At 37.0% G+C, this 72,089-nt stretch overlaps 1 protein-coding gene across 1 annotated transcript; it reads left to right on the plus strand.

Annotated features, from left to right (window-relative positions):
- Nucleotides 1-4,572: 4,572 nt before the first annotated feature.
- On the plus strand, nucleotides 4,573-21,542 carry MRPS31 (mitochondrial ribosomal protein S31). The gene is made up of 7 exons (XM_044666067.1): nucleotides 4,573-4,762; nucleotides 7,501-7,800; nucleotides 8,955-9,113; nucleotides 11,046-11,183; nucleotides 11,986-12,059; nucleotides 16,781-16,924; nucleotides 21,086-21,542. Exons 1-7 carry the CDS (start codon nucleotides 4,638-4,640, stop codon nucleotides 21,313-21,315), a joined length of 1,170 nt encoding a protein of 389 aa, XP_044522002.1. The 5' UTR covers nucleotides 4,573-4,637; the 3' UTR covers nucleotides 21,316-21,542.
- Nucleotides 21,543-72,089: the final 50,547 nt, after the last annotated feature.

A 72,089-nucleotide genomic window follows, 5' to 3' on the forward strand; every position in this document is an offset into this window, starting at 1 on the left:
ATGAACAGAATTAACATTTTTCACTAATGCCTTTGCATGGATTGTTGCCATTTTCTCCTATTGCTCTCTGGTCAGACTAGAGCCACTGCATTATGAGACATCCCCTGCAAAGCCAAATGACTCCTATTCTTAAGACTAGCTCCAGTTATCTGCTCGCTCTTTAATGCTATGAAGGCAGGCTAGAATGGGGCAGCGGGGTGGGGAAGGATGTGTGTGTATGTGTGTGTTTGTGTGTGTGTGTGTGTGTGTGTGTGTGTGTCTATTTTTCTGTGTGTGACACGATTTGACTAAGGGTGTGGCCAGAGTAAGGAGGGGTAGGGAAGTAAACCAGTGTTAGAAAAGATTGGGGTGTGGGAAGAGCTGTGTTTCTACTTTCAGCTTTCTTTTTCACCACTTCCCCAAAATTGCTGCCATATATAATTCTATTGAATGCTAGAGGCAGAGTCAAAGGACCCGGGTTTGAATCCTCATCCTATGACTTGAGAGAAATGCATCATCTCTTATGGCATCAGTTTACTGGTGTGAATTGAAGATGTTTAAACCTATGATCCCATGATGGGTCGCATCTATTGCATGGGACAACTAGGTGGTCCAGTGTCTGGGGCCCCAGACCTGGAGTCAGGAAAATGTGGTCAAATACAGCCCCAGCTGAATCCTAGCTATGTGTGACCATGGGCAAGTTACTTAATTTGTTAACTTAATTTCCTCATCTTTAAAACAGGGATAATAACAACACCTACCTCCCAGGGTTGTTGTGAGGATCAAATGAAGTAATAATTATAAAGTGCTTACCTAACACAGTGCTTGGCACATAGTAAACATTATATAAATGTTACCTATTATTGTTGTTGTTGTTATTTGTTTGTTATAAGAATGGCAAACTTGCTCTATGACTAACAGTAGAAGCCAGAATTCATGATTGCAACTGATAAAAGGCTCCCCAAAACATTTAATATTTAAGCTATTGTAGATGGGGGAAAAAACTCCATCTTTTGGTTTTGTATTATTATCCTGTTTACATTATATTATTATACATATTTCTTTTTTTTAACCCTCATTTTCTGTCTTAGTAACAACTCTGTGACAGAAAGGCAAGGGGTAGGCAGACAGGGTTAAGTGACTTGCCAGGGGATCACACAGCTTTGGAAGGGTCTGAAGCCAGATAGTATAAATATTTCAAATAATGTACTACTAGTACTACTTTGAATTACAGCATAAATAACATCATCTTTTTTCTTTACCCTTGAAGCAAGATTATACAACTGTGATAGTTAGATTAAGTCTACACTGCCCATCTTTAGATTTAATCACCAAAGGTGAGAGTACCTCCAATCTTGGGAGGTCCTAACCCAAGTGTGCTGGAGTGAGTGACAAATCAGAAACAACTGACCCGCTTCCTGGGTGGTCTATGAGAATTGTCTATTGTGATTAGACATGCAAATTAGGAGGAAGGCACAAGAAGTGACACATAAGTGACCCCTTTAAAAGGAGAAGGTCCTCAGTCAGCAAAGGTCTTCAGTGAAAGAGGGTATCTGGTGACGGGCTTCTGGTTTTGTGAAGGCAACCAGAGGGAGCTTTGCTGGTTCATGACTGAGATTGTTCCATGTGGTGAGTTTAAAGACTGAATCTTCCTGAACTTCTATTAAGAGACTTTCTTTTATAGATTCTGTGAATGAAGTTTGCTCCATTCACCTCTGGGCCTCAGGCCCTTTAACCCTTAGCTGAGGGTTAAGATCTACCTGGACTAATCAGTGGGAAAGATTCTTATTTCCTTACTTCCTCTCGCTCTTCTCATGTAAATAAACTTCCATAAAAGTAAATTTTGATTTGAGATTATTCTTAATTGAAGATTAATAATAGTTCAATCCTCTGGCAACCATCTTTTAATATATTGAACTCATAAAACCCCTTTTTTCACCCTTACACAACTTTAAGTGCTATTTAGTATGTGCTCCAAGGGCTGCTTGTTGGTTATCCCATTTGTAGAGTTAAGTGACTTGCCCAGGGTCACACAACTAGTGTCTAAGGTTGGATTTGAACTCAGGACTTCCTGACTCCAGGCCTGGCTCTCTATCTACTGTGCCTTACTTGCCTTTATCTATAACTATGACCTTGTAAGGATACCTGCATTAACTTTTTGATTCAGTTTCCTCATCTGTAAAATGAAGAGAAGGCAATGACAAACTACTCCAGTATCTTTGCCAAAAAAACCCAAATGGAGTTTCTTGGATACGACTTGATACAACTTGAATAACACTTGGATACAATTGAACCACAAAATTATAGATAATACTACCATCACAGGAAATGTAGGAAACTATAGAATACTAGTTATAATTAACTTTATTCTTTTTTAATCTCACCATTAGAAGCAATATATTTTATAAAATTGTAGATCTGGAGCTAGAAGTGACTGAATCTTTCTCTGGATTTGTAGATGAAGTTTCCATCTTTCAATCTAAAGCTGTATGTAAAATGTTTTATATATAAACATGTGAAATGTATACATGTTAAAGGTTAATTTGGAAGGTTATTTAAAAATTTGTTGGAAGTAATATTGAACATCATAATCATGGTATTTCTCATCAGAGTCAAAAGACATTAGAAAAATATCCACGACTATGCTTTTAGGCTGTGTTTTTTTTCAGACTTACCCAAATTTCACTTCTGATTTGATGCAAATGTAAGGTGGATGGAGATGGGGCGGAAAATATTGATGGACAGTTTTTCCTCAAAGAATCAGCACCACTAATGGAATTTTAAAGGTTGTTAAAAGTATCATGAGAAATCTGATGTGTAAGGTTAACATTGCTACAGCAATGCCTGCTTTAGGGAGGCATTGCTTCTCTTTGCTTCTGACACCTTCATTTTATCTTTTTTTCCACTTCCCCTCCAGAGGGATGGCAACGGAAAGAAAAACCGACATTTTTCTCAGGCATTTTTTTGATCACTGGAGCTATCACCTAGAGTAGTATAGTTTTTGGGAAGTGTTAAACTAGTAGTCAAAACACCCGAGTATGATACTAACTATGTGGACAAGTTACTTCCATTAAGTGGAAATAATAATTTTTCCATTCCCTAACCAAGTGATAGGCAAACTACAGGCCACAGGTCAGATGTGGGCCCCCTGAAATGTTCTATCGGGCCACACGACATTATTCCTAATCTGAGGAATATGATGAATAGGATGCAATACAATGAAACTTTGAAAGAGTTGCCTTAGAAACAGACTGACAGATGAGCATTTTCCTTTCCTTTCCAAAGCCCCCTCTTTAAAAAAATTTGCCCATCACTGCCCTAACTCCTTAGGGTTTTTGAGGAAGGGGGTTTGCAAAGCACAACCCATAAACGAGAGTTTATAGATGAATTTGGCAAATAAAAAGTATTTAATAAATGCATGTTGATTGATTACTATAAACAAATGTTCTTTTTTCTGTATTAGAGCATATGCCCAATGAAGGTAGGAACTGGAGAAAAAACCTAATTTAAGAAGCAATGAGGCATTAAGGAAAGAACACAAGTTAGTTTCAGGTTCTGAGGCTATTTGACCTTGCATAACCCATTAAACCACTGAGCTTACTTCCTCTTCTGTCAAATGGAGATAATACTTGCCCTGCCCACATAATAAAGTTGTTGTAAGAATCATAGTAAGCCATGAAAGTGCTTTGAAAATGCAGGCTTATTACTTGGGGAGAATAAAAAGGTGGTGCTTTCCAAGACTGTTTTCCTTTCTTGGAGGGAAACAATATTAAATATTTGATTTCACATAACTATAAGATTTAGAACAGAAAGGGATCTTGGACATCATATAGACCAGCCCCTTCATTTTATAGTGGAGGAAACATAAGCCCAGGAAAAGGAATATTAAAAGTGCCTTAAGGTTGCCAAAGACTTTTGCAAAGATCTCATTTTCTCCTCATAAGAACCCTGGAGGAGTTATTCTCATTTTTCAAAAAGGGTGCTATTATTATTCCTATTTTACAAATGAGGCAACTGAGGTAGAAAGAAGAGAATAAGTGATTTGCCCAGTGTCTTAAGAGTAAGTTTAAATTCTGGGGTTTTCCTAACTCAGGTTGGTGCTAGAACTGCATCACTCAGCTGGGATGAGATCTGCGCAAATCAGTAAAGCTGAGAATGGAACAAAGGAATCCAGCCTTTCAATCCCCTCTCCATCATCCCTTTAACCCGTAAATTTCCAAGATTTGCACTCCGAGGGCCGGAAGTCAAACCCAGAGTTGGTGTCACTAGCCACCTGTATGGTCACCTCTCTGAGAATCAGTTGTATCACCTGTAAAATGAAAAGATTAGATTAAACTAGCCTCTAGAGTCCCTCCCTGCCTTAAATGCTTGGATACTAAATTAGTTATGCCGAAGGCAGAAACTGAGTCACTAAAATTAACATGTGCAAGAGACCAGCGAAAGGGAACTCTGAGAAAGCCTCGGTCAGCGCAGGCGCGCTGCCCTCCCAAGGCTGGCTAGGTCATGTGTGATTTCCGGCACTCCCGGAACTAAGCCACGGGTCTCCTTAACCAGCCGGAGGATAGAAGGGTGAGCACACGGTAGAGACGGAAGGAAGAGAGAAGTGTTCGGTGAAGGTTGCGCGTGGATTCCGGGCTACTTCTTCATCCTCCGCCGTGATGTTCTCCCGCGTCTCGGCCTTCGGGGCCAGTCGCCCCCTCTCTCTCCGTCTTCCTTGCACCCCCGGTGGCTCCGAAGCGGCGATGGAGACTCGGGGAGTGTGGCCCTTGCCCGGCTTGGCCAGGTACCGTACCTTTGACCTCTTCTCCCAGAGGCCCAGAAGATAGAAGCAGTCACCCTGGAAACCGCACGAGAACCTCATGCCCCGCCCCCATGACCTCTGCCCCTGAGACCTCACCTCTAATCGTGCCCAGTGCTCTTTTCTCCCAGTCCTTTCCGCTGGATCTGTGGCCGCTTTCTTGAGCTTCTCTCTTTGGACAACGTTGCCTGTCTCTTCGCTTTCTGCTGGTTTTGATGCCTAATTCCCCCCACTGCCAACCCCCATGATTTCCCAGTTGTGTAGCGAGTATGCCAGTGGATGTATAATAATAATAATTTTAATTATAAGGAATTGTATTAGTTGCTTTGGGGAGGTAAGGAAAGGTGAATGAGGTACAGCTACCGTTCCAAACCCTTCTTGCCCGTAGTAGATGTCTAATGTTTGTTGAACTTAAACTTTAGTTATCTTATTTTGTTAGGCCTTTATTTAAAACTCCTTGTTCTCCCCACTCCCAATTAAAGGCTCTTCACAATATAATTCCAGTTTACCCTTCCAGCTATTATCTCTTAATAGTTTCCTAGTCGCATTCTGTCTTCCAGCTGTCCTTGTTCTATCCCCTTTTTGGTGCTTGTGTTTCTTTGTCATAGCGGGAATGCTTCCATTTCTACACAGATATTATCCCCTCACCCCCAGTAATCGTGATAACTAATATTTATATCATGATTTATATATGTTGTCTTATTTGGTCCTTATAACAACTGTGTGATGGACATGCTGTAATCCCCATCTTACAGGTGAAGAAACTGACACAGTTTAAATGATCTCCCTCAACATTGTCTCCCCACCAAAGTGAGCTCTTCCTCAAATTTCACATAATTTTTTGCATTTAGCTCATTTTCCTGGACATCTTAGTTAAATTTGTATACTCTTTCTTCCCCAAACATGATTGTAAACTCTTTACAAGTAGGTCTATGTCATATCCTCAGTGCCTAAACATAGTTTCTAAACGTATTGCATGTAGTAATATTTGAAGGGATGAATACATAAATCAATAAAGAGATTTATGTTTTTGTTGGAGAGAAAAGACAGGTGTACTGTCAAGTATAATAGAGCTGAAAATAGAAGTACAAAAAAGTATGGTTTACCAAAGACCTCATTTGAGAGAAAACTGTGGAAAAGGCATCAGCTGAACTATACCTAAAAGAATGGAAATGTGAGAAATGGGGATGTGAATTTCAGCCATGTGACCAAAGTTTTGGGAATAGAAGAGATCGCCATAATTTTTTGGAATAGTGTTTTTTCCACTTGGATGAAGCATAGTATCTGCAAAAACAAGGTTGAAAAAAGCTCTCAATAGTTATATGAAAATGTATCCCAGCTCACAATTGACTAGAGAAATGAACGTTTAAGCATCTCTGAGGTTCACCTCAATACAACATGATTGGCAAAGATGATAAAGGAAAATGAGAGATATTGAGGAACAGAAAAACAGGCATATTAATGTACTGTTAGTAGAGCTGTGGATTGGTGGAAAACCCCAAAAGGCATTAATTGCATAAATATTATCCCAGGAATACTACTACTAGGTCTATAGTTTGAAGAGGAAAAGGATTCATGTACAAAAACATTTATAGCAGCTGTTTTTGCTATGGCAAAGAATTGGAAACTGAGGAAGTACCCATCAACTGAGGAATGGCTAAACAAATTATAGTATATGAATGTGATAGAATACTATCATACTTCAAGAAAAGAAGAAGGAGATGGAACAAATTAGCTATCTATCATTCCAGAGGACGAAAGAACCATGCTATCTACCTCCTGACAGAGTAGTGATAGACTCAGAATGCAAAATGAGATGTATTGGATTCTCTATATTTGTTTTGTCGTCCTGTCCCCCCCGCCTCGCAGTGGGGAATGGGGAGGCAGGAAAGAAAGAAAATGGATATATTTTCATTGAAAAATATTTTAAATAAAACTAGAAATGTAGGTTGGTATCAAGGCTAAAAATTATTGAATGCCAACTGTTTTTGTTAGGTGTTAGGGAGCTGTTGAAAATTTTTTAGCAATTATCCTAAGTAGAGTTATGCATGAGAAAGATAACTGCTGGTATATGGGATTGGTTAGAATAGGAAAAGACTGAGTCAGGGAAACCAGGTAGAAGACTGTTGAAGGAGTTTTAAGAAAAAGTACAAAGGGTAAAATAGGAATTTAGTGGTAAAGGAAAGGAATAGGTTGAAGAAGTATTTCCAAGACAGAATCAGTTAAGATTTAACAAATGATTAGATGTAAGGATTCAAAGGTGATCAAAACTTCAAACCCAGGAGAATGATGGTGCTATTGTCAGGTAAAGATGATACTATTCCAAGCAGCTAGGTGGCTCAATGGATTGAGAATCAGACCTAGAGACAGGAGGTCCTGGGTTCAAATTTGGATTCAAACACTTCCTAGCTATGTGGCCCTGGGCAAGTCACTTAATCCCCATTGCCTAGCCCTTACCACTCTTCTGCCTTAGAACCAATATAGAGTGTTGATTCTAAGACAGAAGGTAAGTGTTTTTGTTTTTTTTTGTTTTTTTTTTTTTCCAAAAAAGATGGTACTACTAAAAGGTAAAGTTTTGAGAAAAAGAGTTCAGTTTTCTACTAAAAAGTATAGATTTTAAATCTTGAATGCCATTTAAAGTTGCAAATAAGCATAAATTCTTCTATTTTATATAACATACATATTTATTTTTCCTTTTTTTTCCCCCATAAAATCTTCCCTAGGACAGAATACAAAATTCAAAGGTGGTTTGGCATAAACAGTATGATCTGCAACAAGAAAGATGAGTCTTCTATACCTTTTGCAAAAATTTCAAAGGATGTTCCAGAGAGACAGGATAATGAAAAGAAAAATACAAATAAAAACTTGTTGGACATTATAAAGAGTATGAAAGTTGAATTAAGTGCGTTAGACATGTTACAGGACAAAAAAACTCCTACAACCATGACACAAAGCAGGAAGGAAGTTAACCTAAGAACAAGAAGTGTGGCTCAGGAAGCTGTAGAAGATTCTGCACCCGAGAGGTAAAATGAATTTTCATTTGAATGTCTCATGATATGGTGGTTTTGATACTCCATTTTTTCTTTGAATTTGTACTCTTTAATTTTTAGCTTTTTAATAACAAATAAATCATATTCTTCCTCCATTCCAATCTAAAACCAGTGCTTCATTTATGGGCTCTCTTCAGGCCCTAGGCTCTCCAAGAATATTCCATTTGGAGTATAAACTCTGATAGTTCATTCTTAGATTGATAAACTTCAACTGTAAGTGCTCTGACTAGATGACAAGCTTATATGACTATATGACAAGGTTACAGAGACTAAGATAAATTAGACATTTTCTGAGGGGAATAAATGTTTTCAGCTGTAATTGAAGAAAATGTGTTAGTAAGCATATCTATAGTTTAGAATAGGAACATACAGAACTGGGAAAGGAAGTAGAAGGCCATTGAAGGAGTCTAAATGAGATTTACAAAGGCACTGGTCTAGGGTGGTGTCAATGGAAATGGCAAGAAGGGATAAATTTGAGAAGAACAAATTAACAAAATTTCAAATCATGCAAGTACTGAAGAAGTATTCTCTCATGAAGGAAAGAAACCATGAGAATTAATCATGAACAGCACTATAATATGAAGGACTATTGTTAAACTCATTTTACTTATCTGTTCTTAAAAGTAATAAAACTAAATCTTTACCAGTATTCCATAAGTCTGATCTTCCTACTTCATTAGTTTAGAATAGTGAGTTATATAATATGCATACACATGTAAATGTGCTTCAAGAAGTAGTTATTTTAAAACCAAAGTTAAATTGAGTGGGGCAGTTAGGTGGCTTAGTGGATAGAGAGCAAAGCCTGGAGATAGTAGGTCTTAGTTTCAAATCTGGCCTCAGGCAGTTCCCAACTGTATGGCCCTGGGCAAGTCACTTAATCCCCATTGCCACTCTTCTGCCTTGGAACCAAAACACAGTATTCTAAGGTGGAAAGTAAGGGTTTTGAAAAAAAAAAAAAAAGCATTATCAGTGATCTCAAATTTTACATTAGACTCTTAAGTTCTAAAACTAGTGAGCCTATGTGACCTGGTGTAAATAGGCAAAGTAGAGCACAAGACCATCATTTTGCTAAAAAGATAAATGAAACAGTTTGTAATATTGTTTTTTTCTTCTACATTATTCTTTAGTCAGCAGTCACTGAATCCTGAATTAGTGGCAGCTGCAACTGCTGTTGCTGAGTCTCTTCCTTTTGACAAGTTTTCAGTCAAATCAGATTTGCTCCGTCAATTAAGAAAACATGAGGAAGACTTCAGAGCCCACCAAAGAAAAGAAACAAATAATATAAGGTTAGTAAGTTGAATGGGAATCTTTGTAATGGTATTCAAAGTAATCATTTTTCATTTAACTGATATATGACGTACCTGATATATGTTAGGGTTGTTGAGGTGATGGTATGAGGTCCTAGGGTTATTTCCATCAAAATCTGAAGAGGTTATCGTGGCAGTAGTGTTAGTGATGTCTTATCTGGCACATACCTGCTCTGGGTTCTGAGTCACTAAATTGTATATTCCCTTTGACCCAATGATATCTCTTCTGGGTCTATACCCCAAAGAGATCAATAAAAGAGTAAAAGGATATATATGTAGAAAAAAAATATATTTGTAGCAGCTCTTTTTTAGTGGCAAAGAACAAGAAACTTGAAGAGGTGCCCATCATTTGGGAACTAGGTAAAGTAGCTGTGTAAATGAATGGCATAATGTGCTGTAAGAAATGATGAAGGGAATGGTTTCAGAAAAACCTGGAAAAATTTGTATGAACTGAAACACTCGAGTGAGTAGAACCCAGAAAGCAGCATTTACAATGAAGACATTGTAAAGACAGCTTTTATAGTCTGCCAGAGGACTGATGATTAACTCTAATTCCCACTTCCTGATAGAGAAGTGATGAGTTCAAGATGCAGAATAAGATACATTTTTTAACATGGATGATGTGGGAATTTATTTTACTTATTTATGCACATTTGTTATAAATGTTATGTTCTTTTAAATTGAAAGCTAAGCAAGTAAAAGGTGAAAGGAAAAAATTAATGTTTGTTAATTAACAGATAAAGTAAAGGGAAAGAAAAAATTTAAATTCATAATTGCCAGTGAATCTGGACATACCAGACATATTCTAGAGTTTAAGGAAGCAAATTTCAAAAAGATAACTACTGGCCTTTGGCATGAGATCATAAAGCTGAAGACAGTTCAAAAGGAATGGAAAAGTTTTAAAGTCAAGTACTGACAACACAGAAAATTATAAAGTTTCACAGAGAGAACTATCTTTTAAGCCCAGATTTTATATATATGCATATATTTAATTTAATATTTATGTAAGAAAGGGCATATGACTAAAGAAGTCTACCAAAGTGGCATAGACCTATGAAAATAATATCAAGAGGCATAAGGCCCCAAAGAAGCTGAGACTTGTCTTTTAAGACTAGAGTTACCAAAAGAGCTTTTAAAAAGTCTTTTTGGGGAAAGAAAAGGATGGTGTCTACTGCTTAGAACACATAATGCTAAATAATACAGAGAAAGCAGAGAGAGGATTCTTCAGTTTGGAAAAGATAATGAAAAAGAGGCTCAATGACTACTTAGAGAGTTTATAAGGCTATTAATATAGCTGATAAAATTTTGATAAGATGACTTCAATAGTCAATTTAATTTCTAAAGTTCTGTGTTCCTGTTGTATGAAAGACTTTATGAAATGAAGTTTTCAGAATCTATAAAATTATTTCTTACTCTTACCCTAAGTTTGAGCAAACTCTTTCAACTCTCCAAATATTACTTTCTTCCAAGTAAAAATGAAAAAAGTTTATGATTCTGTCATTGTTGAAAATTAAGAGAGTTTGTAGCTATTCACATATACTGTAATGACCTGAAGTATCTTTATTGTGGACTGTAGTATCTTTCTTTATTGAAATTGTTTTTTGTTCTTTTAAACTTAGAACTTATGGTTTGGTGTAAGTTTGAAGGGCCCGCCATAGTTTTTAATGAAGAAATCCAAAGAACAATTACAAATGATAAAATGAGAACCTTAAAGAGCTGTGGTAAGGGAATGTTAACTGATATCTTGTAGAGTTGCCAGTTTATGCTTTACTTTTCAGTTTCAAAGTGATTGTAATAATTTGGTATAAAGATTAAGTAGCATGAGTCATCATCAGACGTCGGCAAATTTGTTACTGTTTTGTGGTTAGAATTTTCAACACTCATTTAGCCTTTTTTGTTGTTTAAATTCAGTAACATAGTATCAGATATGAAGATTGCCAAGTCATCTACATCTCGAATTTATGCCAGGCCAGACCATCAGATTCAGTTTGATGAAGGACACGGATTTTTATCAACAAATGAAATGTTGGTTCTTGATTCTAAGAAAAGGTACATATCCTTAATGCTCAGTTTTTACTTGCCCCATTTTCATATTATAGGCCATGCTTGAAATCTTCCTTTACTGATTAAAGTTCCTAGTATATGTAGAAAGTTTTTTGATCAGGAAGAATACATTATAAACCATTTAAAAGACTAATTTATAAGCTGTTTTTGAATATGTCACATTGGCATTTCACTGTTTTCAATGAATTATGAAACAGTTCCTCAGAGTGGAATATGTTTACAAAAAGAATTAACTTCAAGTATAGGAAAAAAAGATTAACATGCCGTTAATTATAGTTAATTTAAAGGCTATTAAGTAAAAACAACATTAATATTCTAAACACTAAAACTGCTTTGTAAGTTGGGATGTTTTGATTTAGCTGTTATCTTTTACAACTAAAATTTATAATATTTTATGCAATTAAAAAGGCAAGAAATGGTCTTGATGTTGAAGTTATAATTGCTAAATTGGGATTTGGTAGTTTTGCTATCTAATTAGGTTTTCTTATGACAAACTGAAATAAATCAACTATAAAAATAATGGCATATTATACTAATTCTTTCAGTAGGAATGTTGGGAATTGAACTGCATTTCTCAATTAATTGCCTCATGAAATAAAAATTCAAGTGTGTAAACCTCATTGCTTCTATTACCAAGGGATGTTAAAACATCTGGCTTGGGTCAGAATTATTTTTAATGTCTACCTTAAAAACATTTCATGTAAAAAATTTTTTTCTCATGAACAGCTTAAAATTGGAGCATATAAAAGTATTCTTAGGCAATATATTCTTCCCTTTTTGGTTTTAGGAAAGGATTATTTCAGGGGAAGAGGCTTAATGTTTTCCCTGTTGAGACAGCTCCTGAAGAGGCACCTGAAACAGGTTGGTATGAAACAACAATAACAAATTAACACAAGGATCTATTTCTCAAAGACTTCAGTATTTTATTTACATAGTGACAAAAGTATTTGAATTTTTTATCCTGTTAGTGGCCTAGCTCTTGGGTAGAAATGGTGGTTGATTACATTATTGACTTTCCCAGATGAACACTTCACATTCTTTATTATGTACAGGTTGCATATTCTTACCTATGTTATTCACCATAGCGGGTAGAAGTATGGAGTAAAGCACACATGTGGTATATTCTTTTCCCCTTCTGATTAGTCTTTATTTTCCAAATTCTCCTGGCTTCTTTTTAGAGTCAAAAGTAGAATTCCTCAGTTTTTCCATAATAATTAGGAGGAATAATTTTAAAATATGTGACCTAGAGGCATAGGATTAAATATTGCTTCATTTCCTAAGTATCCCTGATTTCATTTTTTCCTCTACTGGTGCATGTCGCAACTCTAAATGAGTTGCTGTGATTGAAAAAAATTAAATCAATTAACATTTATTAAGTACCTTGACTATATGCCAGGTATTATGCTAATTGCTAGAGATAGTGTAGAAGGTGGGTATTGATAATTTATGGAGTGTATATTTGAACACCCCACCTGATAAGATACCAATGGGCCAAAGTAGCCGACTCCTCACCCCGCCACTGGGAAGACCTTGGAGGGTGTAATTCTTGGGGGGCTTCCCAAAAAGGAAAGACTAATGGGGTTGTTGAAGGAAGATGTTAGGGATCGAGACCCTAAAGGACTGGGTCCAATCTTCAGTGCCACAGATATTAACACAAGCGCCCCCTCCACCCCTACCCCAAGTGCCTTGTTCAAATGGCTTTTTTCCTTCAAGTTGGAGTTTGTACTTATCTTCCCCTCAGCCACTCAAACGTCACCTCCCCCCTCAAGGTAACTGCTCCAAACTATGACTTGCAAAACTCACAGGGATTTATTAAAGGATAAATAAATTCAGGGCACAAGGGAAAGGATATGAGGAATCAAGGATGGCAGGAAAGGGATGAGCTTCATTATGAACTATGGTCTTTTCCCCGAGAGAGCAGCACTCCACTTTTGAGGTTTGGTCTCAGTAACTGACCCTCTCCCGCTACAATCTCCTATTCATTAATCTCTAAATTAATACAAAGGGAATTAACATGGATAAATGAATTAAGCTAGATCAGGAAAAGGTTCCCCAAGCCCACTCCCCAGGGAGTCCGAGCTCTTGGATCAAAATGAAGAACTGCTGTGTCCAAAGTCTTCTTGGATGGTAAATTGAAATTTGTAGAAATTGATGTTAGTAGTTTTAATCTCCAAATAGTCTCAAATACTGGGGTGCAGAGGAGCTAGATTCACTCAGGATCCACCAAACCCAACCTCTCTTCAACCAACCCCCCTGGTCTCCACTAGGTTCAGGAGTGAAGTGACAGTTGAAAAACTCCACCTCTTCTGGCCCCTCCTTTACATTCCAAACTTCCAGAATCTTCAGGGATTGTGCTCAATTCCATTTCATCTCAAAGCTGTATGCTTTATTTAGCTCCTTTGCTAAATTGAGTCCACAGTGTTACAATAGAGAGAGGCAAAAGCTAGTCCTTACCCTCAAGGAATTCAGCCTTAATGGGAAAGACAACAAGCAAAAGATAAATACAAAGAAGCTATATGCAGGATAAATGGAAAATAAATTCCCAGGCATCCCACAGAAACCTGTTAAACCTCCAAAAGGCTAACCTGCCAAATTAGTACCATGTATTACCCATGTCTATAGAAAAATATATTTCATTCTGTGTTATAAGGAAACCCAAAGGCATTGGGAACCCATCTCTTCTCCTTCCACCATTATCCCTTTTTCCCCACAAACAAAAAAACAAACAGATTGGTACTATAAACTTAACTTCACAGCTACTGCCCATGGAGTACATGGCAGGAAAGGAATACCTTTTAGGCCAGAGTAGAGAACTTCATATCTAACATCATGTGGACTGAATCTTTGTCATTTTCTAATATTGTAGAAAGTGTCTACTATGGAGGGAAAAGTATGCTTTATGCTAGAAGGTAGATACTAAAGTAAATATCAAACATACTTCCAAGGACTTTGAAGCACTGCTTCTCTTTAAATGGTAACAGTTAAAGTTCCTAGAGACTTTTTTTGTATTATTGCCATTGATTGCATCATTCTTGTCAAATATTGGTAAATCGGACAAATAATCAAATCCACCCACGTAACTCATGTTTAAATTCCTGAAGGACAAAGTTGTATCTTTTCAAGAGGTCCATCTGTAGGGCCCCCCTCTATTCAGAGAAACTCATGTCTTTTATTTTCAACCTTTATGTTATTGAAACCATGATTGCTGCTGTGTTATCCTTGCCTAGTAGGTAAAAGAGGGAGTTGACCATATCTCAGTTTTCATTTTTTCCTCCTTAGTTTGCTTCCACATCAATGGGATGAGTAGAGCATTTAGATCAAGAATGCAATCATAGGGGGCAGCTGGGTAGCTCAGTGGATTGAGAGCCAGGCCTAGAGACGGGAGGTCCTAGGTTCAAATCCGGCCTCAGACACTTCCCAGCTGTGTGACCCTGGGCAAATCACTTGACCCCCATTGCCCACCCTTACCAATCTTCCACCTATAAGTCAATACACAGAAGTTAAAGGGTTTAAAATTAAAAAAAAAAAAAATTAAAAAAAAAACCAAAACAACAACAAGAATGCAATCATAGTAAAGAATGGGTTTCATTAGCTATATGGGGATCATTGCCTTTATTCACAGAATAGTTCAGACCTTTATAGAATTGATATATTTTCATTTATTCAAACAGTAAGCAGTCTCTTAATAGTCCATAATGCCTGGTCTTTGTACCTGAAAGCATTTGGGGCAGTGGTATAAGTCAGAAAAGCAAAAATAGGACACAGGCCCAGAAAATGGACATTTCATACTGGCTATCCTGGACACTTCTCAGACTTAAAATGACCAAAACTGAACTGATTACCTTTTTCCCCAAACTCTTCTCTCTTCTAAACTTTCCCATTTCTTTGGAAGGCATTGCCATCCTGTAGTCTCTGAGATTTGTAACCTTAGCATTCTCCTTGACTCCATTCTCTTCATCATCTCACATATCCATTTAGTTACAAAATCTTGTCATTTCAACCTGCATAACTTTTTTCTCATTGGAACTCTTCATAATAATAAATAAATAATAAACATATAACTACCACCTTAGTTCAGGCCCTCATGACTTGCCTAGATTATTGCAACAGTCTCCTAATTGTTCTCCCTGCCTGAAATCTCACATCACTGTAGTTCATTCTGAACTTTGTGATCTAGCCAGAAGGGCTTTCTTTCTCACACATAACACTACATCTCATGACTCTTCCTTTATACTCCCAGGTGTTCTCTGCCTGGGAATGTATTCCTTACTTGCACCCTTTCTTCCTGTTATATAGCTGTTATACAGCACCATCTTTTTTCATAAATGCTTAACCTGACTCTTCCAAACTACGTTGTATTTTAACTACTTTGAATATATTTGTATTTATTCTCTTTATTACTTATGCTATATGTTTCTTTATGTACCTATTCCTTCATTAGACTTGAAGGTCTTTATGAATGAGAATTGTGTCATTTTTTGGAACTGATATCCTTAGTGCCTGGCACATAGGAGAACTAGTGCTTAATAAATGCTTTTTTTGATTTACAGTAATAAAGCACATGAAGCTTATACAGTGTGATTCCTTCTGAAGTCTTAATTAAAGTGGGTTTTTCTACTGGGGATTTTGTGAGAATTATGAATAGTACTGATCATATTTGTATTGATAACTATGCTGGTCATCAAAATTAAGAAGTCCTTAATTCTTATTTTGATAGAATCTGATGTTCTAGATTTCATACAATTGTTAACAAGATCAAGTTCTCATTTTAATAACAGCTAACATTAATGTGGAAATTTGTTTTGCTTGACTATAAGGTTTATAATGTGCATTTTGTTTTTCTTGCTTTCTCAGTGGGAAAGGAATTGGAAGGGAGAGGTTAATCTTCCTTTGAAAAAAAAATTAATAAAAAAGAAAAGACATCTGAAAGTTTGGAAACTTTGGTCTTTTCCTGAACGTTCACTTTTGCCTCATAGCCTTTGAAATATAATAAAACCTGTTAGCCAAAATAATAACAAAATATAACTATTACATTTCTTTATGATGCCTTATTATGTTTATAAGGTACTTACCATATATTATTTTACTTAATCTTCACACCTGTGTTATGAACTACATAATACAAATATTATTCCCTTTTGTAACTGAGAAACAGTTAAAAAAAGTGAAATTACCTTTTGAAGTTCTCATATTTTATAAAGGGCAGAGTGGGGACTCTAACCTAAATTTTTTGACTCCAAATCCAACACACTTAGTTATAAAGGCATCCATACATAAAATACTACAGTCTTATTACTGTTGTAGGAAAGGATGCTATTTTTAATTTTTTTTCCTAGCAGATAAAAATTTAAATCTTTTCTGTATAAGAAGAAAACAAGTATCACTATATAATTCAGGTCAAAATATTAACCTTTCTGGTGTCCTTTAATCATAATAAGTGAAACAGTCTTATGGTATATTTTGTAAATTTCATGAGTCTAAAATTTCATGAGGCTAAAAACCTAGTATTCATGTTCAATTTTAACTTTTGGGGATAAAGATCTTTATGGTTATATTTATTTGAAATTATTTGTTGACTATAGAGGCATCACCAACACTTTGGGATATGGAATTTGCTAATCAATTAGCCAAAATAAATCAACAACTTCCCCAGAATGCTATTGAGGAGATGATCCAGTGGACAAAAGAGGGAAGATTGTGGACATTCCCTATTAACAATGAAGCTGGTATGTATTATTTATTATTTTTTCCTAAAATTAAGAAATAGAAACTTCTTGTAGATTCTCTAATTTAATTTCTCTCCCTCTCCCTCTGTCTAAAAATTTAAAAAGTACCTTCATATTACCTTAAAATGAGTTTTTAGTGAGGCTTGAGATAAGACTTGGAATTCCACTTATTCCTGGAAATTTAGTCAGGAATTTTAACATGAAAAATAACATGGCAAACATTCATTCTTGGTGTCATATCCTACTAAAGATTATTGTATCCATTGAAGTAATGACATCTTTTTAAATTCAGAAGAGATTATGGTGTAGCACTTCTAATATATTCTACAGAGTAGAACAAATTTTGAGTTTGTTTTTTCTTAGCAGTACTTTAAAATGATCATATAAATATCACTACGTTAAAAGAGACCTCAGCTTAGTTATGTCAATTTGTATCTTATATATTAGTTCCCGTATGGGTGAAAGAAGTCAACCAGTTTTGCTTGAAGTTAGTTTTCTTATAAATTGAATTTGTTCATAAGTTTCAAAGGCCACGCACAGACTTTTTATAAGAAGCCATGATTCCCAGAAAAATTGTTTCCACAAAGCCCAGGAGTCCTTGAACTACCAAGAATCTGATACCTTCTTTTTTCTATTCCCCTTGAATGTTGAAGCTACCTAAATCGAGAGGGAAATTGTCTAGTCTATGGTACATTTATTCATCCTGTTTTGCATCAGCTAAAATGTATCAGATATTGAATTCCTTTGGAGGGTCAGGAAAGGGATGGCACCACAAGTGCATGAAAATAACAAACTTTTAAGTAGATTTTAGGGAATTTAAATAGGCTTTTTGGTTTTTAATAATAATATGATAGAATTTATATTTTAAAGGGAAAAAAATTTTTTTAGTGTTCTATTTGGAGGCACTAGGTGGCTTTTGTGGATAAGGTGCCAGTCCTAGAGACAGGAGATCTTGGGTTCAAATCTGGTCTTATACACTTCCTGCCTGTGACTCTGTGCAAAGCACTTAACCTCAAATTGCCTGCTGTTACCATTCTTCTGCCTTAGGATCAATACTTAATGGTATTAAATAGGTCCAGATTACCTTACAGACAGAAAGGGTTTTTAAAAAAAATGTTCTGTGTATATTTTCATTTGAACAATTAGTAGAATGGAAAAAATTTAAATATGCCAAGTAGTCCTTTATTTTAAGAAAGATTAAATGTTATAGAAGCTCTTTTGAGTCTTGCTGAATTTTCTTTTATCATTGTACAATTTTATCATGCATATACTCATTACATATATGTATTTGTGTTTTAAAATACCTTATATAGAATTGATAAGCAAAACCTTTCTTCTCAAGAGAAAGATTTAATCCTAAAATACCAGTAAGTTTTATGCAAATTGAGTACTTTCAGCTCTGACAAAGTTAACATTTTGAGATGGCATTCAGGTAGGATTAGATATAACCTTGTATTGCCTTCTATGATAGCTGGGCTGCTTGTATTGTACATTATTTTATGCAGTATAACTTGAATTTGAAACATCAACAGTGTTTCCTGGTGCAAGTGGCTACCATAAGTATGGTAGGGTTACAGAGAGATGAATCAGGGGACATCATCATAACTATGCAATTTCTATTTCCATTTCACTATTTCCATTTGACAAACAGTCTTGAATTTCAATGCCTAGCAAAATTTTATCTTAAAGTTGATAGTCAGTAAGAATGTTTAGTCTCTGAGAAGGGGGGAAACATCTGTTTTGATCAGTCAAGGAAGAAAAATGTGACAGGTATCTATATACACTACATATTATTGATGCTGCAGGGTCAGAAAAGGAGGTGTCTCATTTCCAGCTCCTTAAGACATTTGAATATCTGAAGGAAAAACAGGAAAGAAACCATGGAAACTTTCTGAATTTGATCTCCTTTTCCACCACACTTTTGTAAACTTCTGAAGACTTTGGGGAACCTGCATTGTGACCTGGTTCCTTACAATAGGGGGCTATTTTCCTTTTGTTGTCCTTGGTATTTAATTTTCTTTCTTTTTTTTAAAGGTTATCAGATATCATGTTCTTCTCACTTGTCATTAATAACTTCCATGAGATTTACACACATTCCTTTGGCAAAGGAAATTCCATTGTTGCTTTATTTAAAACAGTCTACTCTGTGAAATAAAATTTTTCTTTAGTACAATGTTGTGAACATAATGAAAATGACACTTTGTGTTAACTTCTCAGTGTTGTGGTTTTTTTTCTGGTATCAGAAAATTAGAAAGGGGTGTGTGTATAAAAGCTTTTTATATGTATGGTACTTAAAGCTGCATCTAAATTAACCTTTAAAATACAGATTAGTTTCAGTTCCTGTTTTTGAGGTTATCTCAGTCTCTTCCACAATTCTTTACACTTCTTGGACATTTTCAGCAGCTGTCAGACGATATTAAACTTAAATCCAACAAGATTTTTTCTTAAGCTTTGGGTTGAAGAGAAAGTAAAAGATTTAACTTTCAATAAATTTAGGAATAATATAGCAACACCCATTTAACAAGCTTTGTTCCTTGAATATGGGGCCAGGTGAGAATTATCTTTAATCAAAACAAGAATGGGGGCATCTAGGTGGCTCAGTAAATAGAGAGCCAGTCCTGGAGACAAGAGGTCCTGGGTTCAAATCAGGTCTCGTACACCTCCTAGCTGCGTGACCCTAGGCAAGTCACTTAACCCCAGCTGCCTAGCTTTTACCAGTCTTCTGCCTTGGAACCGATACTATCATTTCTAAAAGAGAGAAGGTAAAGGTTTAAAAAAAACAAACAAGAATGATAACATTTGGAGTATGATGAAATGTTACCTAAAGACAGTCATAGTCTTTATTTTAAATTGCCTGTATCAGATATACTTATTTTGATTCCTTTTTCACTTTTTCATTGGCACAATTCCACAGTATGTAGCATAGGATGAACCAGTTTGGATGTGCTAAATTCATTTGGCAATCTGTTTAGGGAGCACCTATAAATGCAAGGCACTCACTCTGCTTGGAGTAATGAGGAAGAAGGTTAATATTGTTATAAGAGCTCTAGATAGAGCCCATGGTGGTATGTTCTTCAGTACTTAGGGCCAGAGGAGTGGTAACAACATGGAGAGAATCCAGAGCAGAGATTCTTAACCTTTATTTTTATGTCATATCACAAAAGGAAGTAGAAACATAATTCAGAGTGAAGCTGGCTAAATTTAATCCAGTGCCAAAAAGTGCTTAGGCAAAGATGGTTTGGAAATTACTGTTATAAACTGACTTTTGCCCTAATGTTTTTTTTGTTTGTTTGTTTGTTTTGCATGACAGTGGTATTAAATTGACTCAGTGCTAAGTTCTTGGTGAAGAACTGCACCTTACCATTGTGTTTTGTGTAACTCTTATTTCTGTTTTATTTGTTTTTACTTTCTGCAGTTCAGCCCTGAAATGACAGGTGTTACTAGCCACTCAAGTGACATTCTGGGCTAAAATTATTATAGACCCCCCTGATAGTAGAAGAATGAGATAGAACAAGTAATAAGAAACATGACTGGCCTCTGCCGTCCTTGCACTTCCTTATACATTCTCTTCCTTCCCCCTCACCTTCCTCACTCAAACAACAGATAAAAGAATCCAAGGCCATCCTCTCCTAGACTTTCCAGAAAAATAAGTAGCTAGGTCCTTTCAGATTTGGGGATAGGGATTGGATTTGTGATTTCACTGTTATAAGAATCTCTTTGGATGAGGAAACTACTTCTGCAGTGCAGGTCAACAACTTCTCTGCATCTCTTACATTTAGCGGATATTTCTGTACTTGTCACAGAAGGATGCCAACTTTCTTAATATATTTGGTGAAAATATCTCTTTTATAATGGCTTACTGATTTAACTGAGATTGCTGTCCTCTGTATGAATCTCAACTCTTCCCCCAATGTTAAAAAAAAAAAAAAATTCCTACCCCTAGAAATAGTCATGAGAAATCCATAGTTAATTACAGGACCAATTTACAAAGACATATGTAGGAAATAAATATATTCATTTTAAGCCTTTTGGGAAACAAACTTTTCTTTAAATGTTTCTTAATTGGCACAAAAAGCAATAAACTAACCTAGGGCTTTTAGCATTATTTCTGATTTAGAGTCGTATATGCATTCAAATTATGTATTTTGCCTCATTTTCTAGGTATTGATGATGATGGTGCTGATTTTCATGAACATATATTTTTGGATAAATACCTGGAAGATTTTCCAAAGCAAGGACCAATTCGTCATTTCATGGAACTAGTTACTTGTGGACTCTCCAAAAACCCATTTCTTACTGTTAAACAAAAAGTTGAGCATATAGAATGGTTTCGTAATTATTTCCATGAAAAAAAGGGTATTCTTGAAGAAAATAATATACAATTCAACTGAAAACACGGAAATTTAACATTTTTTTGGAGATGTACATTATCACAGACTATATAGAAATTTTACTTTCTCCCCTCCTGTTACTTTGTAGTGAATAATTATTGTAATTGATTTACATTGCAAAGACATTACATTATTTAAGAGATTAGCTATGGTAACTGAAAATATTCTTATTTGTAAAATTTTATTATATCCTGTAGATAATAAAAATTTTGACATGAGAATTATAATTCAGAAACCTATTCAGTCATTTTCCCTTCATCAAGTAGCCTTTCCACAAATCAATCAATAGGGATTGCATTCTTTTTAAAATTTTATTTTCCCCCAATTACATGTAAACAATTAAAAAAGAACACTTACCTTCCATCTTAGAATCTAAGTATCTGTTCCAAGGCAGAAGAGCAATAAGGGCTATACATTGGGGTTAAGTGACTTGCCCAGGGTCACACAACTAGGAAGTATCTTGAGATCAGATCAGACTTCCTGTCTAGGCCTTCCTCTATCTACTGAGCCACTACCCCATAAAAACAATTTTTTAACATTCGTTAAGAACATTTTTTTGAATTCCAAGTTCTCACCCTCATTCCCTCTTATCTTTCCCCTCCTGAGACAGAAAGCAATCTGATACAGATCTTACATGTGCAATCATGTAAAACATTTTATATTAGTCATTTTGTGGGATATCTCAAACAGAAAAATGAAAAGAAGAAAGTGAAATCTAGTGTTTTGATCTGCATTCAGACTCCATCAGTTCTTTCTTTGAAGGCAGAAAGTGGCATTTTTCATCAGTAGTCTTTTAAGATTATCTTGGATCCCTGTGTTGCTGAAAATAACTGTCATAGTTCATCATAAAATATTGCTGTTAGAAGGCAACTAGGTGGCTCAGTAGATTGAAAGCCAAGATAAGGGAAGTCCTGGATTCAAATGTGGCCTCAGATATGTCTTAGCTATATGATCCTGGGCAAGTCACTTCACCCCCATTGCCTAGCCCATACCACTCTTCTGCTTTAAAAGTAATACACAGTATCGATTCTAAGATGAAAGGTTGGGGGGGGGTGGGTTTTTTTTTGTTGTTGTTGGTTGGTTTTTAATATTCTTACTGTATATAATGTTCTGCTTCCGCTTACTTGACTTTTCGTATACATCTTGCAGACTTTTCCAAAATCATCCTCTTATTATATAGCACAGTAGTATTCCATTACAATCATTCCACAACTTGTTCAGCAATTTTCCAGTTGATGAACAACTCCTCATTTTCCAACTCTTTGGTACCACAAAGAAAGAGCAATAAATATTTTTGTATAAATAAGTCACTTTTCCCCTTCTTTTTTGTACCTCTAGGATACAAACCTAATAGTGGTATTGCTGGATCAAAATGTACACAGTTTTAGAGCTGTTTGAACATAATTCCACATTACTCTCCAGAATGGTTAGATCCAATCACAATTCCACCAATGGTACATTTATTCCTAATTTTCCCACATTGCCTCCAACAGTGATCCTTTTCCTTTTCTCTCATATTGGCCAATCTGATAGATATAAGGTAGTACCTCAAAGTTTTTTAATTTACATTTATCAAGAGTGAATAAGCATTTTTTTTTTCATAAAACTAGATGGCTTTGATTTCTTCATTGGAAAACTGCCTTCAACAGGGATTTCTTAAATATTTATAATGTTGAAAACACTATGCTAAGCTTTGGAGCTGGAAAACAAAAGTAAAACAGGAAACAGTCTCTGCCCTTTTCAAAGAGCCTCCTGTGTATGTATAAACTGACAGGAATAAAATAATTAGGAATATTTTATAAGCAAGAGTCAAAGATGAAATTGCTCTTTGTAGCATAAGATGATCATCTAAAAAGCAGGATTAAAAGCCCCATGCCAACATAGGAAATGCTGTGTAGAAGTAGACTTAGGAAAAGAAATCAAATAATTTTGAAGATTCTGGTTTTTTTTTTTCTTCTAAGATGTTAGATATTCCTCTGTGCTTCATAGGAACATGGTCCATATACCCCATAAAGGCAGATCCATTTAGTTGTCACATAACACATAGTGATCACAGGATGAACATGGATTTTATTAGCAGTAGGACTTGAATATCAAAAGAAAAAAGTAGACTTTGAAAACGTGGGCTTCCTCTTAAATTACGAAGTTAAATGATTGTTTTCCTGGTACTAGTGGTTATTATTGATTCTTTTACCTGACTGAACTGGGAGAATAAAACATATGTGCTTGTCAGTCATTTGTTAAGCATCTACTTTGTGCCATGCTCAGTGCCAAGTTCTGGGGATACAAAGAAAAGTACAAGATAGTCCCTGTTTTTGAGCTAACAGTGTAAAGGGGGTAGATAAAACGCAATAGCTGTACATACAAACTGCACTTAGGATGAATAATAAAATTATCCATAGAGAACAGGCACTAAGATTAGGAGCTTAGGAAAGGATTTCTGTAGAAGCTAGTGTTTTAGCTAGAACTTGAGGGAAACCAGAAGGCTGAGGAAAGAGTATTCTTTGCGTAAGGTACAACCAGTGAAAAATGCCCCTACTTTGAGAGATAGTGTCTTGTTTGAGGAACAGCAAGAAGGCTGGTTCCACTGGATCAGAGTAGGTGGGGATGGGTAAGGAGTAAGAAGAATGGAAAAGTGTTGGGAGTGGAGCTAGATCATAAAGGCTTTGGTCACCAAACAGGATTTCGAATCCTGGAAGTAATGAGACATTGGAATTAAAGACACCTCTCTTGATGCATGTCAGCCAACAAACTGAAAATAACAGCCAATAAACAAATAGATTTATTAATCTCTTATTAGGTGTCAAGCAGGGTGCTAAACTCAAGAAAGACAAAGAAGAAAAGATAATACCTGTCCTCAAGGGAGTCACAATCTAAGGGAAGACTCAAGAGCATATTCAAACTCACCAGATGGAGCAGATACCAAGTTCAGTTGCTTCCTTGTTTTCTTGGTGGGCCTTCATTTTGGAGGCTTCAAGGTGCATTAAATCTGGAATTAAAAAGACCCAAGTTCAGATTCTGTCTCAGATACTAGCTGAGTGACCCAGGCAAGTCACCTAACCTATCAACTAAAGTATCTGCATCTGTAAAAAATGGTAATAATAATAGCACCTATCTCACAGGATTGTTGTCAAGACCAAAAGTTTTAGTGTGACTTTAAACTAGTAAAGCTGAATAATGTAGAGAACACTTTATAAACCTTAAAGAACTATATAAATTCCAGCGACTACTACAACTGCTTCCCTACCCTCACCTACTGTACAGCAATTTTATTCCAACAGCCCACAATGAAAACCAGCTTACCATTGCTATTTCCTGGCAAAAGACCTTCTGCATCACTCTAAACAATGCGCATTTACTAGGTGTATGCACTGACCCAGACGCTGGAGGAGTGAGCATCAGTAAGGAGGAACCAAAGACCCTTCACACATAAGAGTCAAATGCAAGTTTTATTGTTGTTCAGTTGTTTTCAGTCATGCCTGACACTTCTCTACCCAATCTGGGGTTTCTCAACAGACACTGGAGTTTGGGACAGGAGTAAGAAATGAAATAAGAAGCTGAATGTGGACGGGTAACTGATTTGGGAAAGAGGGCTGTATGTATGGAGACATGAAGTCAGAACAACTTTGAACAATGGTGATTAAGTCTCCTGGGAAAACTTTCAGCACTGAAATGGATTGTCTAATTATTAGGGTACACGGTGTCTTCCACACTGGAAAAGGAAAAGTTACTAACAAATCTATTGAACTGTACTGAAAACATAAAACCACTACCCTAAATCCATTGGGATTTTCCAAGGAGATGCTTTGGTATTGAGAACTCCTTTTCCGCAGGTAATTTGAGAATTTTAAATGAATGGTCACAAGCTTCACTTTACTTGGAAAAAAAGGTAGCATAAAATCAAAATCATTTTGTTTCCTGAATTCTTTAAGCAATTTTAGTTAGAAATATTTTAAAAGAGAGGATCTGTAAGACTTCCTTCTAGGAGAACTTCAAGTGTTTTTTAAAAGGAGAAAAAAATTTTAGCATATGATTTCTAAAGAATGTGTTCCTTTCACTGACCAGTGCCTGTGAGAACATAATTAGTCAATCATCTCCCTGAGAGAGCTTTTTATTTTTCTTTTGGAAAAGATAGTTTCAAAACTGAGATAGTGCTATTGGAAACATTGATCCTTTGGCACTGTGACCTTATTTGCTCAAGTACTTCCAAGTAGAACTAGTCAGTCATGAGCTGAGTCTCTGTAAAGAATTCTACTATGTGTGGATTTTTTGCTTTGTGACAGTTCTTAGAACTGCTTCTGAATTTGTTCCAGGAATTGACATTAACTTTGATAAAAGGGGGAAAGGACAACCAAACATTTTCCCCTTTATAATGAATTTCTTTACAAATATATGCATTTGGTGGACATGGGAGCTGTCAAGCTTTTATTCTAAGAAAAATATTAAGAAGACTATCCTGCCTTCTAAGCTCTCTTAACCCCAGGACCAGCCATTTCTAAAAGTAGTCCCAGATGATTTACTTGGCCTGTCAACATCTCTGTGGACTAGGATACTGATGATGAGGGTGTCAGTAGGGAAAATATTTCATAGAGAAAAGAATGTCCAGCTGGTTTTTTGGACCACTAATGAACTATCATAAATGCATGTAACACTAGCAGTGGAGAGGAGCTTCTTTTAAAAAATTTAGCTCCAAAAAAAGTAGATACTAATATTTTCCAATATCATGGAACAAGTGATTTTCTGAGTAAGTAAGTAGAAGCTAGAAATAAAAGTGTTTGTACTCGATTAGTTCATGGTACATGAAAGTTAGGTAATGCTTTAGTAACAGCTTATCTGGTATGAGATTCTGCAGGAGAGAACAGCCTTCTTTCTCTTGGTAGTTGCTCATTTTTATTTCAAACAGATTCACAGCACCTCTGTGCTTCTCCCTGCCAAGTTCTGGAAGAGTCATGGGTCTAAAAAATAGGTCTGGAACTTTCCACCATTTATCTGGAGAAAACCAAGCCCCAAGAATAATCCTCAGGGGAAAGAGTAAGAATGACATTGATGCTTTGGCAGCCTCCTATCTGTCCACAGCCTTGTGGTGGTGCAAATCATTCTAGAGTACCCTTTTCTACCTTTTATTCTCCTTCCCTGGTTCCTTTCTCCTCTTCTTCACGGCCCCCCCAGAACCCTAGTGACAAATAGAAGGAAAAGGTCATAGAATTCTTATTTTATTTTTTCCTCTACCTCTAACCCTGCTGAGATAATTCTCCTAAGGATGATATCTCCACCCCCAATCCCTGACATCTCTGGAATTTTTTTGGCAGCAACAGCTTGTTCCTTTTTTCATTTTCCAGATCTAATCAATCTACACCAGATAGTTTCAAACTTTTATCTTATGATAACCTTTCCTGACCCTCTAATATTCTAGCTCCTCCTTTTCTTCTACTTCTGGCCTTTTAAGAAAAAAAAAAAAAAAGAAGACCAGAAATATAAAGTGGAATGGAAGAGTGGGAAGGGGAATTTATTCCTTTTGCATCTTTCATGCAACTGTGCTTTTAGTGGCTTCAAATACTCAAGAGCAAGAAAGTAGGTGAACTCTAGACAAGTCCATAAGCTATCCTCAACATTGCTATCATAGAATTAAATTATTTCTGCTCTACAACCTAAGCCAATATTTACTTCTATAATCCACCAGAGTAAAGCAAGCTTGTTAGTAAGAGAAACATTTGTATTGTATACTGCACACATTTCCTTCCACACTGGGAACTCATCATTCATCTTATCCAAAGTGCACACTCCAGAGACTCTTCTTTCCTGCTCTCTCCTCCTAAGCCTCTTTTTTTTTTTTTTTTTTTTTTTTTTTTTTTTTTTTTTTTTTTAGAATCTCAGAGGCATTAGCATTTTCTAAGTCCACAATAACTGCTACCAACCTTATTTTTGTTCTCTTAAACATGATGTAAGACAAACATTTCTTTTTTTAAAACCCTTATCTTCTGGCCTAGTAAAAAAGATATTTGTATTGCCATTTTAATTGATACTTCCAATTCCTTTCTTCCCTCAAATGAGTGCTCAACAAGGAAAACTAGTAGAGAAAGAAGCAATAAAAGAGAAAAGAAAGAAACCTGAGAAGATAGTGAATAAGAAGATGGCTGGCAAGTCAGGGACTGTAATGTCATATTGCTGTATATTGGGCTAGAAGTCTTTCTTACTGATTCTCTTTCCAGCCTTTACTGCCACTAGAAATTAGCCTCATTAGCTTTTTAGCACCTTTTATTCCTTTGTGCCCTGCTTAAGAAACTATGTATTGGTGCAACTAGGTGGCTCAGTGGATAGAGTGCCAGGCCTAGAGATGAGAAGTCCTGGGTTCAAATATGGCCTTAGACACTTCCTAGCTATGTGACCCTCGGCAAGTCACTTAATCCCAATTGCCTAGCTCTTACTGCAATTCTGACAATTCTAGGACAGAAAGTAAGTGTGAAAAAAAAAGAAATTATGTTTTATATTATGTTCAAGAGAACAAAAATAAGGTTGGTCACAGTCATTGTGGACTTAGAAAAAAATTAATGCCGCTAAGATCCCAATAAGAGATACTTGGGAAGAGTCAGAAAAAGAAGTCTCCGGAGTATGCACTTAGGGTTAGATGAATGATGAACTCCCAATATGGAAATGTGTGCAAGATCAGAAATTATTGTATAACTTGGATTCTTAGAGAGTTGCTTAAAGCCACTGAGATGGTAAGTCAATCAATCAATAAACATTTATCAAGTACTGTGCTAAGTGGTAAGTGACTTGCTCTTGGTCAGCTAGCTAATATGCCTCAAAGTCAGGATTTGATCCCAGATCTTTCTGACTCCAAGAATGGTCCCCATTAGGCCATGCTACCATTTAGAGAAGCTAAAAATTAACAATTGAGAAATGAGAGTGAATGCACTGTTATCCCAATTTATGTTTTAAAAGGGCTATGAAGGCACATTTCAATTTGTTGGTCTTACCATATTAATTAAATAGGAATCATCTATCTTCTTTTATTGTTTTATAGTAAAATTTTAAAGTTTTCTTACTTTAAAAAATCATAGAATTGGCCCCATGAGTTACATCAGTAGGAGATACATTAAGGTAAGCTAGCATGAAATATTTATATTAGTATCACATTTCCTATGCTTTAATTTGTAAAGCTAAGGTTTTACTATTTCATCATTAATAGGATTCATTCTAATTAGCTAATTTCTACAAAACAAAGTACCCCTAAAGTCACATGACAACTGTTTATCTGCCTATTGCATTATACTACATTTTTATGTATTTCTCATCATTTGTAAAAAAATAGTACCAGGTAGAATATTCTTGGTCAGAGGTTAGGTCAATGCTATTTTTCTTCTACAGGAAAGAAAAGAGAAAAAGAACAGGTGAGTTTATTTGTGAAATTCCTATTTACTTTTATAATAGGCAGTCTTTTGTAGTCTTCAATTAATTTTTTCAGTTAATAAGCTTTTATTTTTCTCCCTCTTACTTTCCCCCCAACAACTGAATAATACGTAGATAGATAGAGAGACAGACAGACAGACAGACAGACCCCTAGTAACTGATATGCAGGCAGGCAGAACAAATTCCTGCATTGGGCATGTTAAAAAAAAAAAAAAAAAAAAAAAAAAAAAAAAAAAAAAGGTATGTCTCATTTTAAGCAGACTTCTTTTTCTTCTCTCTCCCACAACAGGGCAAAAGGAAGGAAGTACATTTTATCGTGATTCATTTCCCTCCAGGAACTCTGTATTAGCACAATAAGAAGTTTAACAGGTCTTCAAAACAATGACAGAGTGCTCCAAAAGGCAAATTCTTTATAGTGAAAACTAAATGTGTATAATAAATATATTCCCAAATTTGTGGGAGAAATTCATGCCATATTTGTGAGCTGAATATATGTCTGTTACCCTACTTTCTCAAGAAATGGCTTCATTGTGGTGAATGATTTTCAACCAGGATATGAAGAATGAAAGAGATGCCATTTTGATGGATGGAAACAAGAGTGAAGTAACCTTCTATGACTAGATAACTGCAGGTGAGGACTTGATGGGCAAGTGATTGCCTCCTCCAAAGTGAAGGCAGCAGGAATTCCCATTCACTTAGGATTGGCAGAATGGAGTGGTCTGGTAAGAGGGCCACAAAGCACACAAGTCTTTAGGCACTGATTCAATATTTCGATGAGGCATTATTGAAAAGTGTTGAAGAAGAAGAACAAGGTCAGAGTGGGACACAGCTTTGGCTGAGGCATTCAGGATAGATTGAATGAGAGAATCTAGAGGCAGAAAGCCTAGTCCTGCAGCAATAGATTTGGAATTCAGGGTGGAGATTATATAAATGGAAAAACTGGGACTGAGAAAAGTGATAATTTCTTCACGGAGTGAATTATGAGAAGAGTCTGGGTGTTCTAAATTATGATCCACCCTTCATTTGTTTTGTTGAAACCCTTAAATATCCAGAGTTGATTATTCCCAAACCATTGACTGACTTCTTCTTGCTTCCAGTGCCTGCCTTTTACTGGACATCTACCAAGAGAGTTGCCAAGAGAAGGAAAAGGTGGAATCCAAATCAATCAATTTTACTGCTGCAGTCACTGGAAAAAAAAATTTAATGGGAATTGGCATAGAAATATTTTCTTAAAATGAGGTTTGTAAACTTATGTGGATTTCATTTAAGTGTTCTTTTCCTGTTCCCCATTATTATGAGAAACTGGGATTTAAATCAGATTAAAAGGCAAATAGTTTAATTTTCAAAATATAAAATATGAAGAATAAAAGTTATTTCAAAAGTACATTTCCATATCAATATTTTGAAACTTGAGAAGCAACTTAACAAAGGTCAGTAGTGCAAACTCAAATGGAAAGGAGGAGAAAGGGAACAAGATCTTACATAAAGATACCCGTGGGCCACATATTGACTTAGATAACCACACATTAACATTTTAAATGATTTTTTCTATTTTTATTTATATTTTTAAGTATTTCCCAGTTATATTTTTATTTGGTTTGGGAAGCACTGAAGGGGTTGTGTGTTTGATACCTGTGGTATAAAGCATAGAATGTTGGCTTTGAAACTAGGAAGACCTACGGTCAATTCTTGCTTCTGATACATTTACTATATGATGATAGACCTCTAAACTTTCTTTACCTAAGAGATCCCTTTAACAATAAAATCGCAGGTCCAGTATCTATCATATTATAAATCTTATACTTGATTAACAAAGACAAATTTGAACAAACTAACATAATAAAAGCCAGAAAGAATTTTTTCTTGTAAGTTTTGGTGCTAGTGTTTTAAACGGTTGGCGTGATTTAGGTCCAGTTTGTTAGGATAAACATCAGAAATGACACTGAAATGCATGAAAGCTATCTTTGTGAATGACAGCTTGCATGCTGCCAGACTTACCTTCCTTAGACCCTGCTGCTGTTATGTCATTCCTCTGCTCAAAAGCTTAAAGCAGCTCCCTATTGCCTACCAAGTAAAGTTCTTAATCAATCTCCAAGTATTTCTTAAGTGCCTGCTCTGGAGAGAGAACAAAGGAGTACTGGATAGAGAGCTGGCCTCTAACCAGAAGGTCTGGACCAAGTCTTGCCTCTGACATATACTGGCTGTGTGTGTAACCCATTTAGTCTTTCAGTGTTCTAGGTCACTAGGGTCAAACTCATGGTTTAAATCAGATTAAAATGTAATTGGAAAATAATTAACAAAATAAATTTAAATAAAATATAGATAATAATAATAAATATTAAAATAAATATAGATAAAATAAAAATGTAGATAATAAATAATATAAATAATAAATAAAAATAAAATATAGATAATATTACAGTCAATATGTGGAGTGCAAGGATCCTTATATATAGTTTAGTGCCCTCCTACTTTCTGTTTGAATTTGACATCATCGTTCTAGGTGACTCTAAAATTATGTTCGAGAGAAGATGCCAATGGGAAATCCCTAAACTAATGACAACACAGGTGTCTATCCTTACTATGTGCTAGGTGTCTTACTCAGAACTGGGGATACCAGACAAAAATGAGCCAGTTTCAGTCCTAAAAGAGTCATGTATATGGGAGACAACATATATGCAGATAGTCAAAAAATTTTCTTATTTTACTGATTTGGAAATTCCCTCCAATGATGTAGATTTCCATCTGCATTCATGCCTGCCCATCCTGGATGAGTATTGTTTGTTCTTTCCCATATGTTGGCCATGGACAGTCCACTTAGTGATCTTCCTCACTTTCTTTTGACATCTCAAGGGGACCAGTTGAAATACTCCCGCTATCTACCTTCCCCTTCTCTCCCCAACTCATTGTTCTCCTTACCCTTATAGAATCAGCTTCATTCAATGAATTATAAAGTCATGGAATACTTTCAAGTTGGAAATGACCTCAGTAGTTTTCTAGTCCTAGATCATCCTTCCCTTCCCTCTACCCACTACCCTGCACATGGCACTGAAGCATAAATTCACTTTATTATCAACAAATATTTACCAGCTTTTCATCAGAATCCCATAATGACCCAGAATTACCACCTTTTATGACAGTTAATTTCATTGTGGACGGTTTCAAGCGTTACACAGTCTTTCCATACATTGAACTGAAATCTACCTTTGGTCTCCTGGGACTGAAGAGAATAAATGTCATATTCCTTCTCTATGACCATCTAATAATACCTTGATAAATTTCATGTTTCCTCTAAATCTTCTGAATTTGACATTCTTAATTTCTTCAACCAATCCATATATGGATTTCAAGTCTTCCGTTTCCTTTCTCAGGATATGCTCAAACTCAACAATAAGCCTTCACAAATATGGCACCTAGAACTGATGTGGGCTGACAGTGGGCAGTAAGGGGTAGTAATAGGAATGGGACCCTCATACTCTGAAATCATGCATTTCTCACCAGTTAGCACTGGTTAAACATCAACTACAAAATATGTAGTCCCAGCATTAGTCAAGTGTGAATTGTAGATTGTTCAATTATCCACTCTGTGTACTAGATCTGTAACATTCTATGCTAGGCAGCCTTGTGTTCTTAGAAGTAATTAATTACCTATCGTGGTCCTCCAATGTACTGCATTCCCCCCACCATGTTCCCACTCTAGAAGGGCAGTCAGACTTCTCCCACACTGACAAATGATGACAAGGTAGACAATGGAGAAACATGGAACCTGCATGCTTGGGACTCTGGCATTCCAGAAGAATCCCCCAATCTTACACATGCTCCTTATTCTCTATGGCAACAAACCCCCAAACATACCTCCACCTGAGTATGGAAAGGGAGAAGGTAAGCTATCAGACCCCAGTAAATATGCCAATCCTGATCCACAGGGTATGGAAGCTGCCACTCCATGGTAGAAGCTGCCACTCCTCAGTGGAAGCTGCCACTCTACAATGGAAGCTGCCACTCTATAGGAGCTGTTACCCCATATTATCATCTCTAAAGAGGCTACTCTACTAGTCCCTGGGCATATCCATCAGCCCTAAGGCTACCTAATTAGCCCCTAGACTATTCTACTAGCTATTAGGCTATTATACCACCAAAAAAACATTTCAAATAAAATTCTTCTCTTACTTCTGGATTGAACAGAGTTTGAGTCTCCCATTCTCAGGGTGAGGCCCTGCTACAAACTTGAGTGTTTCTCCCACATCAGAACTATGAACCCCTAGGGGCAATAATGATCTACCTGAACTCATTTCTCAATGATTATGCCATACTGTGGCATACCCACTCTACCCCAGTGATTCTAAACCTCCAGTTGCCATTGTTCAAACTATTCACCATCCCCGACTCTCTTATTCCTATGTCCTTCAAACCAGTCCCTCTAACGTTCTCCTTTAAAACTATCCAGTTTTTCCAGTGTGACCTCTGAAATGCCTACTCTATAGATAACAAAATATCTTTTATTTTAAACCTTTTTCTTTCTTGCATCCTCCATCTTCTGGTACTAATTGATACTTGGATACTCCCTGATGACAGCTTCCCTGGCCACCCTTTCCAGCACTGGCTGCACTTTCATTCTTGCTCTGCTCCTCTCATTGATCATGGCAGGGCAGTTGAATTTCTTCTTGTTCTCCACTATCACTTCTGTGTTCTCCCTCTCCCACCATCCTTTTCTTCTTTGAGAGTCATTCAATCTCAACTAATCACCCAAAGAAAATTCTGATGGGTCTTGTGAACTGATCTTTAGTACCCTTTCTTTCCTTTCTTAATGAATTTAGCACCTTGTTCACAGTTTTTCTTTGCTTTCCAGCTCCTGCCATCATATGAGGGGACTTCAAAATGCAGATTGATACTCTTTTAAACACCCTAATCTCCCAATTCCTCAATTTATTAATTTCTCATGACCAATTATACTTCCCCCCCCCACTAAAGCTATACACAGAAATGGGCATACTCTTGATCTTATCATCACCTAGAAGTGTTCAACATCCATCTTTGAAATTATTTTATATGATCGTAGTCTATTAGCATTCTACCCTTCTCTCTGCTTTTCAACCCCAAACTCTGTTCTTTATCTTCACCACTTAGTTCTTTCCCAGGCCATCATCCCTGTACTTGCTATGCTGTTTCCTTCTTCATCTTGACCCTTTAGTGAATCAGTTCAATTCTATATTGTCTTCTTTTCTTATCATCCCTTTTACATTATTCTTTTGAAGCTCTTTTCCTGCCAAACCCCAGCCTTAGATTACTCCCATCATCTGGTACCTTCACTCCTACTCACATGCTGCTGAATAAAGTGAGAGAAAAATCACAAAACCATTGTGATGACTAGGCCCACTACAAACTTATGTTACACAATATCAACTTAGCCCTCCATTTAGCAAGGAAATCCCTTTACCCCTCCCTAATTGATTCACTTATCCCACTAATCACCCACCCCACTCATCATAGTGACTTTTCCAAACCTCCCACAATTTCCCCTCACCACTCTCTCAGCTGTGAGTACTTTGATTCATACTTCACTCAATGAAATACTGAGTCCATAGCAGAGAACTCTCTCTTCCCCTCCTCCTCACTTCACATCTCTGATGCCTTTGGTAACCGTTTCCTCCTTTCCTGGTTTCAAATAAAGAAGTGACTCTTCTCCTTGTCAAGGCAAACCCCTCTACCTGTGTAAGTAATCCCATTCCATATTGTCTTCTCCAGCAGATTTCCTTTCTTTCATTCCTAATCTCTCACTAATCTCCAACCTTCCTGTTTACCAACTGCTTCCTTACTGACTACAACCATGCCTATGTCTCCTCCTTCCTTAAAAAAATACTCACTTGATCCATCCACCCTGCTAACTATCATCCTATATCTTTCCTCTTTTTGTAGCTAAACTCCTATAGAAGGCCATATATAATAGATGTCTTTCATTTTACCCTCTTCTTAAATCTTAACAGTCTGGCTTGTAACTTTATCATCCAACTGGAATTGCTCTCTCCAAAGTTACCAATGACCTCTTCATTGCTAAATCTAATGGCCTTTTCTCAATTTTTATGTCGTCTTCTAATTTTTTTAAACCCTTATCTTCTATCTTAGATTCAAGCAGAAGAGTGGTAAGGATTAGGCAACGGGGGTTAAGTGATTTTTCTAGGATCACACAGCTAGGAAGTACCTGAGGCCAGATTTGGACCCAGGACTTCTCATTTCCAGGCATGACTCTTAATCCACTGAGCTACTCAGCTGCCCCCAATATTTATTCTTTCTTGACCTCTCTGAAGCCTTAGATATTGTTGATTATTTTCTTTTTGATATTCTCTTTAGGTTTTCATGACATTGTACTCTTCTGGTTCTCCTATCCTTTGAGCACTCCTAAGTCTTTCTTTTGCTGGAACTTTATCCAGGTTGAACTCACTTACCATGGGAGTTCCCAATACCTCTGTCATAAAGGATAAAGGTCCTCATCTCTCTCCCTGTCTCTGTCTCTCTCTGTCTCTTTCTGTCTCTCTCTCTCTGTCTCTCTCTCTCTGTCTCTGTCTCTCTGTCTCTGTCTCTCTCTCTTTCTCTCTCTATCATCTATTACTATTTTACTTGGTGATCTCATCCGCTTCCATTGTTTCAATTATCATCTTTATTCAGGTGATTCTCAGAAATACTTTTCAGTCCTAACATTTCTCTCAACCTCTAGTCTCATATCTCCAACTGCTTACTGGATATCTTGAACTGGATAGCTCATAGAAATCCTAAACTCAACACGGCCCAAATTGACATGTCCCTTTGTCTACTTCCAAACTTCTCTGACTGTCAAGTGTACCACCATTCTTACTGTCACCCATGCTCAAAATATGTGTCATCCTTGACTCTGCACTCTCTGTCACCTCCATATCCAGCAGTTGTCAAGTACAAATAATTCATACCTTTGCAACATCTCTCATATATACCCCATTCTCTACTTTGACACTATGATCACTCTGGTTCTCCTCAATGATTGCAGTTGTCTGCTAGTTGACTTCCCTGTCTCTGGTCTTTCTTCACTCCAATCCATTCTCCACTCAGCTTTCAAACCAATCCTCTCAAAGTACAGGTCTGACTATGTCACCCTTGCCTACTAAATAAATTCCACTGGTGAGGTGGTCAAAGAATTTAAACATACAGTTCTCAAAAGAAGAATTGCAAAGTATTCACAACTACATGAAAGTATTCTAAATCACTAATAAGAAGAGAAATCCAGATCAAACAACCTGAGGTTTCACTTCATAAGCCTACAAATTAGCAAAAATGACAAAAAAAATATCAGTAGTCAAAATTGGAGGGGTTGTAGGATGATAGTTAAATTAAAACATTGTTGGTAGAGCTATGAAATGTTATAGCCATTTTTTTTTAAACCCTCACCTTCTGTCTTGGCATCAATACTGTGTATTGGCTCCAAGGCAGAAGTGTGGTAAGGGTAGGCAATGGGGGTCAAGTGACTTGCCCAGGGTCACACAGCTGGGAAGTGTCTGAGGCCAGATTTTGAACCCAGGACCTCCTGTCTCTAAGCCTGGCTCTCAGCCTACTGAGCTACCCAGCTGCCCCCTGGTATAGCCATTTTGGAAAACAATTTGGAATCATAATCATACAAATAAAATAACTAAAACATCCTTATCCTTTGAACAAGAGATGCTTTTACTGGTCTTATATCCCAAGGAAGCCACTGATAAGAGGAAAGTTTTAATACACACCAAAATATTTCTAATAGTACTTTTCATAATAGCACAGAACTGGCAAAAAGAAAAAAAAGATCTCTGTCGATTGGAGACTGGCTAAACAATGGTGGTACAAGAATGTAATCGAATATTTTTGTGTTATAAGATGATGAATGTGTTGAATACAGAGAAACATGGAAAGATCTACTTGAACTGATGCAGAAAGAAGAAAACAGCCAAGAAAACAATAAACACACTTAAGAAAATAAAAACAATACAAAGGAAAAGAACAACTATACAAAAGCATCAAAAGTAAATGTAACAAAACTATAAAAATAAAGAATGACTTGAATAAAGGCATATACAAGAACACCTTAAACCTACCTTTTCATGGAGATGAGAATTTTCCAGGTGTCACATGGTATACATATTGAACACTTCCCATTTCAGTTCTACTGATTTTTTTCCTCTTTTCTTTTTTTTTTTTTTTTTTGGTCTAAAAAAGACTATTTGTTACATGGGATAGTCCTCTGGAAGGGAAAGGGAAAGCATGATATAAAAAACAGAAGACATCAATAAACACTTATTTAAGAAATTAATCTCACTGATTCCCTATTACTTCCAGGATCAAATATAAAATCCTTTGTTTAAAAGCCCTTTATAACCTCTTTTCCAGTCTTCTTATACCCGATTCCCTTCCAACCAGCATCTTTATTGTTTCTTGATAGTGACACTCCCATATTCTGACCCTGAATACATTCACTGGCTGTACTCCATGCCCGGAACACTCTCACTTCTCCACCAGAGCTTGCCAGATTGTGTAAGCAGATATAGAAGAAATTTTGTTCCACATCCCACCTCTGAAGTTGACTCAGAGAGGAAGGTTAGAGAAGTTGCTAATACCTGAAGCCTTATTGTTCTCCCTGACTTTGACTGATCTGAAATTTTAAAGCAGCTTGCTCTCTTCACTGATGCTGTGAACTTTAATTTCTGATTGCCAAGAGAACGCTGATATTCTCCCAAGCGAAGCTTTGAAATAAATACATGACTAGATATTCCCTCCTCTACTCACACCTATGCTACCTCAGTCAGGTGCTTTCTGTAAGCACCCTAAAACTGAGGGAATTTATTCTCTACACAGTTTAGTCAGTTGTGTGACAGTGAAGATGTTGTGGAGAATCACTGCAAAAGGTTTCCTGCTCCTTTCTCTAATTTTCATTGGGGTCAATGGGTGTATAGACCAGGGACTATTCTCGTATAAATTTTATGGAGATGAGAAAGTAGGCAAATACTTTGTCAGTGTCTTCTTGTTAGCCTTTTTTAGGTAATAATACTTCTCATATTTTGTTACATTTTTTCATTCTTTTGAAATATTGTCCTCTTTGAGATATTTTAAAAAATAATTCCTGCTCCCACCACAACTGCCTTCAAAATGAGGTGACTTCCAGCATATATTTCTTTCATATAGGAAGACCTCAGGTTTCATTCATTCATATAGTCATGCAGGTTTCATTCCAGACCACTGCAATAAAGCAAATGTCACGATAAATCAAGCCACACAAATTTGGGGGTTTCCCAGGACATATAAAAATTATGTTTCAACCATACTGTGGTCTATTAAGTGTGCAATAGTATTATGTACAAAAAAATGTGCAGAACCTTAACTTTAAAATACTATATTGCTAAAAGATGTTAACCATTATCTGAGCCTTCAGGGAGTCATAATCTTTTTGCTGGTGGAAGGTCTTACCTCAGTGTCTTAATGGTTGATGACTGATCAGGATGGTGATTATTGAAGATGCAAGTGGCTGTGGCAATTTCTTAAAATAAGACAACAGTGAAATTTTTACTGCATGGATAGACTCTTTCTTTCACAAAAGATTTTTTGTAGCTACTAGATATAGCCTTTTACTCAGTAGAACTTCTTTCAGAATTTGGAGTCAATCCTCTCAAACCCTTGCTGCTGCTTTATCAACTAAATAAATGTATGCAATATTCCTCAATGTCATTGTGTCTAGGGGAAATGTGAGGAGCAGGAGAGATGGTGAATGGCCAGTTGGTGGAGCAGTCAGAACACATACAACATTTATCAATTAAGTTAGCTGTCTTACATCGGTATGGTTCATAGTCCCCCAACAATTGCAATAGCAACATCAAAAATCACTGATCACAGATCACTATAACAAATATAGCAATGAAAAAGTTTGAAATGTTGGATTACTTATCCACATGTGACACAGAGACATGATGTGAGCACATTCTGTTGGGAAAATAGTGCCGAAACATTTGCTCATGCAGGGTCGCTACAAATCTTCAATTTGTTAAAAAACAAAACAAAACAAAACAAAACAAAAACACCATAGTATCTGCCAAAGGCAATAAAGTGGAGCACAATAAATCAAGTATATGTATTTGCATATTCTGTATTTCATCAGAGCCAGTTGCTTTTCTCAGTTTTCTTAAGGATCATTTTTTTGTTCTTTATAAGCACTTCAAGATATAATGGGTTGAATCCAAATGTAGCAGCTACAGTGTCATCAATGACAATAATAGATCACTATGGAAATGCTGCACAATCTTTTCCTTTTTTCAGGGCAGCTAGTTGAATCAATAGACAGAGAGTTAGGCCTAAACAGGGGGTCCTGGGTCCAAATTTGTCCTCAGACATTTCCTAGCTGTATGACCCTGGGCAAGTCGCTTTACCCCAGTTGCCTAGTCCTTACCATTCTTCTGCCTTGGAACCAATACTTAGTATTGATTTTGAGACAGAAGGTAAGCGATTAAAAAGCATTTCTTTTTTCCTTTCTATGTATGCCTTCTAGCTTTATCAGTGCCATGCAGTGGAATGAGTGCTGGATTTGGAGTTTGAGGACCTGGTTCAGAAACTCAGCTTTGATATTTACTGACTACAAAATCAGAGAAGTTGCAACTTCTTTGGGTCTCAATTTCTTCATCTGTAAAAAATGATGGAGTTGAACTAGATGACTTTTAAGATTGCTTACAACTCTAAATCTATTATTTTGTGGTATATACACTTGGAATATCATGGCTTAGTTAGGTCCCCAGCCAAGAATTTTGCAAACTAATTTCCTTCGGTTACTTTTTGTTTTTATGTGATATAATCTGGTTTAAAACCTGCAGTCATCCTCCTAATTAGTATTTGTCCCAAGACTTTTTATTCTATATTTATATTGTGTTTGTTTGTCAACTAAGTTATTTTCGAGGCTTTTTGTTCTCTTTTTGATGAAGACTCTTTTACATGGCTAAATGTGTCTAGGAAATTAGAATCAATGACTGTTACCCTTTTCCCATTTTTCAGCATCAACAATTCAGTTAGGTTGTATGGAAGCTGTTACTTTTGGAATGAATGAATGCAAAAGCTTCTAAGTTCTTACTATATGCCAGGTACTGTGCTAAGCACCAGAGATACAGCTACAAAAAGCAAGAAGACAAAAATTAATGCTAATTCTTAAAAACAAAACTTACATTCTAACTGGGAAACATGACACATTTAAGTCATTAGTGGCCAGGGCAGAAAGTTTTATTCAAGGAAGGCACAGAGAAAGAGAGTGGAATGATAGGATGTGACAAAAGAAAGAAACATATTAAGTGCCTACCATGTGCTTTACAAATATTATCTTGTTTGATCCTCAAAACAACCTTGGGAGGTAGACACTATCATTATCATTCCCATTTTCCAGTTTTGGAAACCGAGGCAAACAAAAGTTAACTGAGTGGCTCAGGTTCACACAGATAGATTTGAACTCTGGTCTTCCTAAATTCAGACGCAGCACTCTTATCCACTATTCCACCAATCTACCTCCCAAACCAGCTAATTTCTCTGAAGAGGGAATGATTGAAACATCCTCTCCAGGAATAGTAGAATTGATTTGATTATTGTTCCCAGAGATATAACTAGAAGGAGGAGTTGGAGGATGGAGGATTTGCATGCAATAGCATGACATGAAGATGTCTAGGAAGTAGCATAGTGAGTCTGGATTGGGCTAGACAAAAAGAACTCTTATCAATCAGAAGCTCAGATCCCTAGAGTGGAAGCTGGAGTGTCTGGTCAGAAATGGAGTCTGGAGAGAAAGAGTATGACATAATGATGTCCAGAGAGCCATGGAACACAATTGTAAAGCAAATGGTAGGATCCTTGCTGGCCATCATTGTTTTTTTTTCCTTTGTATCTTCAGTGCCTGGTAAACTTAGAGCCTTGTAGACAGTAGGAACTTATATAACTGCATGAAGCCAGCAGATACCAAATGATTCCCATGTCCATTGCCCTTCTTTTCTGCCTTTTAGATATAGTTAATTTCACATTTTGAGACAATTGATGCTTTCCATTTTTGGTCCCTTCTAATTTTTTTCTTAAAGGAAATATTAATTTCATACTGGCATGAGGATTCTGAGCAATTTGGATCTTCTCTTTTTTTTTAAATCTTGAACCTTTTTTTCCCAACATTCTTCACTGATTTCCCCAGTACTCACCCTCACATTGAAGTCAATGAGTATTTTAAGGTGATTTGGTGAATTTTGTGGTCACTACATTTCTTTTTAGCATTTCTCTACTTCTTTTATCATCTACAAATTCTGCTGTGGCACTAAGCTCCAGCTATCTTTGTAGTTGATCTCTTGCCCATGTACATCACAAGAATTGCAAAGTAAAAAGATCAGGTTTCCCATGAAATCAGTTTTCTTGTTGCCTCTGGAAAAATGACAACATCAAATTGGCCAACTCCTTTATTAATCACCTCAAAGAAAAGTTCCTCTTTGCCTTCCATTTAGAAACAATTTCTTTATGTCTTATAATGTCATTTATAGTAAGAAGTTCAATAACCAATATGGCTCAATTACTCCAACCGTACATATACTTGTTAAGAAACATTTAGGGGAGCAACTAGGTTGCAAACCTAGAAAAAGAAGGTCCTGGGTTCAAATCTAGCCTTAGACACTTCCTAGCTGTATGACCGTGGGCAAATCATTTAAACCCAATTGCCCAACCCTTACCGCTCTTCTGCCTTGGAACTTTGTATTGATTATAAGTTGGAAGGTAAGGGTTTTAAAAAAAAAGCATTAAGAGACTTACTGACATTCTGAAGTAAAACTTGAATTGAGAAGAGCACATTTTAGACAACTTATATCAGTTCAGTGTTTTAAGTCTGAATGCATACATTTGGAATTTGTGTGAAGGGAACCCCTTCCTCCCAGGATCATAAACTTTCTGTCCACACCAGCCCAGTGACTTGGCTGGAACGTTCCAGAGAGACTTTAGTTCTTGAGATGTGCTAGACCAATGCACAAGAAAAGGACATGATATGGAGAAGGACTATAAAAATGAGACCATAGAGTAGACTGGGTCTTTTGTCTGGAGATTTTTGGCTGGGAGCTTGTCTGCGATCTGGTGTTGGTGGCTTGGGCAGAAAACACACTCATCTGGGCTAATAAGATTAGGGTGGCAGGCTAGAAAATATTTTTCTATTTCCTTTCCTCCTTATTTCTTTCTTATATATTAAAATTAAATTGTTAAAAGCTACTATCATCCTCAAGACTTATGGGTTAATTACTTTATAAATGGCAACCACACCAATTTTTTACTAATATTATACTTCCAAACCAATTTCTAACTATTACATTTAGTATATTACATTTGGTATAATATTAATTTTTCAACGTTACAGAATTGTAAAATGGACCATAATAACTGCTGAAAACATCCTCACTGAAACTTAAACAATGTTAACAAACACTGGACCAATTGCCCCTGAGAGCTATAGAAAAGTTAACATTTCTGCACCAGAAAGGAAGAAGACATTGATAGCCTTTCTTAGAGCACTTGATACAGGTCAAGAGCCTCTAGTAATACTTTTAGAACAAGCAGGCATCAATCACTTCTCTGAACAGTGGTAAAGTCTGATAACAACTATAGACCATCGGATTTACCAAATGTAACTGAAATAGGCTTACCTACCAGTAGAGCTTATGAAATGGTTAAGATTCATGAAAGATCCAAAAGACCTTCCATTGACAATACTTGCCCAAGCATAGCCAATAATATGTAAACAAAAAAATGTAAAAAAAATAATAAATAACTAAATTATGTGTGAAAATAAAAGAGTTTATGATGGCAGTTCAGAATAAGGTAATCATCACAAATTAGAAAACAATTGCAGTAAAACTTCATTTTACATGAATTCAACACATGTGAATTCAGGTATACACAATTGGCAATCAAAATAAAAAGACAGAAAAATACATAAAATAAAATATTTTAATTACACACTAAAACTATACCTTTCCCAAACTGTGTAAAGTCACAAAGTAATTCATCCGATCGTGTTCATTCTCACTCTAAGAAGTGCTTGTGGGGTCAGCTGGGTAGCTCAGTGGATTGAGAGCCAGGCTTAGAGATGGGAGGTCCTAGGTTCAAATCTGGACTGAGATACTTCCCAGCTGTGTGACCCTGGGCAAGTCACTTGACCCCCATTATCTACCCTTACCACTCTTCTGCCTTGGAGCCAATATACAATATTGACTCCAAAATGGAAGGTAAGGGTTTTAAAAAAAATGTGTTTGTATGAGTCATTACATTGTTCTGCTCTAAATATTCGCTCCCAGGGGAATGTAGAAAAATTGAGACACTAATACACTGTTGGTGGATCTGTGAACTGATACAATCATTCTGGTGAGCACTTTGGAACCATATCCAAATGGCCATCAAATGATGTATACCCTTTGATCCAGCAATACTGATTCTAGGTTTATATCTCAAAGAGATCAAAAATAGGGGGGAAAGGATCTAAGTTGTACAAAAATATGCATAGCAGTTCTTTTTAAGGTGGCAAAGAACTTGAAACTATGGGGATGTCCATCAATTGGGGAATGTCTGAACAATTTGTGTTACATGATTGCAATGAAATACTATTGTGCCATAAGAAATGATGATCTCAAAAATACCTGGAAAGACTACTTGAAGTGGTGCAAAGTGAGATGAGCAGAACCAAGAGAACATTGTACACAGTATCAACAATAGTGTTCAATGATCAATTGTGAATGACAACTGCTATCAATAAGGCAAAGATCCAGGACAACTCTAAGGGACTCATGATGAAAAAGGCTATCCTCTGGCAAAGAAGGAACTGATGGAGCCTGAATGCAGATTGGAGCAGACCATTCTGTGTTATTGGAAATTTTGGTGTCCTTGAACTACATTTCCCATGATGCCACTGGCTTCCTGTTGTTCTGCAATGATGTAGACAGAGGGATAAAAGTGAGGGACTGGTGTTTTACTTCCTCTTTGCTTCTGATCCACCATGATGAGAATTGGGAACAGTGGGGCTTTTGAACTAAGCTAGTATGGCACGTGGCTTTATTTTTTCTAGTGGCTACTAATAAATCTTATAAAACCATACTATTTTTAAAGTTATCTTTTATATATTAATTTTATTTTTTATAATTCTTTAACAAATTTTTCTCTAGTGTAAGCTATATGTGTCTTTTTCACAACAATGTGAATATGGAAATATGTATTATATGGTAAAACATACACAACCGATATCATTTGACCCTCACAATAAACCTGTGAATTAATTATTACTTATATTCTATAAGTGTAAAAAATGAGGCTAAGAGAGGTTAGTAATTTTCACCAGGTCACACAGCTAGTAAGTTGTCTGAGGCATAATTTAAATCCAGATCTTCCTGACTCCAAATCCTGGGCTCCATTCACTGTACAGCTGAGAGGCCAATGAGAATGATAGGAATGACTTAGTCAATAATATGTAAAGAAGTAGAAAATAAAAGGCTGTCATTCAAAACTTATTTGTGGAAGCCAAGATTTTCTGATAATTATCCAATACCAGGTCATTATTATCAGAATTCTGAGGAATCTAGACTCAGTAGGCAAAAAGCATTTTTTTAAACCTTGACCTTCTATCTTAGAATCAATACTGTGTATTGATTCCAAGGCATAAGAGCAGTAAGGGTTAAGCAATGGAATTAAGTGACTCGCTCAGGATCACACAGCTAGGAAATGTCTAAATCCAGATTTGTACCCAAGACTTCCCATCTTTCTACAAGGAAACTAGCAAGTATACTGAACTTTTAAGAAGCTCCCAAGCTCCTAGGTTGTGTCAATAGAAGAGTCCACAACATCCTCATTTTCCAGTGAAACTCCAGCTCCTTTCAGTGAACTGCATTCTATGCAAGTTTCTTCTATTCTGGGGGCTCAGAACCACAGAATTATAGGCTTCATCCCCTTGGGTCTGGGCTTCCTGCCCTTCTCTGCCGGCTGGACTGGCTCAACTTTGGATGTGAGATCCTGCTCTGTGCCTGGGATCTGGACCATGCTATTACCGTTGCTGCTACTGCAATGGGAGCCATCCTTTCTCACACATTGCCAAGAACCTCCCTTCTCTGGAACTTACCATTGGGCACAAATAGACTTCTCAATTTGCCCTGGATATGCTGCTTATGATGGGGTGGTATGCAACAACACAGCTAATCAGCACCTGTCCGTGTTGCAGTACCCTTGTGTGGATCTGGAAATGCTCTAATATGGGTCCCAGACCTCCTCTTGCCCTAGTGCATAGCCTCTCCCTGAACACTGGAGTATCCCCCTAAGAGTGCTCCTGGCTTGACCCTGGTCTCCAGTGCCCAAAGACCTTCTTGTCTGTCTCCCTTTACTGCACTGGGCTGACACAGGGATGGATCCCTGTGACCTCTCTCTGGGTTTCCCCATTAGAACTCAGTCTGATGCATTTCCTAGGTCTGTATAAGAACAAAGAGAGCCAGTGACCAATGTTATGATAGAAGGGGAGAGAGAGAGAGAGTATTATTGTAATTGCTTCTTTTGTTGTTGTTGCTATTTATTTGGGCTTTGAGGTGACAATTTTTCACTGTATGCCCTAATTTTCCACAAAGAAAACACTTTATATTATTATTAAAGTTATTGCTAGTTTGTCTGGGTTGTTGGTACTGAGGTCTTGCTTTATATGCATGTAGGGCTGCCAGGTTTTTGATTTCCTCTTTTTCTTTTTGTTTGATGGTAGATTTGGCCTCTTTTAATTGCTCCTTTAAATCTTTTATGATATCATCTTTTTCTCTAATGGGTTCTTTGGATTCTTTTGCTTCCTGATTTCCCGAGTGAACATATGCAGCAGTTTTACGTAGGTCTTCCAAAATTAATGATTCCCATCTTGGACAATGCAAATTAAAGTATGTCCTAATGGTAGGAAACTGCCCTTAATAAACTGTCTTCTTATGTGCTGTAAGTTGGGTTCATTTAAGTTTTGGAACCCCAAAATCATTTCCCCAGCTTCAACAAGTCTATCTAAGTATGTTGAGGGGTGTTCATTTATCTCCTGCCTTAACTTTCAGATTTTTCCCAGGTATCAGGACACTTAGCAAAGGATTTCATAGCTTCTACAAGATCTTACCTATCTCTTCTTAGGTATACTAAGTTTTGATGACTATTTAATTCTAGATCTTCATAATATTGTGGCCAAGATGTTAAGGTTTTTTTTTTTAAACCCTTGTAGTTCGGTGTATTGTCTCATAGGTGGAAGATTGGTAAGGGTGGGCAATGGGGGTCAAGTGACTTGCCCAGGGTCACACAGCTGGGAAGTGGCTGAGGCCGGGTTTGAACCTAGGACCTCCTGTCTCTAGGCCTGACTCTCACTCCACTGAGCTACCCAGCTGCCCAAGATGTTAAGTTTTTATTCCTACAGGTCTCCTCAATAAATTGTACTTTCTATGCTGGTGTAAGTAATTCAGAAAGAAGAATTTTAATGTCCAAAAATGTGGGATCAAAAAGTCTTAATGCTCTCTTAAATTCTTTTATGGCCTTGAAGGGATTTTTAAAAAAGGCAGACATTCTTTGTTTTAGGGCAGTGGTTCCCAAACTTTTTTGTCCTACTGCCTCTTTCCAGAAAAAAATATTACTTAGTGCCCCCTGGAAATTATGAAGCTATTTATTGAACTCAGAATAGAATGTAATACCAAAAAAGTGTGGCCATCACCACTCCACTGAATTGCTACAGCACCCACCAGGAGGCGGTAGCACCCACTTTGGGAATCACTGTTTTAGGGTGTCTAGATCTGCAGCAATTAATGGCTTATGTCTTTTCATATGGAGAAATCCAGAATCTGGCTGCAAAATCATGTGATCAATAATTGGTAATATTGGTACTGCTGTTGCCCCTTCCTCTATTTTCTTTGCAGTGTTTATATGTGACTCAGCTGTTTGTATTGCTATTTCTATTTTGTCCCATGCTGTGATTCCTTTTCCCCCTTTCAAATGAGCATTCTCTTCAAGTAACTTTGCTATTTCCTTTCTTAATGTCACTATCAATACAGTGCTATAAACTTTGTGTCCTATCAATTTGTGCACTAAATTCTCTAAGGACCAATAGAAGTGGAGAAATGAGATGATGACTGCAATTGTGGTTGGTATGAAAGCAAAGACTTGACCTATTTCTAGCTTCAACCATTGGCAGGAATCATATATTTCTATGATTCACATTATATAATCTGGAATCACTTTGATCCAAAAATTATAAATCATAGTCAAAAAGTTGTATAGTAATGTAAGGATTCCCATCATGGTGCAAATTGTTTCCCACTGATGTATCCATCGTACCAGTTTGAATTAAAATTTCTATGGTACTGTGCCTTTAAATTTTCTTTGCTAAATTTGTCCCCTTTGCTATGCTGTAGATAGGAGAAAAATGGCTGCCATCTGGTTCAAACAGAGGCCCCCCCCCCCAGGAGTTATTTAGGCACTTTACCTAAGCTGGCTCTGCCAAAAACTGTAATAATAAAGAGCCAGTGACCAATGAGGAGAGAGAAAGAGAGTCTGTATGGGGTGTCTTTCTTCTAGCTCTCCCCTCACACCAATATACTCCAGGAGACTTTGAGGGGGTATCACCCCAAAACTGGGTGACCTGGATTGCCACCCCACAGGAGTTGGGGGCGAGACTTCCCTATAAGATGAGGTATGGGGTACCTCAATTCAATTCTGAATGAGGGCGGGGTTCACGCAATCCTCTCCTGAGGTCAGTCAACTTCACAGTGGGTGGCCTGGCTTCAAGATGGAGGCAGCCAGACCAAACTGTGTTTCCCCTTTCCCTTGTTGTCTCTTAGGCACTCTGGAATGCTATTTGACTAATGAATGGCTTTTGTTACTCCCAATTTAGGGGTTGGGGAAAGGGGTGAAGGGCAGAAGGATTTTGGAGTGCTCTCTTCTCTATTTCTATGGAGTCTGTCACTTGGGTGGGAACCTTAGGGTTCCCACTCCCAAGCTTCTTCCCTCACCTCTTCTCCTTCTGTTTCTATTTCTATTTCCTATTTCTATCCTTTCTATAACTGTAAGCCCAGAAAGGGTCTCTCAGCAAGGTTGGGCAACAGGGGAAGGAGACTAAGAGATTGCTCCAAAAATGGAGTCCAAAAACTTGGCTGACTCGATGATTGAAGTCTTGCTGGGTGATAAGCGATGGGATGCTTTTGACCAGGGAATCAGGGTTTCAATGTCCAAAGAAAGATCCTCAGGAAGCCCTCAGGACTGGATTCAAGCTGAGGTATTCTCCTCTTCCCTCTGTCAGTCCTCCACCAGAATTCTTTTCTCCTCTTTCCTCCTCCCAGAGAATCTCCCAGAATTCCCTTGATCTCAATTGGCACCAACTGGCACCAACTGTCAGCCATTCCTTCTCTGGCTCCTTTTGTCCCAACCCCCTTGCACAAATCCCATCCTTACATTTGTTAGGAATTTGTGGAAAGGAACTCTGCTATATTGTTTCTATTGTTCTACCATTTTGGGGTTCACCTTCCCGTGATGTACTAACACATCTGAGATTTCACCCTTTCAAAAATAAAGATGGTCAATTAGAAAATTAAATGTGAAAAATAGTCCTGAAAGATACAAAAAAAGTAGCAGTAGGCCATTTAGTTTTAGCACAGTGTCTGGCACATAGTAAGCTCTTAATAAATGTTCATTGATTGATATAATCTCAGTGGAGTTACTTGTAGAACTGTGTTTGCAGTAGGCAGAGAGGAAAGACCACTGGTCGGGAAATCTGTATTTGAATCTCACCTCTGAAGCTGACTAGGTGGTGTACTTGGAAACTTGGGGGAACCTCAATTTCCTTGTCAGGAGGTTAAGAAACACTTATTAGGTGCTTGCTATGTGTCAGACACTGTGCTAAGCACTGGGATTGCAAAGAAAGACAAAATACAATCACTGCCTTCAAAGAACTCACTTTCTAATGGGAGACAGCCTGTAATTAATTAAGAATGAACTGGATAGGAATAAATAGTTAAAATGGAAACTAACTTCAGAGGGAAGGCACTAGCATCAGGAGAGGCCAGGAAAGGCCTCCTGCAGAAGGTAGCATTTGAGGTGAGTCCTGAAGGAAGCCAGGAAAGGCAAGTGCAAGAGGTGTAAAAGCAGAAAATACTATGGTTGGTGGGGAACAGATAACTGGATTATGCTTGGAAGAGAGTAGAATATAAGAACTAGGAAGGGAATAGAAGGTAAGAACTAGAAAGGAGAAAGAGGCTATGTTGTGAAGGACTTAAAAGGGGAGGACTTTTAAAGAGGACTTTACAGTTGATCCTAGAGGTAACTGGAGTTGATTGAGTAGCAGAGGGGACATGGTCAGATCTATATTTTAGGGAAATCATTTTGGCAACTGGATTGTAATGGGGAGAGACCAACCAGAAGATTTTCTTGGGAAAGATACTGGAATAGTTTGACATTTTCTTCTTCTGCACATTTAAAGTATCAAGAATAGCTATTCTTAAGGAAAGAATTTGAGACCAAGCAAGAGATAGAGAATATCACAAAACATAAAAGAAATACTTTTGCTTACATCAAATTAAAAAGGTTTTGTACAAACAAAATTAATACAACCAAAATTAGAAGGGAAGCAACAAATTGGGAAAAAAGTCTTTATAACAAAAATTTCTGACAAAGGTCTAATAACTCAAATTTATAAGGAACTAAATCAATTGTATAAAAAATCAAGCCATTCCCCAATTGATAAATGAGCAAGGGACATGAATAGGCAGTTTTCAGCTAAAGACATCAAAACTATCAATAAGTACATGAAAAAATGTTCTAAATCTCTTATAATTAGAGAAATGCAAATCAAAATAACTCTGAGGTAGCAGATTGACTAATATGACAGCAAAGGAAAGTAATAAATGTTGGAGGGGATGTGGCAAAATTGGGACACTAATGCATTCCTGATAGAGTTGTGAATTGATCCAACCATTTTAATTGATTTTTTTTTAAACCCTTGTAGTTCGGTGTATTGTCTCATAGGTGGAAGATTGGTAAGGGTGGGCAATGGGGGTCAAATGACTTGCCCAGGGTCACACAGCTGGGAAGTGGCTGAGGCCAGGTTTGAACCTAGGACCTCCTGTCTCTAGGCCTGATTCTCACTCCACTGAGATACCCAGCTGCCCCGATCCAACCATTTTAGAAGGCAAAAGGCTTTAAATGAATGCCTGCCATTTGATCCAGTCATACCCCTGCTAGGTTTGTACCCTAAAAAGATAATAAGGAAAAAGACTTGTACAAAAATATTTATAGCTGTGCTCTTTGTGGTGGCAAAACATTGGAAAATGAGGGGGTATTTCTCTATTGAGGAATGGCTGAACAAATTGTGGTATCTGTTGGTGATGGAATACTATTGTTCTTAAAGGAATATTGAACTGGAGGAATTCTATTTGAACTGGAATGACCTCCAGGAATTGATACAGAGTGAAAGGAGCAGAGCCAAGAGAATATTGTACACAGAGACTGACACACTGTGGCACAATTGAATGCAATGATCCAGGACAATCCTGAGGGACTTATAAGAAAGAATGCTACCCACATCCAGAGAAAGAACTGTAGGAGTAGAAATGCAGAAGAAAAACGTATGATTGATCATGTGGTTTGATGGGGATATGATTGGGGATGTAGACTCTAAATGATCACTCTATTGCAAATATTAATAATATGGAAATAGGTCTTGATCAATGATATATGTAAAACCCAGTGGAATTGCTCAATGGCTACGGGAGGTGGGAGGAAAGAAGGGAGGGAAAGAACACAAATCATGTAACCATGAAAAAATATTCTAAAGTAATCAATTAAATAAATAAAAAAATCTAAAAAGAATAGCTATTCTTAAAGGCATACTTTACTATAATTGACTATTGGTCTAAAAGTTATTGTATTTGAGAATTAATTGTGTATTAAGTGAAGTAATATCAAAACTATAAAACATATCATTCCACCATTTCTCCTGACACACAACTGTCTGATGAAAAAGTGAGCTTGAAGCTAAAGATGTTGCTTTGAAAAAAGAAAATGTCAAATAATAGAAATCAGTCAGTTAGCATTTTTGTTCCCTATGGAATTAGGAAGACTCAAATATGTTTAATGCTTTTGAATAGACTCATACCCTGTAAAGATATTAATTTAATTAGCATGTAGATGATAAAAGCTAAAGTTTTTTTCAAAATATCAAAAAATCATCTTGGTAGTATAATAGACAATGACCACCTACAGTCCATTTTTTTGTCTTGCCCCCTCAAAAACACCCTACTCTTTTCAAAATAGTTTTAAAATGTCAGTCTGAGGAAAGCAGTGGTGTGAGGTATTGGAAAGAGTATTGGGTTTGGAGTCAGACGATGGTCTGTCACTTTCTGCATGTTCCACCTTGAACAAATCATTTCACCTCTTTGGGTCTCAGTTTCCCCATCTGTAAGATGGGAGGCTAGAGGACCTCCAAGGCTCCTTCCAGCTCTATATGTGATTCTTTGAAGCAATGACCCATCAAACAATGTAGAGTTCTGTTGAATTAGATTATTCATTTACTTGTTATCTGTTAAAAAGTAATCATAATAACTAATGTTTATATAGCACTTTAAGGTTTGCAAAGCACTTTACAAGGATTATCTCATTTGATCCTTGCAATAACTTGCTGAAAATAGTGCTATTATTATTTCCATTTTATAGATGAAAAAACTAAGACTGGAAAACAAAGACCCTGCCTCCAAGTTTAGTAAAAGAAAGGGAAATATGACCAGAAATTAAATATAATACAAATTATAATATAATCAGGGCAGAGGAGGAATATAAAATATTGAAACCTGATGAAAGGAAGAGCAAAAATCAAGAGAGCCTGAGACAGAGAGTCAGTGACTATCAGAGCAGGAGGGAGTCCTCATTTTTGTGTATGCTAATTGTCTTTCTCTTTAAAAAAAAAAAAAGGATATTTACCTGCTGTGTTCAAGTTCTCCAAGCTTTCCTTGTTGAGAAGACTTGTAGCTTTGCGGAGAGAACTGGGATTCTTAGCTCTAGATTCACAGAAAGCTAGATAAATAGATAAACACAACTGTGTTTATAGGCGAAATTCCATTGAAAAAGATGTCCAAGTAATGCTTTGATGATGGATTTGTGAATTGATCCAACCATTCTGGAAAGCAATTTGGAATTATGCCCAAAGGGCTTTAAAAGATTGCATGCCCTTTGATTCAGCTATACTGCTACTGGATTTGTACCTCGAAGAGATAATGGTGAAAAAAACCTGTACAGAAATATTTATGGCTGCGCTCTTTGTGATGGAAAAAAAAATGGAAAATGAGAGGGTGTCCCTGTATTTCGGAATGGCTGAACAAATTGTGGTATATGATGGTCAAGGAATACTATTGTGCTGAAAGGCATGATGAACTGGAGGATTTCTATATGAACTGGGTGAACCTCCATGAACTGATGCAGAGTGAAATGAGCAGAACCAAGAGAACATTGTACACAAAAAGTGAAACATTGTGAAACTATCTAAAGTAAGGGACTTTACTACCAGTAGCAATGCAATAATCCAGGACACTCCTGAAGGATTTATGAGAAAGAATGCTATCTACATTGAAAGAAAGAACTATGGGAGTAGAAATGCAACAGAAAAACATGTGACTTGTATATATGGGTATATGATTTGGGGTTTTGGCTTTAAAAGATTGCTCCATAGCAAAAATGAATAATATGGAAATAGGTATCAAGTGATAACATTTGTACAACCTAGTGGAGTTGCTTGTTGGCTCTGGGAGGTGGGAAGGGAAGAGGGGAGGGAAAGAAAATGAATTGTGTAAACACGGAAAATTACTTTAAAAAAATTTTTTTAAAAGAAAAAGAAAAAGATGTCCACTCTTCTTTCCTTCTCCTTAGGCCTTCCTAGGCAAAACAGAAGCTCTTAGCTCTTTTATTAGAGGAAAATCTGCATTACAATGACCTGAATTGCAATGAAACACCCTTTCCTCCCCCACCTCCCCCAGAAGCTAAAATCTAAAAGTCTGATACTTATCTCTTTATTGGTCCAGAGAGCCCCTCTACTTAGGGGAGAGATCCCTGTTTTGCTTACTTTCTGTGACATAACTTGCAGGTTTAGTTTTAGAAGAAAAAGCTGTCATTGGAGAGAGATTTTTTTCTGCAATGTGACTGATAATGGCAGTTATTAAAATTGAAGCTAAAATGCCTAAAATTAACATTTTGGCAGCACAGACCTAGAAGCTACCAAGTTTTGAACATCATAAGCATATATCTTATTAAATGTTCATTTCTTACCTAATAGATTAAAAGCAAATGGTTTAAAAGAATCTGTATCAGTAAAAGTTATATAACACGCCTCTCCCTCATATTCATATATTAAATATACACATATGTTAAAGTGTCAACATAAGGGAAAATAGCTATAAAACAAATTCTGAAGAACTGAAAGCAGGGTTTTTTTTAAGTATATCACTGAGGAACTTTTAGAAAAGTATTTGAGAGCAAATGTAAATTTCCTGGAAATTTATTTGAAGAATGTCAGACACTCTACGTATTTTCTGCGGCATGACTATTCTTTCACATAATCTGGAGAATTTAATTTGGCCACAGATTGCAAGTGAAAGGGATCTCTGGGGCCCCCATTTGACAATGGCCTATATCCCCAGCTTCCTCCAGCTATGCATTAACTGCCACACCTAGCTTTTCTGCTAAAAGAGGAGCTTTGCTCCCAGAAGCCCATGAATGACTGGGTAATGACTGTCTTCCCCTGCTCTCCCCCTGGGGCTGGTTCATCTCCGCAGGGCAGGCTTGCAGTTGATTGGAATGTTCCAAAGCTTGTCTTGGCCTCCGGTTCTTTATCTCTGTCTGGAGAATCAACAAAGAACTGCTTTCTTCAGCCCGGATTGTCTCTAAATTTTAACCAGAGTTTAGAGGTGTCTTTCCCCCAAACGCCACGTATAAACTAAAGTTGAAAAATTAGCTCTGAATCTAAAGTGGCCCTTAATTTCCTGAAATTTGGGTTCCCCCAAATGAAAGCAACTGCTATTCCTGCTGCCCACCTCCCAGCCACCATCCCCACCAACTGGATTATTTCTATTCCCCTTCATATCTTCCAGTTTAAATCTATCTTTGATCCAGTGATCTAATTTAGCATACTTAGTAGCTTTAGAAAGATTTTCGCTTCTTGGAAATTAGGAATCCTCCTCTAAAAATCTAGTTCAACAAAGTAATATAACAGTAACCCATGAGAATCTTCTAGAGTCTAATTTGATCTTTTCAAAAGGTTTGGCTTCCATGGCTTACTTTTTTCTCCTAATCGGAAGTTAGCAAACAAGCAGCTATTAAGTGCCCAGCACTGTGCTGACCCTGAAGATACAAAGGAAGGTAAAAGACAGTCCCTGCTCTTCAGGAGCTCACAATCTAATGGAGGAGAGAGAATTTAAGCCACTATGTTGAAAAGAAGATACATACAGGTTAAATTGGAGATAAGCTCTGAGGGAAGGCACCAGCACTGAGTGGGATCAGGAAAGACTTCCTGCAGAAGGTGGGATTTTTGCTGAGATTTGAAGGAAAACAGGGAAGCCAGCAGGCAAAGGTGGACAATAATTTTCAAGATTTTCCCAAATGGAGCTGAAGAATTAACGTTTATAAGTGAGTAACCGTAGCGTGAGAACACTAAATATGCCAGATTTAGTTATCCAAACCCAAAGAATATTGCAGCGTTCTTACATAATGACCTATTTTATTCTTCAGGACTTAGACAATTATTAAAAATAGAGCATCTTTTTTTAAAAAAGCTGATCTCCTTGTAACATATTTATTTGTGAAAATAGTCGATATCCCTCTTAAATTGGGGTTTTTTATCTGTCCACCATTTCTCACACCACTGAATGTGTTTACCAGTAGGGGGAGCGCAAGCATTGCTTTTGAATTTGTAAAAAAAGTTTTTTTGTTTTTTTTTTTAAAGCCAAAACAAAACCCCATTTATTTTAAAGGGGGAGCAGGATTATTCCCCCTTGGAAATATTAAATTGCTTTACATATTGATCTGCAGAAATCTCAGACATTCAGACATAGTGAGAACAGAATGAGAGGTTATTTCTAGCAGATGAACCATACCACTAATCAAATGTGACCCTTTTTTGTCTTTACGGAAAGAAGAAATCAATAAGAAACTCGCTCCTCAATTACTTGCCTTGCAACAACCCTGTGAGTTTGTAATAGTATTAAGTTCATTTTACAGTAGAAGAAACTGAGGCACAAAAAGTTAGAGGGTTTAAACTCATGTATTCTTGTTTTCAATGAGTCAATTAAAGTCTTGGGCCTCAAAAACTCATTCTACTACTTCTAGGACAGAGATCTGAATATGGAGAGTCCACAAACTTTAACCAGTGGCAAAACTTAATTGCCCATTTTCTGTCTTACAGCTTGATATTCTCCTATAAAATTTTATTTAAAAATTCCAGATCGTTACGGCTCTAAGAGAGATCATAGTTTGGGCATGAACTACTTAACCATCCCACTTGAGGCATCATAAAAATAGCTGGTGAGAGAATGGCCAGAGGCGTACATTTTTGGCATTGCTGGGTTCTTTGGGGTGTCTTAATTACTTGGGCATGCTGAACTGTTTGGGGGCAGTGTTCATCTGTTGGCAGGGACATCCAGGGCTGTGAAATAAATGAACATCTGCTCCTGTAAAGTGAGTGTCTTGTCTCTTGTGTTTGGTTTCTCCACTAGAAGTGGTAGTAGAAAGCAAGTCCAAGCATTTCCCCATCTACCTTGTTCTCCTTAAAGAAAACCAAGAGCCAGCGCTACGCCTCCAAATTTTGAACCTTTGCCTTTTACTTTTGTTTAAAAGTCGGCTGTCGAATTTAAGTTCCTGTCCTGAATTCTTTGAACAGGGCTTATATCTTCTATCAGATGGCAGATCCTAGTCTTTGGTAAGTAAGTTTCAGAACTCTGTCACTCAAGAGGTGATGAAAGAGCTCTAAAGGGCAGCTCAGCTGTGCTGAACACAAGATGAGAAGGGATAAAATTAGGATGCCAAAGCAGCTGCAGCATAGTGAGTTGACAGTGTGCAGTGGGATAGGAGGGTTTGGAAGAACTCTTCCAATGGCATTTTTCTTTTGAAAAACCCTTACCTCCCTCCGGTCTTTAGAAGATACTAAGTACCATTTCCTAGGCAGAATTGCCAAAAAGGGCTAAGCAATTGGGGTTAAGGGACTTGCCCAGGGTCTCACTGCTAGGATGTGTCTGAGGTCATATTTGAACCCAGGACTCCCATCTCTGGGTCTGGCTCTCTGTCCACTGAGCCACCTTGCTGCCCCTTCTAATGTCATTTTAAAAGTCTGTCAATAATATTTATTTATTGCCTGTGCTGAGCACCAGAGGTACCAAAAAAAAAAAAAAAAGTGGGGCAAAAACAGTTCCTGCTCTAAAGGAGCTCACAGTAAATAGGGGGAAAACCCATGCAAGCAAATATATACAGAGACAGAGACAGAGAGAGATAAAGAGAGAGACAGAAACAGAGACACAGAGTCACAGAGACACAGAGCAGAGAGAAAGACTAAGACAGAGAGCCAGAGAGAAAATGACAGAGAGAAATAGAGATAAGTGGATTCAGAGAGAGAGAGAGAGAGAGAGAAGGGAATGGAGGGAGAGACAGAGAGGGAGACAGAGACAGAGAGAGAATGATAGAGAGAAATAGAGATAAGTAGATTCAGAGAGGGGGGGGGATGAAGGGAGAGACAGAGGGAGACAGAGGGAGACAGAGAGACAGAGAGACAGAGAAACAGGAAGAGAATGACAGAGAAAAATAGAAATAGGTAGATACAGAGAGAGACAGAGACAGACAGACAGGCACAGAGACAGAGAGACAGAGAATGACAGAGAGAAATAGAGATAGGTAGATACAGAGAGAGAGAGAGAGACACACAGAGAGAGAGAGAGAGAGAGAGAGAGAGAGTTATCTCTCTATCTAGAAAAATTGGAGATAGTCTTAGAAGGAAGACAGAAAGTGGAATTTTAACTGAGATTTAAAGGAAGCCATGGAATCCAGGAAGTGTAGACAAGGAGGGAGAGCATCCTAGGCATGGGAGTCAGCCAGAAAAAAATGCATGGAGATGGGAGATTGAGTGTCTTGTACAAGGAACAAAAAGGAGACAAGTGTCCCTGGATCTTAAAGTATGTGAAGGAGAATAAGATGTCCAAAGATTGGAATGATAGGAGGGGACCATGTTTCTTATTACCCTGTTCATACCATTAGGGAGGCATGTTAAAAGTCACTTGAATGAATTCAGCTGAAGGATGATATAGGTCAGTACATCTGCAAACATTAGGCTGACCTAACTCTAAATAAGGGCAGCTAGGTGGCATAGTAAATAGAATGTCCATCCCGGAGTCAGAAAGACTTATCTTCCTGAGTTCAAATCTAACTTCGCACACTTACTAGCAGTGTGATCTTGGGCAAGTCACTTCACCCTGTTTGCCTCAGTTTCTTCATCTGTAAAATGATCTGGAGAAGGAAATGGCAGACCGCTCTAGTATCTTTGCCAAGAAAATTCCAAATGGGATCATGAAGAGCTGGACACAACTGAAATGACTGAACAATGAAAGCTCTATATAACTAACTCTTTCATGTTTGAGTCAGAACTGGTCTAGCATTAGCTTTTCTTTCACAGACAAGATTATCCCATAGGGACCCCGAAGATGGTGGATTGGTCTAGTATTGTTGCTTCTAGAACTGGAGCTCAATATTCTTTGGTTCTAGGGATCCCTCAAGAATTTGGTTTTTTTGTATGTGTATGAGTCTGTGGGATTGGCAGTGTAATTTGGTCTGTGCTCACCCTACCCTGCTAGTTTATCCTATCCTCAGCTATAATGGTTGTATGATTAATAACCTGTTCAAACATGGTGGCTGAGGAGAAAAGGGGAAGAGTAGAGACAGAATCATCTCCTTAGGGTATCTAAGATGATGGAAAGTGACTAGGACTGAAGTTAGTGACCCAAGAATGTTACTTGAGTAACAGTTGGGAGGGGAGGAAGAAAAGAGAGAAAATAAATGCTTATTAACTGACATTTTTTCATTAAAAAAATAAAAATAAAATCAATAAAATGCCACAGTTTTTTGGATGAAGTGGGTACTAATTCCTTTTTCTTTTTAAATAGCCCTTTCCTTCTGGCTTGGAATTAACAGACAGAAGAGTGGTAAGGTCAGGCAATTGGGATTGAGTGACTTGCCCAGGATCACACAGCTAGAAAATATGTAAAGTTAACCATAAAGCATTATAAACACCATCTTAGACCAGATTGGGGGGGGGGCGAAGAAAGGAAACAAAAGGAATCCACATTATTCAAAGAACACCTCTAGACCCTTTGGTTAGACAGAGGGCCTTTGGACTTTAAATTCAGTTCATATTGAAGAAAACCAGCAGGTATGTTGATATGCTCCATGGCCAATCAATCTCACCTGAGGGGATAGACTATTTGGGGGAGTTAAAGGAGAGTGACTGGGGAAAGTCATACTGTTAGGAGGTTGTGACTATATTTCCATTCTAAGCTCAGATAAATTCTTTGTTGATTTAATCATTTTCATCAGTTTCAGGATATGGCTGATTTTTAAAAAAAATATAGGATCATTCGATTTGGGAACAAAAATGTCATTTTGTTTATCATTTTTGGTCAGGTTTTCTTGGTGCCTTGGTAAGAACCTTGCACTGACAGTTTAATAAAGGACTGCTGAATTGAACTGAAAGAATTTGAAGGAAGATATCTGCTGGAAGTTAAATTAAAAAATATATATATATATACGTGCTTATGTATATATATAACCTAGTAGAATTGCTTGTCAACTCTGGGAAGGGAGAGAGATGAGTGGAGGGAGGAAAACATGAATCATGGAACCATGGACAAAATATAAAAATATAAAAATAAATAGAAAAAATTAAAAATAAATTTAAAAAAGTTAAATTAAAAATTCATTCGATTGAAAGCAGGCATAAAATGGGTCCAGTCTGCTAATTTGCTGATTGTTGATGAATCTTAGCAGAAACGTTAGAATTGAAGGGGTCTGGGGGAACAGCTCTCTCTCCCTGTGTTTTATAAGTATTTTCCATGATTATCATCAATTCTTGTTCATTAATGACTACATTGACTATATATCTTTTAATTGGGCTGTGAAAAAGTCACTACATAGCATTTCACTATTTCTTTTCTTAGAACCCTAGTTTTACATACACACGTTGACATGTGATTCTATAGAGTACATGCCAAGAATAACAAGTCTAGGAATAACTATAGTATCTGATGGTACAGGTGCTATGCCTCGTTAGAAATAATTTGTCTACATGAGGAGACATGAATTTCTTTTAACTGAGACCTGAACATTAAAAATAATCTCCTACTTTCCTGCCTTAAACAAATATTCTTTTAAAAACTACAATCTGGGAGGAAAATTCAAGATGTAAAAGACATCATATTCATTTCTTCTCCCATCCCTCCGCCCCCTTTAAATAATAGTGTTCTTTTGCTTTTGAGACAGTGGAGATGACTTTTGTGTTAATTTCTACCAGATCACAAGAAAATAAACACAGATAAGTCAGGATTCAGTTACCTCATTTTTTTAGGGTTTGGTTTTTTTTTTTTTTTGCAAAATGCTAAATAATCACTATTGTTCATGTTGAAAAAAATTGGACTTAGTTAACATCTTTTATTTTTTATTTTAAAAAATTTTTTTAATTTAAAATTTGCCTTAGAATTAATATTGTGTCTTGGTTTCAAGGCAGAAGAGTGGCAAGGACTAAGCAATGGGGGTTAAGTGACTTGCCCAGGGTCACACAGCTAGGACGTATATGAAGCTGGATTTGAACCTAGGACCTCCTGTCTCTAGGTCTGGTTCTCCATCCACTGAGCCACCCAGCTGCCCCTAATAGTATACCTTTTAGACAACACTTTGAAACACAAATGGGGGGTGGGGGACTTTTTGTATTTGCTCTGTGTCAATGGTTTATAAAGATTATTTTACTTGATTCTCACAACAACTCTGGGGGGCGGGGGAATAGGTTATTATTAGCCCAATTTTACAATTGCAAAAACCAAGGCAGACAAGTTAAATGACTTGTCCAAGATCATACAGTTCAGGAGTATATGAGGCTGGATTTGAATGGAGGTCTTCCTGATTCTCAACTTATCATTCTCTTCAGTTCACCACCCTTTTCTGAAGGCTTATCACTCTCTCCAGTGTGCCTCTATTCCAAATAAATGTATTTAGAAATTATATTTTCATTTTAACATTTCAAATATATTTTAGATTTTAAAAAGTTTTCAAGGAGTTTTGGTTTAGTTGTTTAAAATATTTCTGTTGCTTTTAACAATAGCATTATCTATTAACTGAAGCTGCCTGAAGGACCATTATCAGCTCCTGAAATGAGTCAGCTAACTTGACTCTTAATTGTTTTTTTTTTTAAACTGTGAATTGAGAATGTTAAGGATAACATGATAGGAAGATGGATAGAGATAAAGATACACAAATATATATATATATATATGCTTTTATAACAGAGTAATTGACTTCTCAGGCAAGTGTTTAAATGATTTCTAAATCCCTCCTAGTTCTAGCTTGATAACATTCTTTTAAGAATTTTGTTCTTACTCTATCCACATCCAGAGAAAGAACTGTGGGAGTAGAAATAGAGAAGAAAAGCAACTGATTGATCACATGGTTCGATGGGGATATGATTGGGGATGTAGACTCTAAACGATCACCCTAGTGCAAATATCAATAATATGGAAATAGATCTTGATCAATGACACAGCAAAACCCAGTAGAATGGCTTATTGGTTATGGGAGGGGGGTGAAAGGAGGGGAGGGAAAGAACATGAATCATGTAACCATGGAAAGATTTAAAAACAAACAAATAAATAAATAAATGAACTTTTAAAAAAGGAATTTTGTTCTTTAAATTAGATCAGAGAATTTAATTATTTTAAGTCAATTCATTTTTCTTTCTTCTTCTATGTTCACAGCTAAATGGCATAGTATGATAGTAAAATACTACAAAAACTTGGCCAAAAGGAACTATCCCGATGGAGTTCATCTTGATTCCCCCCAGCCACACATAGCAATATTGGAGTTTAGGTAACTAAGGTGGTTGTCTAAGCAGGGAAGCTATTCTATAGCCTGAAAATGAGTCACCTATAAACTGATTAGAGACAAATGCCTGTGATTTGGAAATAATGCATTCACCCCAGTTCGAACTTAAAGAGCAGCAAACACCCACCCATGAAATTGTCCCCGTGTCAAAGTACAAACCTTTCATCCTAGTCTCCAAGCACTTTGCAAACATTCCCTTAAACCTTACAAGCCCTCATGGATGTCAGGAGGTGGTACTGAGAACTAAGAACGCTCCGGCATGCAGAGAAAAGTGGCTCTTCCCAGAGAAGCAGGAGACCTTCCCGGAACGATGGGGCATCGTGGGCTCCAGACTTTTCTTGAGAGATCTTTTTTGTGATTTCAACGTGTCATGGATGTAGGACCCATATGGTAGATTTCAGAAAACAGTTCCTCCCTTCAGTCAGAAACTATCGTGCAAAACATTTTGCTTCCAAGAGCATTTTGATCTCCTGGGTTTGGAAGCCAGAGGAGGCTCTTGCACCCCACGGTTCTTTCCCAAGGACTAGAGAGAGGCATCACTTGGAGGTGGCTGCCATGGCATCCAACGAGTGGATGTGTTTATTACCCAAGTCTTTGGTGAAGCATCCAATCATGACTGTGTCTATAAAATCAAACAAAAAACGTGTAAATATTTAGTATAAGGTAAAAAAAAAAATGGGGGCAGATGAGTGACACGGTGGATAGAGCTCATAGATAGACATTTTCCTGGGTTCAAATCTAGCCTCACACACTAATCTGGGCAAGTCACTTTAACCCTGTTTGCTTATCTTTAAAATGATCTGGAGAGGAAATGGTAAACATTCTTTGCCAAGAAAACCCAAAATGGGGTCACAAAAGAGTCAGAAATGACTGAAATAGGTTTGGTTGATTTTCTACCTTTTTAATCGCATACTTTTATTGCTATTTGAGAGGCACTGTGGCTGAGTGGGAAAAGTACTGGATTGGGAATAAAGACAACCGGGGTTCAAAATCTGCCATTGACAGCAAATGACCTTAAACTTGTAGAGGCCCAATTTTTCGCTTCTAAAATGAGAACTGATAATACTAATGTACTGAGGCTGAGGATGAGGCTGAGGATGTACTACTTCTCTGATAGAGTTATTATAAGGATATAATGAGGTACTATATGTAAAATCTTTGTAAACCTTAAAGCATCGTATAAATGTCAATTATTATTATTAAAGTTGCTGTGCTGATATTCAATATTATCCAGCATTTTTATTAATGTTCAATGTCCTATGTATTAATAGTCAATGTCCTATGTATTAACATACAATGTCCTCTTTATTAATGTTCAATATCCTATTTATTAATGCTCAATGTCCTATATATTAATGCTCAATGTCCTCTTTATTAATGTTCAATATCCTATTTATTAATATTCAGTGTCCTATATATTAATGCTCAACGCCCTCTTTATTAATGTTCAACATCCTATTTATTAATATTCAATGTCCTCTTTATTAATGTTCAATATCCTATTACTATTCAATGCCCTCTTTATTAATGTTCAATATCCCATTTATTAATGCTCAATGTCCTATATATTAATGCTCAATGCCCTCTTTATTAATGTTCAATATCCTATTTATTAATGCTCAGTGTCCTATATATTAATGTTCAATGTCCTCTTTATTAATGTTCAATGTCCTACGGTCCTCAGCCCATAGATATAGAGCCAGAAGGGGCATTTGGAGGTTCACTAGTCTAAACCCTCATTTTAGAGATGAGGTAACTGGGAGAGAGATGAAGTCATTTAAACAAAATAGTGGGATCTGAACCCAGGTCCTCTGATTTCTAATTCAACATTCTTGTGACTACTCCCAGAAAACCTCTTTAATTCCATTGTTTTATTCTTTGTCATTCACGAGGTGCTTTATACAGCTAAAGGGGAAAAGGGAGCAGGCATTTAGATGGTCAGATTACACAGAATAATTATCTTGCCTGGCCCCCGGAATGGGATGAAGAACAAGTCTGGGCTGGGTCCTTGGTGTGGGCAGAACTCTTTGCCTTCTCAGGAAGGAGAAGAGGAAAACTAAAGGGGTAAATTTTATTCTGTATGGTTTTTAGTTAATTGGATGATTAAGTGGAATCTACAGGGACAGAACATAGTTTTAGGGTCAAAACAGAGATTCGTGAAAAGCTCTGAGACCAAAAGGACCAGATTTTTAAGCTAGAAGTATTTATTGCCTGGAGACAAAGGAGAGGAGGTCCAGCTAGACAAGTAATAGAATTTGTCCCACTTGAGACCCTGCCCCGTGCATGGGAGCTTTAAGTCTAGCTGTCAGCTAAGGAATTTTTCATGGTGCAAACTTAACTAGTGGTGGACTCAATTCACAAGCTGTCTGCTCTCTTGACTTGTTTCCTCCTTTATCAGCCTCCATGGAATTAACCTCCACTGAACATTAACCAGCTCTCAAACTAAGGCTAGATATCAGTCTGACAAAAACTAGATGCATTCTAAGAGCATGATGGGGCAAAGTTGGGTTATTTATGCTCCCTCGAGAGGCAGGTTGGTCTGGCTAAATTAGACAATGTATATAAAGTGCTTTATAATAGGAAAAGTGATATAAAATTTGAATTGTTTTGAAAAAGAACACGGAGTCAATAGAGCTGAGTTCTAATTCTAATAAATATTTTATCTTGGGCAAGATATTTAACCTCTTTGGGCCTCAGTTTCCCTTAGCTGTAAAATGAGGCTTGATTAGGTTAACATTTTAACGAAACAGAGAAGTAAAAATGGTTATTTGGGTTATTTTTGGTCCTGATAAAGAGGGTGTCTTGATTGAAATCTGTTCCTGAAATGCAATAGTACTGTCAAATCCTCTGCAGTTCTTTTGTGGTTCATAGGGATTCCTTAATATTTTGATAGTAGTGATTTTTCTACACCATAACATTAAATATGAAATTGTGAAGATATGAAATAAGTATATCAAAACTATTTAATATATATGGTCATTTTTCAATATGAAAAGAGGCTAAATTTCCTTAATACTGCTTCAAGGTTTCTAGTCTCCTCCAACCCCAATTTTATCTTGGGAGTATTTCATGTTTCCTGTCCATCCACCAGCCTCCCAGAATTTCAACACTCCAAAAAGGTCACCAGGTCCAGATTAGTTTAGGAAACACAGAACCAAAAGGGAGTAAATTCTCTTATACTTTTAAAAATTCTGTGACAATTCTGGAAATATTAAAAAACAAAAACAAAAACAGTTATCCTCCTATTTCATGAATTTCCTAACCTGACTAAAAGCAAACTTCTAATAACAAATAATTTAAAAACCTGATTCAAAAAAAAAACTTTTTAAAGATTCCTTTAAAGGGCTCTTGATTAGGTTTTGTGTTTTTTTTTATTATAAATTTCTAATTTCTCTAAGATTTCAAATCTGAAAAAGAAGGGAACATTAAGCATTTTTATTTCACTTGTTCCTGGAATGAGACCAGCAGTATGATTTGGACTATCTCTTCATTAAGGAGAGTTAGTTTTCATGGCATTATGTAGAAAAGAATCTTGATATGGGTGGGAGATAGAAGCAGATTGCCTTTAAAATTCCCTTCTAGCACTCAGATTTTGTGATCCTACTAGTGCATGGATTGTTCTTGGAAGAAACCCCACCATTTGAACGGTAGAAAACACATTCAATTGTTCCCTTCTAACCCTCACCCTCAAACCTTTGAAACTGAAAGCATGAAAGATTTTTAGCAAGAAATTTAAGAGCAACCTTTCTTTAGTGGGATGTTGGCTCAAGATGGGTGCTACAGAGCTGGTCTAGATAACCCTGGATTCAAGACTCAACTGATAGCCCGGGGTTTGGAGGCAGTTGCAGCCACACCTACATTCTTGAAAGGTTGGCTTTTATTATACATGCTGAGGTTTTGTATACATTGTCCTAGATTCTGGCCAGTTAGGAGGAGCAAAGATTAAGGCTTCGAAAGCCTCTACACCATTAGTGTTACTGAAAGGCAAAACATATCTAATTTTCTAATCATTTCTCTTTCTCTTTCTAAGATTCTTCCCATGCATTGAAACTGTTGGATTCATGACACTGACATGATCTTCATGGTACTAACATCGGGATATCCATTTTTTTAGAATAAATTGTGAATCTCCAAGTTATTCTGATCCTAGATCTGAGTTCAAATCTGACCTCAGACATTTAAAAAGCACTTAGCTCTCAGAATTGTTGTAAAGATAAAATGAGATGATGTTTATAAAGTGGTTTTCTGACCTTAAAGGACATTTATATAAAATGCTAGCCATGATGACCCTCGGGGACCCCAGTGAGAGATTTCTAGGTGTCTAGAAAACGTCCTAATATACTGGAAAAAAAAAAAAAAGCACATACAAACATAGCATTTTCATACACTTGTTTTGATGTTAGGAAGAAAATAATTCCCTCTTTAAATTAAAAAAACAAAACATTTTGGTAACGAAACAGAGAAGTAAAAATGGTCATTTGGGTTATTCTTGGTCAGTGATAAAGAGGGTGTCTTGGTTGAAATCTACTCTTGAAGTGCAATATTACTGTCAAATCCTCTGCTTTCAATTTGTTGCTCAAACATAAACTTAATTTAATGTACACATGGCAGCCTGTGAAGCCAGCTAATTTCCCCTCTAGCAACATATCAGTAATAAACAAATGAGAAATTCCCTCTTTTTCAATGCTGAAACTTAGAATATGGAATGTTGTAGAGTATTTTCATCGTTATATTTACAACAAAATAGAGAAATCTGATCTTCTGGAAAAATATACTTTCTATTCATTCTCTGTTTACTCTCTGGCACGTTAGACTTTGCATATGGGTGGGCCGTCTGAGTCAGCCAAATCTGAAATTTGATAAACTCTTACCTCCTGCTTTTACACCATCACTGACACAGTCAGAGGCGACACGTCATATTAAAAACAGATGTCCCTACACGCTTACTACCTCTCGCTATCGATTTCCATCAACAAATGAGAAGCAATCTATTTGGGGAGGATGAAGTGCATTTTTAGGAGCTTCCTCACTGTGGAGGAAGTTCATTTTCTTTTTTTTTTTAGTTCATTTCTACCATTGGTCCTCAAAAACAGTGGTTTTTTTTTTTATCATACTTGTGTAGAAGTTCTAATTCTCAATAACAGCACTAAAATGTTGCAGGATGGGTATTTTTAACCTGTCTTTGTATCTTTGAGACCCCTTTGGCAATCTAGGGAAGATCATGGACTCCTTTTTCAGAAATGTGAATTAAATGAAACATATTGAATAAATCACAGAGCTTACAAAGGAGATCTATTATGCTGAAATATGTTTGAAAAAAAAAAATAGAGTTCATGGACTCCAGGTAAAGAATCACTGTCTTGTGGAATGAGGGCAGTTTGGCTTTTTTTTTTTTTTTTTTAAGTAGTCCTTTTTAAGTACTATAAAGTAGCAATTAATTCTCCCTGCCTAACTTGCACATTCGTTTTCCAAGTAAATAACTGAAATGTCTTGTGGAACTTCCTGGCTGCCAAAAAATGGGCTGCCATCTGTATACTGCATTTTCTTGGAGAATGCATATGTCTCCCCTTTGGGGAGGCATGTTAAGGGTTTTTAATGTGACATGGAACAGAAATAAAATGCTAAAAAACACATTGTGTTTCTGACATGACTACAAGACTCTGGTCTGTAGTACAAAGAGGATTTGGCATGCCATGTGTTCCCCACAGCGTACAGAGTACGAGTCTCCAGAGGGCTGAAGTGGGAATTCAAACAAAAATTTCAGCAGTATCACTTGGGGCCAAAGTGAGTTATTGAAGCACGCTTCCCACTGGAGGCCCAGCTGGACAGTCCCTGCGGGGACTTCTTGAAGGATTTGCCCCAGACCGCCAATACTACCCAGTTCTCATGGACCGTGAAGTCTTGAAGTAGAAGCTTGGGATCAGTTGTCTGAAGACAGCCTCGTGGCCTTTGGGGAAGGTTGCTTTTGAAATAGTGGCCAAAATAAGACTTTTTTGACCACAATGGCACACAACGGATAAGCAGTTTCCCAATCTGTGAGACCAGCGAGCCTTGGGAGGCCAGGCAGTTATCATAAGCAGTTGTCCCTGAATCCAATTGCACACAAAACATTATTTATATCATTACCTAATTCAGATAAAATATGCAGTAACTGCTCATAATAAATAAGAATATATTTGTATTACTGAAAAAAAAACCCTCATGGATGTATGTATTCCTTTTTTCACATGTACATGCATTTGTGTGTGTTTTTAAGTACAGACCTGTGAATTCATCATTATGGAAACTCCTTCCAGCACTAGAGATTGGCAACTCATCTGTTACTTTGTCTATTTTTTTTTAACCTTTACTTTCTGTCTTATGTTCAATATTGAGCATGTGTTCCAAAGCAAAAGAGTGGTTAAGACTACACAATTGGGGTTAAGTGACTTCCCAGGTTCACACAGCTAGAAAGTTTCTAAGGCCAAATTTTTTTTTGATTAATTTTTTAATCAATAAATTGTATTTAATTTTAATTTCAACTAATCAACCCAATCAATTAATTATTCATGTATTATTTTATGTGCATCAATTATTTCTATATTAATTTCACACATGAATTGATTAATTTAATTAATAATAATTTTAATTAATTTTCCATGGTTACATGATTCATGTTCTTTCCCTCCCCTCCTCTCAGCCCCTCCCATAGCCAATGAGCAATTCCACTGGGTTTTACATGTGTCATTGATCAAGACCTATTTCTATATTATTAATATTTGCACTAAGGTAATCCTTTAGAGTCTACATCCCCAAACATATTCCCATCAATCCATGTGATCAAGCAGTTGTTTTTCTTTTGTGTTTCTGCTCCCACAGTTCTTTCTCTGGATGAGGTCAAATTTAAACCCAGCTCCTCACATTTATCTAGGCTTGACTCTTTATCTCCTGTACCACCTACCTGCCCTTATATCTTAGCCTTAAAAACTAAGGCACTGAAAAGTTCAACTACATGACCATGATCATAAAGTTATTTTGTATCCTAAGTAGAACTTCAACCCACATCTTCTTGACTTGGTGGCTGGCTGTCTTACTATTATACCATGTTCTTGCTCACCCTCATAATTAATAAAACACATATTAACTTTAAAGTATGACTTTATTTACAGTAAAAATACAGAATTTATCATCTACTTTTCTTAATCAATTGGTATTAATTTACTTTCAGCAGGAAATCTAATAATATTTTTGTGTTAAAAAGTAGTCAAACCTTGATCTCAGAAGACTAGGGATGAAGAATGTTGCCTACATTTTGTAGGGGGGAAGGGTGTTGCTCATTGTGAATAATGAAACATATTTTTTGGGCCATGACCTCAGTGGAAATTTTGTCCAGTTAGTAATATTAGGTTTAAAGGATTTTTTTCTTTTCTTTTTTTTGAGAAAAAAAAAAAGTGTGTGTGGGGGGATAAGAGAGGTTGGGAAAATAGAATTTTGCTCAATGAAAAAAAAATGTTTATTTAAAAAAAAAAAGTGTTCATCATATGCTCCCAAAGTGGGTAACGACTGTAATCTGCATGTCTGTTCTGACTCCTGGACCCCTCTTTTATGAGAGATGGAGATCAGAATTCAACCATGAGTGCATCCTGCTAAAAATAATATGGATGGGGAATTTTGCCCCTACTCAGGACTTTGCCTTGGCTCTCAGAACATCTAATTTGGACTCATTTCTGCCTCTGGTGAAGAAGTGTTCAATTCTGGAAGCATTCTGGGCTAACCAGGAATGGAACTTGCAACAAGAAAAAACAGAAAGAGTTGAGCCTTGAGCCTAGAGAAGTAAAGAAAATGTTCTCTGATGTTTTCCCTTCTCCCACCAAGAGCCTCTATAGATGACCCCAGATGGGGAAAGAACTCAAGGCAGGCAAGAGTTGATCCCCCTTTTCTGAACCTACAGAATCCACATGATTCTCAAGACCAGAGAAGGACATGCTTTGGGTTGGCTCTTCTCCACTGAGACTCGGCCTCATTTTGGCCTTCCTTGGATCTGGGCTACCTTACCCATTTCTCTTTCCCTTTCTGGGCTCTCCTGCTGGGCTCCAAGTTTGAGTAGCATCAATCCCTCTCCTGTCCATGCACAGCTTGGCATTGCCAATCCATCACTCAAGTCCGAGAAGGGCCGTATCTCAGCTCCCTTTGCCACTCTTCAAGTCATCCATTTCTTCCACAGAACATGTTCCAGCTCTTGCAATAAGACAGCCAGGAACAACATTCTGCTGAGCCAGACAGCACAAGAGGTGGAAGCAATGACAGCTCTTTTCTCAGGCCCACAGGCTTCTCTAGCTGGCCCTCAGCATGTCCCTCAGGCACACGTCTTGCCGTTTTATTCCTCGCTCAGTCATCTTCAATGGCTCCCCATTGCCCATAGGATAAAATATAAACTACTTAGCCTAGAAGTGAAAGTTCTTCACAGCTTGTCCCTAACATAATAATAGCTAGCATTTACAGAATGCTTTGTGAATTTGCTATACTAATCTCTGTACCATTCCAATTTTATTCTGTGTGCTGCTGAAGCCCTTTCTATGTGCCAGGGACTGTGCTAAGCGCTTTATAATGATGAACTCATTTATTCCTTGCAACAGTCTTATGAGGTAGGTGCTATTATTATCCCCATTTTACAAATGAGGAAACAGAGGCAAATAGAGTTAAATGCCAAGGGCCACCTAGGTAGCGCTGGAGACTGAATCTGATTTTAGATCTCCTTAACTCCAGGTCCATGTTCTATCCACTGTGCCATCTACTTACAAAGGCAATGTCGAAGTGGAAAGAGCACTGGATTTTGCTTCAGGAGACCTGGGTTCACATATATTTTGGACACGTGTGGGGTCCTCAGTTTGTTCCAATTTTCTCATCCATGTAACAAGAATAATAATAAATTCTTTTACTTCAAAGGGTGGCCGAGGAAAGGGCTTTTCAAACTTAAATGTGCTAAGGAAATGTGAGCCGTTATCATGCCTTTTCCAACCTGACATCCCATTGTTCCTTTTCAGTCGTCTACCCCGTGTGCCAGTCAAGGTAATAGATGTTCCTTGGTCTCTCATCTCTCCATTTCTCACTTGTTTTCTAGGTGCTGGCCAAGGAGTCAGAAAAAACTGAGTTTAAATCCAGCCTCATACCTTGGGTAAGTCATAACATTTCTTAGTCCCAATTCCTTAATCTATAATATGGAGATAAAAATAGCATCCACCTTACAAAGTTGTTGGGAGGATCAAATGAAATAACATAATTTAAATTAGGGATATAAGCAAAAGCTGTTTGGGGTTGTTAATAGCATCTCTAAAAAAATCCCAGAAAGCCAAGAATATTGTAGATGATAGGAGAGGAAGCGTTTAATATGGTGGAATGGGTGGATGAGAATATTTTATTCCAACAGGCATAAAGGTGGTAGAAGCAGGTATTGTGGGGCACTTAGAACTTGGTCAGACATGGAAGATCCCAAGGTCATCCCCATCCTGGGCTACCACCAGTTGTCCTATTCTTTTTTTTTTTTTTTTTAAACCCTTACCTTCTGTTTTGGAGTCAATACTATGTATTGACTCTAAGGCAGAAGAGTGGTAAGGGTAGGCAATGGGGGTCAAGTGACTTGCCCAGGGTCACACAGCTGGGAAGTGTCTGAGGCCAGATTTGAACCTAGGATCAGCAATCTCTAGGTCTGGCTCTCAATCCACTGAGCTACCCAGCTGCCCCCAGTTGTCCTATTCTGACTTCTATCTTGCCACTAAACTTGGATGACTCTGGAAGAGAGAGTGAGTCTGACTATATCACTCTGCCTCATTTAAATTTAATTCACAAATGAGTCAAATCATCGCTCCATGATGCCACTGTTCATCTTCAAGAAGAAAGGACAAAAAAAGAAGAAAAGACAAACAATAATTATGCTACATTTGAAAAATGAACATCAACACTATTTTTAAAAATGAAGTGATTTGAATTTTAAAATAACCCATTTGGGCTACATGATATAAAGTACAAATTATTTGGCAACTTCCTTATGGGAATTTGATCCAGAATTCAATGTGCTAGTGCTTAGGGGTAAATGCAGAAGAATTTCTTCAGAGTGCTTAGCTGAAAAGACACCTTCATCTTTCTGCCTTACATGAGGTAGTTGTTTCATAGAAAACTAGGCTCAAAAAAGTTGCAGATGTAACAGGGAAGTGAGATTTTCAAGGGTCTTTTTCCTTTAATTGCCTGCACCTGATTGAAATAATTTTTCTTCTTTATATTCTAGTTTTGCCACATATGCTGGTTAATCCAAGCTGACTACTAGCTAAAAAGAATTTATGAGCTTTAAAAGAGACTCTAAGTAATACTTAAGAGATATATTGGCAATAAATCCCTTATAAAAACTGATTGATGTCATTTTAAATGCTTTAGTGTTCAAGAAATAAAATATTTCCATATTTTTTTCTTCAACAAGCAAGATAATTTTCTTTACCAATCTTGCTTTTTTCATGCTCATATTGACCAGAGACTCTAGTGCAATCCTGGAATCAGAAGAGCTTGGTTCAAATCCTGGCTCTACTTCTTAATCTCTCTAATCTTAGACAAAATCATTTGATATCTCTGGGCCTCACTTTCCTCATCTGAAAAAAAAAAAAGAGTTAAACCAGATAATCTGTGGTTATTTCTAGCTCCAAATCTATGTTATTTCTTCTCTCTAACTTAAGCCTACCTACTTTATTTTTAGTAACTCTTATCGGCAATAACGTAGTTTAGCTCTTCTATTTAAATTCCTTGAAATGGAAGTTAAGGAAGTTAGATTTTAAGTCAAAACAAACTGCTGAGTTCTAGAAAAATTGCAAAGAGATTTGACAATGTTATAAAAATTAAAGCAAGTTGGTCTAGTGTGTTCTTTTACAAAATAATAACTACGTAATGAATAACCATATTTGCATAACTCAGAAATAGCTTTTCATTACTTAGGAGTTAATCAATAGAATGGATTTATCTGTTCCATGGTAAGCTTGAAGAGAAGGACTATATGTTGTTTATTTTGGGATTTTCCTCAGCACCTGGATTTCCCATAAGATAGCTTAAAAAATGTTGAATGGCTGAAAGAAGAGGGGGTCAGAGGAAGGCACTGGGTACCTGGCCCAGGATGGGGCATAGGGGAGCACGCATAAAACAAGCTTTGCTTATTTTGTACTTTCACCCAAGTC

This window comes from Gracilinanus agilis, chromosome 3 (assembly GCF_016433145.1).
Source record: "Gracilinanus agilis isolate LMUSP501 chromosome 3, AgileGrace, whole genome shotgun sequence".
Taxonomy (NCBI): domain Eukaryota; kingdom Metazoa; phylum Chordata; class Mammalia; order Didelphimorphia; family Didelphidae; genus Gracilinanus; species Gracilinanus agilis.

Bases quoted from the DNA above. Each gene is read 5' to 3' on its own strand.
- MRPS31 (XM_044666067.1), top strand. From the start codon at position 4,638: ATGTTCTCCCGCGTCTCGGCCTTCGGGGCCAGTCGCCCCCTCTCTCTC. The intron at 4,763-7,500 runs GTACCGTACCTT...AATCTTCCCTAG, and splicing joins CCCTTGCCCGGCTTGGCCAG to GACAGAATACAAAATTCAAA. The intron at 12,060-16,780 runs GTTGGTATGAAA...TGTTGACTATAG, and splicing joins TGAAGAGGCACCTGAAACAG to AGGCATCACCAACACTTTGG.